This window comes from Arachis hypogaea, chromosome 20, assembly GCF_003086295.3.
Source record: "Arachis hypogaea cultivar Tifrunner chromosome 20, arahy.Tifrunner.gnm2.J5K5, whole genome shotgun sequence".
In the NCBI taxonomy this organism is placed as follows: Eukaryota; Viridiplantae; Streptophyta; class Magnoliopsida; order Fabales; family Fabaceae; genus Arachis; species Arachis hypogaea.
Genome location: NC_092055.1, coordinates 6364636 through 6436724, shown reverse-complemented (window position 1 = coordinate 6436724; position 72089 = coordinate 6364636). Strand labels below are relative to the sequence as shown.

At 32.7% G+C, this 72089-nt stretch overlaps 3 protein-coding genes and 1 non-coding gene across 4 annotated transcripts; 3 read left to right on the top strand and 1 right to left on the bottom strand.

Annotated features, from left to right (window-relative positions):
- The first annotated feature begins 8973 nt into the window (after window positions 1-8973).
- LOC112784115 (pathogenesis-related protein 1-like) lies at window positions 8974-9501 on the top strand. Its single transcript, XM_025827234.3, has one exon. The coding sequence runs from the start codon at window positions 8986-8988 to the stop codon at window positions 9484-9486; it is 501 nt and encodes a 166-aa protein (XP_025683019.1). The 5' UTR covers window positions 8974-8985; the 3' UTR covers window positions 9487-9501.
- Window positions 9502-20621: 11120 nt separating this feature from the next.
- LOC112783338 (neryl diphosphate diphosphatase, chloroplastic) lies at window positions 20622-23967 on the top strand. Its single transcript, XM_025826262.2, has 7 exons — window positions 20622-20947; window positions 21037-21313; window positions 21566-21944; window positions 22135-22353; window positions 22823-22961; window positions 23109-23357; window positions 23465-23967. Exons 1-7 carry the CDS (start codon window positions 20945-20947, stop codon window positions 23750-23752), a joined length of 1554 nt encoding a protein of 517 aa, XP_025682047.1. The 5' UTR covers window positions 20622-20944; the 3' UTR covers window positions 23753-23967.
- A 13914-nt stretch (window positions 23968-37881) lies between these two features.
- On the top strand, window positions 37882-40950 carry LOC112783337 (neryl diphosphate diphosphatase, chloroplastic). The gene is made up of 7 exons (XM_025826261.3): window positions 37882-38019; window positions 38113-38389; window positions 38642-39023; window positions 39214-39432; window positions 39786-39924; window positions 40111-40359; window positions 40467-40950. The coding sequence occupies exons 1-7, from the start codon at window positions 38017-38019 to the stop codon at window positions 40752-40754; spliced, it is 1557 nt and encodes a 518-aa protein (XP_025682046.1). The 5' UTR covers window positions 37882-38016; the 3' UTR covers window positions 40755-40950.
- Window positions 40951-71730: 30780 nt separating this feature from the next.
- On the bottom strand, window positions 71731-71838 carry LOC112788002 (small nucleolar RNA R71). Its single transcript, XR_003195383.1, has one exon. It is a non-coding gene; the product is annotated as a small nucleolar RNA R71 (small nucleolar RNA).
- Window positions 71839-72089: the final 251 nt, after the last annotated feature.

Below are 72089 nucleotides of genomic sequence, written 5' to 3'. Positions count from 1 at the left end.
CACTATCATCCCCATCATCTTCTTTGGATGGCGATGACTGAAGCTCCCTCATGATGCTATCAACATCAATGTGATCATCAAATTCTTTTGCCCCTATTTCTGCATCAGCATCTTCTTCTACTATTTGTGGCTCATCCACGGGGTGGTCGAAATAAATGTAAAATTCACCGGTGCTTGAATTCCTCAGCTTGTTCTCTCGCATGTCATTTATTTCTGCATCCCCTCTCAGAATGTACAGTCCAGACTCAATGTCACTGCTTGTTGGATCATACCAATAAACTGCCCTGTATGATGCATAGCCCAAACCCTTGAACAATGTCACTAAGTTCCCAAAATTCACGAAGTCCAAGTACATCTTCGGAAAATTTTCAACTTTCCCACAATATACTCAAGATTTCCACCAGGTCCTCTACCAAAATGGCCTCCGTGATGAAAAACAGGTATCACATATATATCATCCATCTGTATTATCCACAACAACATAAATCAGACATTAAACCCTAGATCAAGTGCCTCAAATTTAGAAACCAGTAAACTTCACATAGCTTTTTTCTCATTCTTCTACCAGAAATAAAACATGCAATCACCCCTAAACCCAACCCCATGCATTATATTGTCACAAACATTTGAACAACAACACAGGTATACATGCGACTATTACTCTTACCTCTGTAGAAGATGGCTGCTTCTTGCCAGGCGAAGCTTGCTATTCCCTTTGCCAGCCACGACGTCTACTAAGCACACCACCACCTTCAACTGAAGGAAGAAATTTTTTTAGGGAAAAAGAAACTATTGGGCTTCTGGTAGGGTTTTCTGTAATATCTGGAGAGATTTTTGGGTGTTATGGGGATTACAAAAGGTAAAATAAGGTGGGGGATGCTTACGGCGTCGTTTTGGACTTAAAGGACGAATTTGTCCACTAATAATTTGTCCCCGTCTACATCATCAGATAAAACGGACACGTCATTCTCTACCCCTCCAAGTCAGCATCCTCCGTTGCCGTTTTCAGCGCAACTGGACGGAGGGGTATAATTGTCAACCGTTTTAAAAGGTGAGGGATTTAATTGTATTTTTCAATCCTGAGGAACAAAAATGTCCGCGTTTAAAAAGGTCAGGGACCTATTTGTCTTTTACTCTTTTATTTTTAATTATTTTTTTAGCAATATCGACAGTAAACCGTCGATAAATATCGACAGCAGAAATAACCGTCAATTTTTAGTGTAGAAAAAAACACTTTTTCTTGTAGTGAAAATTATAGTTTGTTAACATTAATTTAATTTTTATTATTGTCTTCAATATTTTTACTTTTATTGAGTACTATTTTTGCATTGGCTAAAATTATTACAACAATAACAATAAAAATGAATCCTACAAGAAGATTAATTTTAAATTAACTTCAATATTTGTATGGGATAAATTTTGAAAAAGAATCAAACCCTGAAAAAGAAAAAATAAATATTAGAATTAAAGTGAAAAGAAATATACATATAATTGTATTTAAAAAAAAAAGCTGTTGTCATTGGGTTACAAAAATATTAATAACAAAGTTATAACTGATACGTAGTTTAGGTTGGTAGCCCAATAAAAAAAATTAATTCTATAATTAAAATTTAATTACAAAACAAATTATTAATATTTTTTAATTCATGTTAGTCATCTTATTCTTAAGATGGCATCGAGGATTAGAAAAGGTTAGACACAAGCAAAGGTAACAGAGAGGGAAGCAGGGAAAGATTTTCAATGTATTTTCTTCTTTATTCTTTGTTTACAATCACTCTCTTAATATAGAATTCTAGGAAACTAAATACAGAAAGTATTCTAAATAAATATAATTGATTTTCCTTGATTATCTTTGATATCCTGTGATTTGTTACTCTAATTATAATATTCTAACAAATATTCTAACACTCCCCCTCAAGGTGAGCAGTGGGATCACCAATGCTTAGCTTGCTAAGGACACGGGTAAATGCTCTGCCTACAATGGCTTTGGTGAGGATGTCTGCCAACTGGTCTTCTGACCTTACAAACGGAAGCTCAACACTGCCATCCTCAATCTTCTCCTTAATGAAGTGTCTATCAACTTCAACGTGCTTAGTTCTGTCATGTTGCACAGGATTCTCTGAGATACTGATTGCTGCCTTATTATCACACTTTAATTGACTTAGTAGTTGTGGTGGAAAATCAATCTCGATCATCAGTTTTTTGATCCATAAAACTTCAGTTATACCTTTGGCAATTTCCCAAAATTCAGCTTCAGCACTGGAAAGAGCAACCACTTTCTGCTTCTTACTCCTCCATGTCACCAGGTTACCTCCTACAAGAGAAAAATAGCCCGATGTAGATCTTCTGTCATTTGGATTACCAGCCCAATCAACATCAGTGTAAGCCTCAATGTTTAAGTGCCCATTCTTTTAGAACATGATCCCATTTCCTGGTGTCCCCTTCAAGTACCGAACAATTCTCATGGCAGCTTCCATATGATCCTCTTGAGGTTGGTGCATAAACTGACTTATCACCCCCACTGCATATGCTATGTCTGGTCAAGTGTGTGACAGATAAATCAATTTCCCAACTAACCATTGGTACCTCTCTTTATCTGCTAGATTAGCTCCTTCCTCAAACTTTAAACCGTGGTTAACTTGCATAGGAGTATCTGCTGGCTTACAATCGACCATCCCTATTTTTGCAAGTAAATTCATGATGTACTTTCTCTGAGAAATAAAGATCCCTTTGTTGGAGCGAAGAACCTCTATTCCCAAGAAGTACTTTAGTCCTCCTAAATCCTTCATCTCAAATTCTCTGAACAAGTTATTCCTCAGTTTTGCAATTACTTTCAAATCACTTCCGGTTATGATCATGTTATCCACATATATTATTAGGCACGTGATCATATCTCCTTTTCTTTTCAAGAATAAACTATGGTCAGAGTTGCTTTGTTTGTACCCGTACCTTTTCATGGCCACTGTAAACCTTCCGAACCAAGCACGTGGAGACTGCTTAAGCCCATAAAGTGCTTTCTTCAATCTGCAAACTTCATTTCTTTGGAAATCTTAAGAGAACCCTGAAGGAGCTTCCATGTATACTTCTTCTTTCAGATCCCCATGTAAAAAAGTATTTTTGACATCAAACTGATGGAGTAGCCAGTTTTCATTTGCTGCTATTGAAAATAGTACTTTGATGGTGTCAATCTTTGCAACTGGTGAGAAAGTTTCTGAGTAGTCAATGCCATATGTCTGTGTATAGCCTTTTGCCACCAACCTTGCCTTATATCGCTCAATGGTGCCATCTGCTTTGTGTTTGATGGTGAAGACCCATCGACACCCGACTGGTTTCTTCCCTGCTGGTAAAATGCACCTCTCCCAAGTTTCATTTTTTACAAGAGCCTCCATCTCTGTTTTCATAGCTTTTCACCATTCACCCTTCTTATTGGCTTCCTGAGCTGTTCTGAGAATGTCTTCAGCTAGAAGGGAGGTAAGGAAAGCTCTTGCAATGTCTACCACTCCTTCTCTGGTTGTCTTTATAGGATATTTTAAATTTCGAGGAACATGTTCTGGAGAATATCGGACAGGTGGTACCCCTCTGTTTCTTCGCGGCGGAAGTGTGAAAGGTTCTGGTTCCGATTCTAACCTGTCATTGTTAGTGACTTCATTCATAACAGGAGAAGACTCAGCAAAGTGAAGGTCACTTACCTCTTGTTGGACATTCTCAGAAGGATGCTCATTGGTTGTGTTGGTCTCTTCTTCGTTAACAGAGGCATGCTCGTTGGCTCCATCTACTTGCTCTTTTGGAGCAGTTTCTTGGCAACTCAGGTTAACCAACCAACTTGGTGGTTCACTACTAGTTTTCTCCCCCTGAACATCAAGTTGGCTGCTAAAGAAATATTCAGATTCCAAAAAATCACAATCCATAGTTACATGTACATGATGAGTGATTGGGTTATAACATCGATACCCCTTTTGATGCGTAGCATACCCAACAAAGACACATTTCTCAGCACATGGGTCAAATTTGGTTCGGTTAGCTCTGGGTATATGGACGAACACAAAGCACCCAAAAACTCGTGGTGGTAACATTTGGACAGGAGGGATGTCAGATTGAGTAGCTATGATCTGTAGGGGTGTTTTGTGATTGAGGGTCTGAGAGGGTAGCTTGTTCAGAAGATAGGCTGAGGTAGCAACAGCTTCAGGCCACAAACGTGTCGGAACCTTTGCATCAAAAATCATGGCCAGAGTCATCTCTAGTAACTTACGATTTTTCTGTTCTGCCACACCATTCTGTTGGGGTGTGTTTGGACAGGAAGTTTGATGAATTAAGCCTTTTTCTCTAAAAAACTCTTGCATCAATTTGTTCACAAATTCACCACCATTATCTGATCTAAGTACTTGAATTTTTTTTATCAAACTGAGTGAGAATCATTTGATAGAATGCATAGAACTTGTCGGGTACTTCAGATTTATGTTTTAGAAAATATACCCACGTCATGCGAGAAAAATCATCCACAAATAACACAAAATACTGAAATTGATTATTATGAGAATTAGGAGCTGGACCCCACACATCAGAGTGCACTAATGAAAAAACAGAATTGACTCTAGTGTTGCTAGAAAAAAAAAGTAACTCTATGATTCTTTGCCTGAATGCAAGTTTAACATTTGATGGGCTCAGTGTTACCAGTAAATAAACTAGGGAATAAAATCTTAAGGTACCCAAAGGAAGGATGTCCCAAGCGTCTGTGCCATAACCAGAGTTGCCTTGTAACCGTTCCGTGAGCAAGCATGGCATGTCCCTTGTGAACAACCTCATTAACGTAATAAAGACCTCCATGTTCAGTACCACGCCCAATGATCTCCTTCGTAAGAATGTCCTGTAAAAGGCAAAAAGTAGAGAACATGAGAACCACACAATTTAGTTCCTTTGTAACGTGGCTTACAGAAAGTAACTTTGATGACAGTGCAGGGACATAGAGACAATTTTTTAATTTTAATTTTTTTGAAAAACTAATGGAGCCTTTTCCTTGAACCGCAATTAATTCTCCACTAGCTGTTTCAATATGAGTTTTAACAGGTGTGGAGAGGCTGTCAAAATCATGAGGATCATGGGTCATGGTGTCAGTGGCCCCACAATAAAAAATCCACTGATAAGATTTTTTTGGGCTGGTATATTTTTCTCATTGGGATATTTTAAAATATTTTGGGCTTTCGGCTGGGTCATAGGGAGAAGGAATTTGGGCTTCCTTTTTTTAGTGGGCCATTTTGCTCAGGAGACCCATTAGGGTTCCCATTCTCTTCTGAACTTCCATTTCCTTCTCCCTTATGCGCCACCTCCTCTCTTCTTTTACCTCCATGAGCGGCCGCGGCTTTTCCATGAACAACTGCTGATTTTGTTTCTTCCTCTCTTCCTGCGTCACCACCGCTGCTGCTGGCGGTCTTCGGAGTGCCCACTATGGTGGCGGCTTTGCAATTTTTTTGTTTGGGATCTTCCCACCATTCGGGATAACCCATGATTTTGAAGCAAGTCTTCTTGGTGTGTTTTTTCATTCCGCAATGAGTACAATGGAGGTGGCTTTTGTCTTCTTTGTCTCGCTGTGATGAACGCCGTCCGGCAGTTTCTGAGCGATTCCATCCCTGTCCCTGTGGTCTGTTTCTTGCGATTAGGCCGATTCCGACCTTCCCTAATAATGTGTCCCCTCTGCTGCTGGTGGTAGGCTTCAAAATATGGAGTCGGGCCGCCTCTCTTCTGACGGCAGCATAGGCAGACTCCACTGAAGGGGTCTTCTCCTGCATCAAAAGATCTCTTCTAATGGCTTCAAATTTTTCATCTATTCCTGTTAGGAATTGATATAGTCTCTGTTCTTGTTTAATTTTGTTGAAAATTGCAATATCATCCGAGCACTTCATAGGATTCGGTTGTTTTCTGTCAATAGCCATCCATATAGCCTGTAATTTATTCCAGAATTCCTCTAGGGTATCCTGTCCCTGTTTTTGTGTGTTTACTTTTCGGTGTAAATCGTAGATTTGTACTGAGTCTGTGCTGCTCCCATAGGTTGTAGCCAATCCCTCCCATAAAGCCTTTGCGGTTGGGAATTGGGAGACATTGTTCATCAAACTCGTCTCAATATTTTGAATTATCCAGGTAAAGACAGCTTGATCTGCCTGTTCCCATTTTTCATATTCTGGTTCTCTCTCTTCTGGTGCAGGGGGAATACCTGTCAGATGGCTTTTCTTTCCTCTGCTACCGACAACTTTCTTCATAAGTGTTGCCCACAATGGATAATTGTCTCCATTTAATTTAAAACTAATTGACAAATTGTCAGGATTGGCTTGTGTTTGCTGAATTTGTAGGCCATTACGAAGCATATTTACAATTTGCAAAGTTAGCTCATCAGTAATGATTGAGGAGTTACTCTGGTTTTGGTTTTGGTTCATGTTGTTGCTAATTTCATCCCCTGAATATGACATTTTTTTTTTTGGGTTTTTTTTTTTTGTGTTTAGGGTATTGGAACAATGATGTTGGTTTCTGGGTTCCCAGGATCTAACATCGCTCTGATACCATCTTAAGATAGTATCGAGGATTAGGAAAGGTTAGACACAAGCAAAGGTAACAGAGAGGGAAGCAGGGAAAGGTTTTTAATGTATTTTCTTCTTTATTCTTTGTTTACAATCACTCTCTTAATATAGAATTCTAGAAAACTAAATACAAAAAGTATCCTAAATAAATATAATTGATTTTTCTTGATTATCTCTGATATCCTATTATTTGTTACTCTAATTATAATATTCTAACAAATATTCTAACACTTATTTCATTTAAGAATTACACAAATTTCATAGTGCCAAATCTTAGTACAAAAATAATGCCACAAATCTATATTTATAGATAGAACATTCTACTATACAAATTAAAATTATATAGAGAGAATATAAATTTTTTTATAATTATTTTTTATTATTTTATTATTATTCAAAATATAAATTCTAACTTTTTTAATTTTTCTTTCATCCTATAAAAAAAATTATAAATTTATATTTTTATCATATAATTTAGTTTATAGATATTTTTTACAATCTATTCCCTAAAATCTCCCTGTAAATAAACCATTTACCATAGCAACTTGCATAAAAGTATGAGATTCTCTGAGCACATAGATTATATGATGCGAAGTAGAGTGGACCCATTGCATGTGGGTGTAAGTGTGTAACATGAGCTAAGGCCATCGTTTTTTTTTTTTTGTGTTTTTTATTTTTGAATTTCTTACTTTAAAATATAATTATTTTTATATTTTTTATTAATTTAATTTTTTTTTAAAATATAACATTATACCATAATAACATAAATTCTTACACAAAAAAATATAAAGATATAATTATTTATATTTTTTATTAATAAATAAAAAAATAATAGCATAATAGGAAATATAAAATAGAAGGACAAGCCCATAAATAAAGTATACTATATCCTTGAGAAGTTAATTAGTTAATACTTGGAAGAATCCAATGAAGGCGTGAATTGAATGGATCCACAATGCGTCAAGTTCATTTCTGGAATAATGCATGGGACCTCTGTATGATGTATCGTACCATTATCATAACAATCCAACCTATAGGGCTTGTTTGCTCCCCAATCACCAGACGCTACATGATGATGATCATCGATCGATCATAAAAGAGTGATTAACGGATGTTTAGGTGAAGAAGCGACAAAGCATTTAACACACACCATTTTCAAACTCATGGAGACATCTGAATGAAGAATGTCTCGCACAAAAGCATTTTTCAACATTATTTAAGGAGGTTTATCTATAATTTTAACTACATAAGTATGGTTAAAATTAAAATCATATTTTTTAATATTTTAATATTATTTTTTTAAATAATATTTTTTATAAAATGTTATTTAATAATAAAAAATATTATTTTTATTTTAATAACACATTTTAAAACATTATAATAATCACTGTAACATACTCATAATAAAAGGTATATATAGGTATGTATTTTAATTAACACCACACACACAAAAGTTATATATATGTTTTGAATTTGGAAAAGTATAGGTAGACAATGAAAATACTAAACAATATAAACAATAGATATATTAGATGTTCAATTTAATATATATGAAGATAATTATATTTATTATTTTTAATTGGATAGCTATTTCTTTTGATTCGATTTATTCATGCACAGTTAACAATGACTAAATGTTTATAATTCACTAAGTGTACAGATAGTTATTCTAATATTAAGGTTTAAGAGATAATTTAAAAATAGAGTATTTTTTTATTTTATTGGATCAATTTTAAAATATATTATTCACATTGTTTACAAAAATTATTATTTATCGTTTGAGTTTTGATGGGTCAAAGTCCCATCACATTAACTCCTCCACGAGTCATCAAATCTCTGTATTTTTAGCTACTCTAAACTTGCAAAAAATGCAGTATTACAAGATGCATGTTAGTTATGCTATTATATATTACAAAAATTTTTAAGTGTCCCGTCATACCGGTGTTTCAGTTATTTTTAATTGTTGATCTTAATTATAAAAAATATATATAATATATATAATTAAGATCAACGGTTAAAAATTACTGATACACCGGTATGACGGTATACTTAAAAATCTTCTTATATATTAATCTATTCTATGCTGGATAGATTTGGAATTTCATACAACTAAGGATATGTCTTGTCATCCAGATAGAATCTTTTTTAGTTTCAAAGATATGATTTGCTGAGTTGTAGTTTCAAATAACTCAACCTTATGCATATATATTTATGGAATGTACAGACTACAAAGTAACAAAATGCTGAAAGCAGTAACAAATTCTTCCATTTTTATTATTATAGATAATCTTTTAAAACGGTGTTTGTTAATTACTCTTCCACATATTAAAATTAATTCTTATTATAAATACCTTTCTATAACTCGAATAGTTTCCATCAAACACCTTCCTACATTACACTACAAAAAGAAAACAAGAATATGAAAACATGCAAGATTTCATTTTCTCTTATTTGTATCTTATTCGGCTTATTATGCATTACGAATGATTATGTCTATGGTCATGATTCACCAAACGACTATCTTGATGCACACAACATAGCAAGATCAGAGTTGGGTGAACCGAATTTGGTTTGGGACGAAACCCTTGAAAAATATGCACAAAATTATGCCAATCAACGTAAACAAGATTGCCAGCTAATCCATTCACATGGTCCCTATGGAGAGAACCTTGCATGGAGCAGCAGCAATGATCTTTCTGGCGTTGATGCTGTGAAAATGTGGGTAGATGAGAAACCATACTTTAATTACTTGTTAAACATATGTGCTGATAATCAAATGTGTGGCCACTACACTCAAGTGATTTGGGGCAACACATTGCGTGTTGGTTGTGCCAAAGTCATTTGTGACAATAATGGTGGCAGTTTCATTACTTGCAACTATGATCCTCCTGGCAATTACATTGGAGAGAGACCTTATTGATTACAAAAATTTTACTATTTGTTATCATTATGTTATTATGGCTACTTGATTATGTAATAAGAAATATAAGAATTACGTAAAAGGAATAATACATATATACTTTTTTTTTTCTTTATATACGGGGCCAGGAGTATTATATATGAAAGAAATTAGGCACATGAATATTTTGATACCAGATTAATTAGTTTCTGAAAGAAAAAAGTATTAATTTAGTTTTTTATAATAATAGACAATAGATATATTATGTTTTTCTATTAATTTATCACGTAAAATTTACTGATGATATTTATTATATGTACTGTTAACTACTATGATGTGTTATTTATGAAAGATTGTCATGTAGATAACAACTTTTAGAGCAAAACTTTACCTGTTTTAGTAGGATTCGTGATAAATAGAAACCAATTGATAAAGCTAAGGTTATATGGAAAGTTAAATAATAATAAATGCTTCATTGTCTAAAACTCAAGGTTCTGAAAACCGAATCGGTCATCAAACCGCTTTAATTATTGGTTTACTAGTCTAACCAGTCCAACCGGTGGTTCAACCGGAAAAATCGTTTCTTCATCCTGTGAATTCCACCTCCATTGAAAACTTGTAGACAAAATAAACATTGATATTGTGGTTTTCCATTCACTATTTGTAGAGCAACATATTTCCAAGCTAAATCTGTTTTCCCCGTAGGTTAGAAGAACCTTGTGACTGACTATCGTTAGCACTACGGGGATTAGGATTAGCAGCATCATTCGAAATAGGAAGATCGACAGACAAGTTATTATTCACAGAAGCATTGTTATCAGCCATTGCTTCTTGATTAATACTATTATCCATAACTGAAATTAATAAAACAAATATGAAATTAAAAACAGCCACAACACAATGAAAAATAACAAGTTAGGAGCCATCAACAATTAAAAATAGGAGCCACAACACAATGATTAACCATGTTCTTAACCTAAGCAGGAGCCACAACACAATTAAAAATAGATATGAAATTAACAAGACTATGTCTAAATTCTGCCTACAGCATTCAACAATATTGCAAAATAGAGTAAGTTTTCAGCATTAACAAAACAACAAAACACTAAAACAGAGTAACAGTTACATAACAGACTAAGTTTCCAGCATATTAGGTGTTCTAGACTAAAACAGAGTAACATTTACAAAACAGCAAAACACTAAAACAGCAATATTAGGTGTTCTGGACTCTGGTTGATACAAATGACATAACAGAGTAAGTTTCCAGCATTAGCAACCAATCCATACATACAAATTTTTACAGCAATCAGAACCATACATACAAAGAAGACCGAAGAACGAAGACCGAAGACCGAAGACCGAAGAAGAAGAATTGAAGAACCAAACTTCAAGCCAAGACCCAAGAAAAATTGAAGAAATATGGAACAGAAATTGAAGAAGAAGTTCATAGAAGATGAAGACGAAGAGCACTCACCTGGGTTCGAGAAGCCAGCGAAGACAAAGAGGACCTGCCGAGTTACTGGGTTCCGACACGGGGAAGAAGAAGAAGCAGCAGTGCTGAGGACCTGGGGACAACGGCGGCACTGACGACCTCAGAACGGCGGCGACGATGGAGGGCTAGGGTTCGAGGTTCCTTTGCTTCAGAGGGCTAGGGTTCGGCGACGATGGAGTGAGATGAATGAATGGGGGAAGGGGGGTTCACGAGTGGATCGGGTTTTCTTTTTTTGTTTTTTAAACAAATTAAAAAACGGCGTCGTTTTAGGGAACCGGCCGGTTACCAGTCTGACCCAACTGGCCGGTTCTTGGCCAGTTTGATGGTTTTCCACCGGTTTTCTTTCGAGCGATTATAGGAGGAGGACCGGACCTCTTGCATTGCCGATTCCTGGTTGAACCGGTTCGATCGGTCGGTCCGATCCGGTTTTTAGAACCATACTAAAATTACATCATTTTCATATTCATGTGTCAGCAACAGGACACACACTACTGAAAATAATAAAATATGTGGCCAATTCTGTTTTATTTGACACTATCCATTGACGGAAGGACGTACATGTCCATCATTCGCTATTATAAATGATTTAATTGATATTTTATCTTTAAGGGCTCATTAGTTTGAGATTGAAATTCTCGAGAATCTAATTATCACTTTACTCTATATGAAATAATCAAATTATCAAAAACGAAAATACTAGAAAAACAAAACAAAAAAAAATAGTCTAAAATTATCTTATTTAGTTTTTATTAATTCTAACAACAATTAATGAATATTAAAAAAGATAAATTTTAGCTATTTTTGATTAATTTTTTTTGTTATCAAATATTTTTATTATTAAAAATGCTATTTATACATTAAAATTAACTACTAAAATCAATTACTATATATTTATATATAATATATTTTATGTAACACCCTACCACACAGAGTCTTATGCTTAAGTCATAAAGTTGAGGTGGCAAGGCATTACAACCTCTAAAAGTATATATATATATATATATATATATATATATATATATATATATATATATATATATATATATATATATATATATATATATATATATAGTTGAAAAGAATTTTAACTATAAGCATGTGAAGAAAAGTTAAGCAAAGCGTTAAACAGAATATCGCATCACTCGCGTAAGATATAAATGTGAGAGAGGAATTCCAAAGATACATATAGCGAGGCTTCTGATTCGGCTCGCGAAGCTAGAATCGGCCAAAGTAAATATATACATATACATATATATAACCCAAAAGAGTAACCCCAAATATATGACAAAACACCTGTTTCTCCAAGTCAACCTCTAGGAGGGACAAAATACAAAATACAAGGGTGGAGAATCTATATACATATATAAATATAAACAAAATACATCCCTAAGTCCTAAGAGTTCTTCGCTTCATCCGAGTCTCCAGAATACAGAGTGGTGCTTCTCAACCTGCATCTGAAAAATAACAATATTGTTTGGGGTGAGAACTGGGGGTTCTCACTATGGTTAAGGTGCCCACATATATAATAAATAAGGTCCCGAAAAAGCTAAAGGCAATCCTAGAATGCCGACACTCAGATTTGGTAACCTAAAGGAATAAACTGAATGATAAATTTGGTAAAACTCTTTAAGGTACCCAAATAATGATAAATCTCTATCCCTGCAGTTTACTTCCTGTCTCATTTAACTTTAACCCTTACCACTGACCCAACCAGTCATGGCCTATGGCCCAAATCAAACTAGTTCAGCCTCTGGCCCAATTAAACTCAACCCGACCTCTGGCCCATTTCAAATCAAATCAACATTATCACCTGTCCACCACCAAGGTACTCAAAACAGAAAGACAATCACAAACACAAGCAAATACAAGGCAAACATATTTAAAGAACAGTTACAGCAAGTATCACAGTTATCAGTTAAACAGAATTTATCAGATAGGCAAACCAAAATAATTATGCACACCCAAACGAAACAAACAAATGCAACATGATGCATGCCTGTCCTATTAGCCGTAAGCTCACACATCGGTTATATCGCCAGAACCCGACACATCTGGTAGCTAACCCAGACATTGGTCTCTAGGTTATGCATCTCTAGGAGGATCATAAACGAAGGAGATCAGAGAGTGCCTTTTCACATCGAAGGAACATGCCTTTCCACCTTCTCCTGGAAGATAAACGAAGGAGAGTGCCTTTCTACATCGAAGAATAAGTGTGCCTTTCTACCTTGCAACCAGAGAAGAATGTAGGGGAAACAATACGAAGGAGAGTGCCTTTCCAACTTTCCCACATCCCATCACGACAAGAGAGGGAACTTCCGTCCTCAACTTGTCATCCGAACACATTTTCAAGTTAACACGCAAGCGGGTTCACACCCCAAATCTTGCCATCTCGACCATTCCGGCCATACCAGTCATTGCCAGTCTCAACATTTACCCCTAAATTCTAATTCAGTCACATCTTCGCACTTTCCATTCTTAACTCATTATTTTCTAAGCTTACTTCACCCCAAATCAATAATTTAATTTAACAACTAATAATCAATTCAACTTATCCTATGGGTCAACTAGTCTAAATTTTCGCGGCACATTATATATTATATACGAGAAACCAAAACCATACCTTGGCCGATTTCTCGATAACCCGGAACACCTCAAGCATTTTCGAACCACAAGCTCCACAACTCCAGCCCCCTCACCAACGATACCCAGCCTCTAAAGCTAATTCTCTAGCTTCCAATTTCTCAAATTAACTCCAACCGATAACCAATTTCAATCTAACATCACAATTATCACTATAATCAATATAGAGTTCACTAAATCAATATCTCACAAAAGGTTGGAGGGTTCTTACCTGACCCACAGCTCAAACAAGCTAAATCCGACAATGCTCGCAGGTTAACTCGAAACTAAACACCGAAATCATGCAAAATTCAATATAATTTCACATTGGCTTTCGATATTGGGAAAGAAAAAATTGAAAAAAAAACGTGAATTTCTTATCAAATTGACCATTGGGCTTTATAGAGCTCAACGCTCCGGTCGCGTGGCTGCAAATGGTACGACAATCGGAGCTCCAGATTGAAAGTTACTTTAGATTGAAATTCTGGAAGGGTTAGATTTTGGGGTTCTTCAAACTCTCTCCCCCTTCAGCGTGATCCTCTTCATTGTGGGGGAAAATGGCTGAAGTGTGGCTTTATATACATGGGCCTTGGGCCTAATACAGGCCCGGTTTGTTCGGTTTGATTCGTTCGGTTTAATTTTGGACCAAATTTTTTAAAATTAGTGTCAAAATTCTTATTTTAATTTTCTTTATTTCTTAAACTATAAAATTCTATTTTCTAATTTGCTATAAAATAATTAATTTATTTACTAATTATTTACTAATTTTTTGAGTTTTATATTTTATATTTTATATTATTTTAATATATATTTTATTTTTATACATGTAACATGGTTAATGAAATAATAGATAGTTTTGGTATAATTAATTAGAGGCATTTATTAAGAACGACGCAATAATTAACAGATAGTTGTAATAAAATACAACCTTTTTCTTTTTTAAAAATATTTTTTTTATGTGCTTGTTTGGACGCTATTAAATCGATAAAATAAGATTTTTTTAATAAAAAAATATTTTTTATTTTTTAATGTGTTTAACAAATTTTTAATAGTAAAAGTAAAAATACTAAAAAAATAAAAAAATATTATTTTTGAGAAATTATAATTTACATCTTTTTTAAAAAGATATATTTTAAAAAAAATTTATATAAATAAATAAAAAAATATTTTTATTTTATTTTATCCAAATATAATTGATAGATAAATTTTTTTTATATAAATTATCTAAATATAAAATTATTTTTATTTTTATAAAAAATCTTTTTAAAAAATTATTAAAAAAAATCTTTTTTGAAAATCACATCCAAACAAGCTCCATATATGATACAAGTAGGGTTATGTTATTCTAACAAAATCTATCCCTCTCCATTATTGTTGAAGTTTGAGGACATTAACTCGAGCCACATAATTGTATCAAACTTTTCCTCATATGTTCACATTCTTGTTTTGTGGGTGACATTGAGGACAATAATAATATCAAGAAGCGCAATTCAATTCGAGCCAAATATTAGTATCTATATCCGGTGATGGATCCAAAAAATAAAAAATAAAAATAAAAATATATAACTTAAAATAAATTTTATTAAATATTATTAATTATATTAAAAATATAATAAAAATATAAAAATTAAAAAAAATTAATAAATATTTTTTTAAAATATTATTTATTATATATAATTTATAAAAAATATTTTTTTTAAATTTAAATTTAAATATTTTAATTAAATTATAAATAATTTGTTATTCTAATTAATTTTTTATTTATTTTTATATACATTTAATACTAAAAAATTAAATCAATGGGCACTTATTAATACACTATTATTATTTATAATTTAAAACTACAATTGTATTTAAATACCAAAAAAAGTAAACCGATATATGAAAATCAAATAATAAAAATTTAATTTACAATTATTTTTTTTCTTTTTTTGTAAAATAATTAATTTTTTTATATATTTTTTAATTTAATTTTAATATACTTTTAGATTAAAGAATTTATGTATCTATTTAATTATGTATTGTAATTAAAAAATATCTTTTACATTCATCACATAAATAATTATCTAAAAGAATAAATATAATCAAATAACTATGTAAAAAATACGCAATTTACGTCAATGAAATAAATGAAAAAAAAGTTTACCTAAATACAACAATTAAGAATTGTTTACTTGCTTGTCCTATTAGTACTTTATATAATCTGTGGAACCCCTTTCACGTTTTAGAAGTAACAAATAAATCGTAGTACCCCTACCACGGTTTATGAAAAAAGCAGTTTACACATCTCAATCACGCAATCTATCCAAAGAAAGACATACTGACACCACTCTTTGTTCCTTGGCATTGGATGTCTGTAGATATGTTGTCCATCTACAATATTCGTTGTGAGCATTGCATAAAAAACGGCACAACATCAAAATACACATGTATACCACACAAAACATTAATTCATACTTAGAGGCCAGCGGAAATTTAAACATGTCAAAATCACTAGGTTTTAAAGTGGAAAACCTCCAGAAAATCTAAGACTACAGTAGCTGTAGTGGTTCGGCCAAGTTAACAACGTTTCTATTTGTACTCCGACACATACATCTATATAACCAGTAGGCCAGTGCAGCCGAGTCCCAACTATGTTTTTCCAAGTCGTCCATTGATACTAGAAATGGCAACTATCGAAGGTGAACCCAGTTCGCGTTCTTGTCCCAAACAGCTGAGACGACAACAACATCATAACGTAAGCATGCGCGTATATACGCACTGTCTCTTCACTTGCATTTGTTGGGAGAATCCGAAACCTTTCATGGAACCATGTGAAGTGAACCGTCATCTGCTTGACTTTATTCGATGGCGGTAGCTCGTCGAACAATTCCTAAAACCATTCCCATGCTGGTCTTCCGTTGTCCATCAGATGCTCAAAGTCAGTGAGGCACCCACTAACGGCCTCTCCATCAATTGGCAAACTCAGCTGATTGATATGCCACATCCTGCAAAGTGATAGTGCATTAATTCTCCAAATGGCATGTGGAAGGTGTGCGTTTCAGGACGCCACCTCTCAATGAATGCACTAAGTAGAGCCTCATCAACCTAGAACCAGTGACTGTTCAACCTAACCAAGTGATACAAACCCGTAGTTTTTAAATACGGTATAATCTTATCATGCAGAGGCATATTCTGTTGTCTCCTAACACAGAAAATACACCTAGTCGACTGCAACATGTGGAAGACAACATTATTTCGACACTCGTAAAATTTTAAAAATATAGGGTTCATTAGCAAAAAAATTAATTAGACACATGAAACTTTAAAAAATTGCGGTTCATTAATGAAAAAATTAATTCGACACTTATCAAATTATAAAAAAAATGGTTACTAACGAAAAAATTAATTTGCAAAAAAATCAAATTAAAAAAAATGACTCTTTAACAAAAAAATTAATTTCACACATATTAAATTACAAAAAAAATATAGTTCACTAGCGAAAATATTAATTTGCAAACAATCAAATTTCAAAAAAAGTTGGTTCTTTATCGACAAAAATAATTCGATACATACCAAATTTTAAAAAACATGGCTCTCTAACAAAAAATTAATTCGCGAAAAATCAATTTTCAACAAAATTTGGTTCTATAGGAGAAAAATCAATTCCATACATATCAAATTTTATATAAATACAGTTGATTAGCGAAAAGAAATAATTCGATACTAATCACAATTTAACGTATAAAATATTACATAAATTACTTACGAATTACACAAGACACACATAACATTCTAACACATAAATTAACAAAAAAATTAAATCCTTACTAATGAGAAATTTTAACATATTTAAAATTAACCTCTTGGTCGATGTTTCCAGTCACGTGCGCAACATCGTTCAATCTATACATGCAATCTTGGTCTTCTATGGCTCCACCATGCCAGACTGAGATGCCCCCGGATTCTCTCTCAGCTGCTCACTACCAAAAACTCTAAACACCCCAACAATGTAATCCGTCACTTGGTTTTGCGAATTATGTATATATATAGCTACTCATAAACCGTAGAAGGGGTACTACAGTTTATGCCTACAATGTTCTCTTCATAAACTATTGAAGGAGTACCACGGTTTATGTTTATAATGTTTTATTTGTAAACCGTTGAAGTGTATCATGGTTTATGTGTTATTTCTAAAACATGAAAAAGGTTCCACGGATTACATAAAATATAAAATAATAACAGGACAAACAAGTAACCAATTTTCAATTATTGTATTTAAATAAACTTTTTTTCTATTTATTTTATATAGGTAAATTGTCCTAAAAAATATACATATTTTAATATATCAAAATTAACTTTTATACTTATAAATAATTGTTCTACTACTCATTATAATTTTCAAATATTAATTACCTCACATTTAATTAAAAAATTTTATTTGCTATAATATTTATGACGTAAAATACTTTTTAATCCAAAATAGTTATTACAAGCAAGATTATTAATTAAGATATAAAATTAAAAAATATTATATAATTTAAAAAATATTAATTAATAAATAAATACTATTTTTTTAATCTTAATAATTTTTGAAGACAACAAAAATACTGGTAATTTTATTTATATTTAAAGAATTGAGATTTAGTTTGATAATTAATTAGTTTATTAGATTTAAAAGAATTATATTATCATTATTTATTAATTTTTTTATTGAATTAATTTATTTAATTATTTTTTATTTTAATATTAAATTAAATTTAACAAAATAAATATTGTTACACGTTAAATTTAATAAAAAAAATTATTTTTAACATAAATTTTAAAATAAAATTTTATAAATTTTTGTAGAATAAAAATATAATTAATAAATATATTGATTTATATAGAATTATTACTTTTTTTTTTTTTCTTAAATTTAGTGGGGTCGTAAGTGTCCCCTCTTTCTAAACCTAGGTCCGTCGATTGTATCAATATCAACCCTTCCCTGCATACACGCATCAGACATCACGTTCCAGCCACACAAATTGGACCTCACCTAACAAAAATATGTCTCTATATGCTCAGGTGTGCGTCAACTCACTGACCTTAAAACTCCCTAGCTAACAACAATTTGTTTCGATATGCTTGAACAGAATTGTTGGAGGCCAAAATTTTTAAGGAAAAATTTGTGGTGGACTTTATTAGATGCGCTATATAGGAAATCTTTCATTTGATATTTTGAAAGAAAAAATTGTTGAATGAGATTTGGATGGGTATTAATCTTTAAAATTCGCTGGTTAGGCAAAATTCTAAAACAAAGACATGTCTAATTTGTTTGTGTTTTTAGAATTAAAAAAATTAAGAAGTCACTCAAATAAAGACGTTTAAAATGCTTTTTTTTAAGGATGTTTTTAGTAATTAAAATTTAATATATATAATTGATTAAATTATGTTATTTTTATCAAAATTAGATTAGACAAATTAATTTGGTTAAAAATCAGTGAACTACATCTTAAACAAGTTTAAATTAATATTTTTTTATAAAAAATGACTATAATATCCTTATTATAAAAAATAACTAAAATATTATTATTATTATTATTATTATTATTAATATTATTATTTTAAAAATCGTAAATCTTAACCCTTTTTTTATTCCTGTGTCATCATAGAATTAGGATTTAGAATTTTTAAAATATATATATATATATAATAGAAATATTTTAGTCATTTTTTAAAAGAGGATTATTGTAGTCATTTTCTATTAAAAAAAATATTAATTTAGTCGATTCAAAGTTTAGTTTACCGATTTTTCGGTTAAATCAATTTATCTGATTTAATTTTGACAAAAATAATACAGTTTAATTGATTATATGTACTGAATTTTAATTATTAAAAATCATCTTAAAAAAAAGACGTCTTAATGATAGTTTTAATGGTGTGAGATTAGTGTGAGATTTTATCCAATGACTCACTTTTCTTTGCTGGCTATATGCTGACCATAGAATTTAACAAAGTTGCTGCCCTCCCTAGACTTTTCAAAAAATTAATATGGTAACTATAGTATGCATTTTAAATTTTTAATGGTCAATTAGTAAAACCCAATATATTATATAGTGCAGAAATTCTCATGTTAGTGGTAATTCGTCATTATTCAGATTATTAAGAACAGTCATAAACCCTTAATCAATTAAATAAAACGACCTATAACTAATATTACTCCAAAGACTGTATGTACCAATTAACAATTAAGAAGAAAAACCACAACCAATAATAGAGAGAAAGAAGAAGATCAATTGTACTCCGTTAAATGTACGAAAGCTCTTGTATCTCCCTGACAATTACTTCCAATATGTTAGAACTCGTCCGGACAGGTATTTAAATTTTGCATAAGTAATTTTTTTTGTCTTATACTATTTTTTTTAGAATTTACCAAAAATCAAATTTTAAACATTTTAAACATAAAACCCTGATAGTGCTTTTTTTAAAAACTTAAACTAATAAGAAGAATTATCATAAATGATTATATCTCTACAAAAACGAGATAATATTCAATTTAGTACCTGAACTTGCATACAAGCCTCAATTTAGTCCTTAAAATTTTAATTGCCTTTATTTAGTCTCCAAATTTTATGAACATAACTCATGTTAGTCCTTTAAACAATTTTCAACGTACAAACTAACGTTAACGGAACACTATTGTGAACAACCGGATGCCACACTAAACTTTGTAAAATGATGTCGTTTTAGTTTTGGCACTCAAATAACTCAAAAACAACATTGTAAATAGTGTTTATTAACATTTTACCTAACAAAATAAGTGATACGATGCCATTTTTGAGCTATTTAAATGCCAAAACTAAAACTGCATTATTTTACAAGTTTTAACTAGTCTATAACAATGTTCCATTAACGTTTTTATACTAAAAATCGTTTCAGGGACTAATATGAGGCACGTTTATAAACTTTGGGGACTAAATCTCAGGGACTAAATTGAGACTCGCATATAAATTTAGGGACCAAATTGAGTATTAAGTCCTGCAAAAACTATTCATAAATTATATATTCATACTATGACATATCCATGATAAAAGCATGCATGTTTAAAATACACTCATTGATCAGTTCACACACACCTCTCAAGATTGTTGGAAAAATCAGCAGACTTTGCTTCCCATAAATATAGGGACCCTCATATGAATACACATTCCCAAATTCACCCAGCAAATTGCAATGCAAGTAGCTCTAGCTACAATAATATCTTGAATCATTGTCTTTATTATTCTCATTGTAAGCCATCATTATTCAACTTAATAAATAATAACTGCCAAGCTTCAATTCTAATTTGTAACATACACCAAGCTAACATACATACACTTGTATTTTACTCAAAGCACAAACTGCATCATGGTAAGAGCTCTCAACAACTTAATCCAACTCAACATGTTTTTCCATCAATATTATTCTTCAAAATTCCTTAAACTGTTTTCCATTTTCAGGATATTTTGTACGCAAAACAAACTGTGATCCTGAAGGAGGCTAAGCATGTAATGAAGAAACTTATTAACGAGGATCCAATGGAGAGTTTGTACATGGTTGACTTAATCCAAAGGCTTGGCATTGAACACCACTTTCAAGAGGACATTGAAGCTGCACTTGAGAAGCAACATTTCATAGTGAGCACAGATCCCATTGATTTTTTCCAAAGCCATCAACTTGACAATGTTGCACTCTCCTTCCGTTTACTCAGACAAGGAGGTTATTCCCTTAATGCAGGTTGTTATATAATATAAAATACACATTAAAAATAAAAATAATATTATATATTCAAATTTTTTTAAAATAAATTTAATTAAATTAGTTTAACATAATAAAAATTAATTATGATTAATATATTATTTTAAATTTTATTATTTAACTTAATTAAATTTAATTTATAAAAAAATTTAGATATATAATTTTATTTTAAAAATAAGCCAAACAACATATGTATTCATAGAGAGAGCTTATAATATCAACGTTGTGCAGATATATTTGAGAGGTTGAAGAAGAACAAAGTGCAGTTGAGAGAAGCATATGGTGAAGATGTGAAGAGTCTCATAGCGTTACATGAAGCAGCGCAGCTAAGCATTGGAGAAGAAGATACTTCTCTTGAGGATTCGGGGCGCCTCTGCCGCGAGCTTCTTCATTCATGGCTGTCAAGGCATCATCATCATCATGAAGCTCAATATGTTGCAATCTCTCTCCAGCAACCACTTCATCACAACTTGCCTAGATTCATGGACAAAACCATCTTGCTTAGGAATTTCAAGCCCGACAAGGAATCTGTGTGTTTTATGGAACTTGCAGAAATCAATTCCTCCATAGTTAGGCTCATGAACCAGCATGAAGCCCTTCAAGTTTCAAAGTGAGTTCTACGAGTAAATCATTTATCCATCAACTCAATCTTTTTAGTCTAGTATATTTAATTTAGTAATCCAACAACAGACTTTATATTACACTTTTAAACAATAAGTTTTGATGACTCTCTAACATTTTTCGTAATAATAACCGCTGTAAGATCTAAGTGGCCACTTACAAATATGTTCCCTTGATAGATGGTGGAAAGGGGAAGCTATGTCGAAGGAGCCGACATTTGGAGGGTATGAAGCTCTAAAATGGTACATGTGGCCCATGGCGTGCTTCACAGATCCGAGCTTTTCAGAGCAAAGGATTGAGCTCACGAAATGCATCTCGCTAGTATACCTAATTGATGACATTTTCGATGTTTATGGCACGTTGGATCAGCTTATTCTATTTACTGATGCGGTCAAGAGGTACACATCATCATCATCATCATATTCATTTTCTACAATTAATTTAGATTCTGTGGAGGATGGTTGCAGTGTTATTGTAGAGTAGTAAGGAAGTAATTATTATTCTAACAACTGGTTCCCATATTTGGGGAAAACAAGTTATTGCTTATTGATATGGTTGTTTGCGTTTTTTTATAAAAAAGAAAAAATTAAGTGAAAGTAACTAGAATTGTCTCCACGTGAAAATATAAACTACATGTTATTTGGCATTTCAACTAAAAAATCAGTTTATTTTTAAGAAACGATCATTTAAATCGTGCGAGATTAACTTATTTTTTCTTTCATATTACAACGAAATCGTTCTTTAAAGAAAATTTGGTTTTTAATTTGTTGAACTACCATATCACACGTGAACACACAAATTAAAAAATTGAAAGCCCATGTTAATGCTTAATTACAAACGATAACAAATTGATCTCTTATAATTCAGATGGGAATTGGTGGGAACAGAGCAGCTTCCAGAATTCATGAAAATTTGTCTGCGTGCTCTTTATGAAATTACCAACGATTTCGCTGAAAAAGTCTACAAAAAGCAAGGAGTGAATCCCATAGATACTGTTAAAAATTCGGTAATAAAGAGTTATTTATTTCATGATGTGTTTTTTGAGACCAATTATCATTAATTACTAATAAAAAGAGATAAAATTTATATAATTGATTAAACTAAGAATAAAATAAAATATTTCCAACTTTTTGATATTATGTATTAATAATAGTGGATACGACTATCGAATGCGTTCTTGGAAGAGAGACATTGGTTGAATTCTGGTGAACTGCCAAAGACAGAGGAATACCTGAAGCATGCAGTTGTAAGCACAGGAGTGCACGTGGTGCTTGTCCATGCATTTTTCCTTTTCCATCAAAATATAACACACAAATCTCTAGCAATTTTTGACGACTTTCCAAACATTATATACTCCGTGGCCAAAATCCTTCGACTTAGTGATGATTTAGAAGGATACAAGGTAAAATCAAATTAACTCTATCTATAATAATATCTAGTCCTCATCATATTGTATTTTATATTCTCTTTGCATTGTAACACATGCATACATTTCAATGATGAATGTAGAACAAAAATGAAACGGGGTTTGATGGGTCATACATTGAGTGCTACATGAGAGAACATCAAGAGGTTTCAGCTGAAGACGCACAAAAGCATGTTGAGGAGCTGATTTCAATGGAATGGAAACGTCTCAATAGACAAGTAGTGTTGAGCACAGATCACCAATTTTCATCTTCATATACCAAATTCTGCTTGAATGCTGCTAGAATGGTCCCTCTAATGTACCATTACCGCACCAATCCAAGCCTTTCCAACCTGCATCAATATGTCAAGTCTATTGCCAAATGCCAATAATGTTGCTGTCGTCAAACAAATCTAGTATGTTAGGTGGTTGTTTTTGTAATCAAATAATTTAAGTGTTTTCTTGTTTGTGTAGCTAGGACCTTTAGTTTCTTATCCAAAAACGACTCAATAATAGCGCTATAGCACTGTAGTGCACCACCAGTGTCAAATAAAAGAAGTAATAATATTCAGGGTACGTATCGGATATGACCGAAAATTTGATCCAATTCGCACAATTTTCATCAGATCAAATTAGATATGATATCCGCGTTTTTTAGTGTCGAATCCGATCCGATACGATCCGCAAATGTGCGGATCGAATATCGGATATCGGATATATCCGCATAATTGAATCTTCTCTTTTTAATCATATTTCTATGTAAAAAATTCAATAAAAATATTTCTTTCACATTTCTAAACTTATTTATTCCTAAAATATTTTTAATCAAACTTTTCCTAAATAACAAAAATAAAATAATACAATATATGAATAATAATTACTAACTAAAACATACAAACAAGTAAATATAATACCAGATATATATATATTTATTTATTTTTAATTATTATTGTGCGGATCTGCGGATCCGCGGATCGAATATGCGGATGTAGAACAGATATCCGCGATCCGATCAATGTGCGGATCGGATCGTATCCACAATTTTTAAATCGAATGCGAATATTTACTGCGGATCTGCGAATACGTTCCGATCTATGAACACCTCTAATAATATAGAGTGCGCGTCTATCTATTCACTTGTACCATATATGAAAAGTATGTCTATGTTATTTTTTTTTTTTGAACAAAAGAGCTCAACACGATAAGTGGAGCAACAAGGTCTCTAACAGTCTCAAACCAAGGTACAAAAGTAAAAAAATTAGCGCCTACAAACAATCCCTTGTGTCATCTCCGGCATTGCCATCAACAACAAAAGGGGTCAAAGTTACACCAATCCCTGTAACTGATCAAAGATCTGTGGAACACCTCTTCTATTCTAGAATCCTTGTTATTAAAAATCCGCCCATTCCTCTCTAGCCAGACATTCCAAATAACTGCAAAAAAACATATGAACCACTTGTTCCACTCCTCTTTCCTGTTGACAACTCCTGTCCAACTCTCAAAGTGTTCTTTCAACGAACCCGGGATAGCCTATTGCCGCCCAAGGTCAGATAGCCAAGCACCCCACACCTGCCAGGTAAATTCGCAACCAAAAAACAAGTGATAGATGTGTTCAACATCTTTCTTGCACAATACACACATGTGATCATCCTCGCTAAGAATTCCTAGCCTAAACAACCTTTCTTTGGTATTCACTCTGCCTATCAGAACAAACCAGACAAACAACTCCACTCGTGGCGGAACCAAGCCTTTCCATACTGTTTTGGTGAAACTGTAGCTGGATATGTCCTCCGGGATTGTTTCTGCTTGCATCACCTGCACAAAAGAGTTAGTTGAAAAGATCCCTTGCTTGTCAAACTTCCAAAAAACTCTATCCTGGTTATCACATGCTAACTTTACAGGCCGTAAGGTCTCATGCAAATGATCCACTAGTTCCAGTTTCTAATGGAATAATTCTCTCCTCCACTGGAAATTCCAAATTCACTCTAACCCGTCCCAAAACCCACATTCCCCTATGACCGATCCTCTTTGGTTTGAAACAGAGAAGAGTCTCGGAAAACTCGACTTTAACGTCCCACTTTGTAGCCAAGTGTCTTCCCAGAACCGGGTTTGCATTCCATCACCCACCTCCATAGACATTCCAGCAATCATCTTATCTCTCACATTGCAGTCTTTGATCTGCAGCTGATAGATATCATTCCAGGGACCTCCTTTACTAGGCAGTGTCTGCGATTGCAACGTTGGGGTTCAGGTTGTGGCAGGAGCACACAATCTTCTTCCTAACGGACACTCCTCTTTTGAGAACCGCCACCACCACTTGAAAAGAAGGGTTGTGTTCCTGACCATGGCATCACCTACTCCCAGTCCACCCAATTTTTTAGGAGCCTGAACTACTTCCCACTTAACCAACGCCATACCATGCCTACCTTCCTCCTTACTCCATAGAAATTTTCTCTGTAGTGAAATTAGCTTCTCTACCACTGCCTTCGGCATTTTATACAGGCTCAAGTAGTAGACCGGCAGGCTATTCAGAACAGCTTTAATAAGAACTAGCTTACCTGCTTTATTGAGTACTTTCGCCTTCCACAAGCTAAGCTTCTCCTCCACTTTATCAATTATCGGTTTCCACGTACTTACCTGCCTTGGGTTCGAACCTAAAGGAATACCAAGATATCTGACCGGAAGGTTAGCCTCCTTACATCCCAACAAATCACACATGTCTTGAGTCCATGGGGATTCGCAGTTGATTGGAATTAAGCTTGACTTATCAAAGTTGATGCTTAACCCTGACATCAGCTCAAAACTCCTTAGTAACCTGACATAGTTTCTAATGGTCTCCTCCTCCGGTGGACAGAATAGTATAGTATCATCATCAAAATGGAGATGTGATAGCACTATATTATCCTTACCAATCAGCAAGGGTGAAATCTATTTGTTCCTGACTGCCTCCCCTACCATCTTATGTAGGACATCAACCACAAGTACAAAAAAAATAGGGATAGTGGATCACCTTGTCTCAGACCTCTTTCCATCTTAAATGGCTTTGTCGGTGAGCCATTTATCAAGATCGACATTGAAGCTGTACCAACACACTCCTTCACCCATTCCCTCTACCTCCAACCAAATCCCATCTTCTGAAGTACAATATCCACGAAGCTCCACTCAACCCTGTCATACGCCTTCTAAAAGTCCAATTTTATAATCACTGCTTTCTTTTACCTCATCTTTAGCCATTGTACTATTTCGCACGCGATAAGTGCCCCATCATGTATCTTCCGACCCTTAACAAAAGCACTCTGCGTCTCACCAACTAAACCTGGTATCACTGCTCTCATCCTTCGAACCATGACTTTAGAGATTACTTTATAAACACAACCAACCATGCTAATCGGTCTGAGGTCCTTAATCTCCTTAGTTCCAGTGAACTTTGGTGCTAGGGCCACCCAGGTGATATTCGAGTCAGAAGGCAACCTTGATGTATGAAAAAAGTCTAGTACAGCTATCGTGAATTCTGTGCCGATCTCGTCCCAGCATTTTTTAATGAAGTTCATGTTGTAACCATCGCTTCCTGGAGCTTTAGATGACTCACAGTCCCAAACTGCCTCTTTAACCTCCTCCATCGTTGGGACCCTCTCCAAAGCTACTGCCTCTTCTTCATCAATCTGATTTACTAAACCATCCCTAAACCCCACAACCAGCGATCTCTCCTGACGATACAAATCCTTGTAGAACTCTCTGATGGAAATTTTGATCCGGGCTTGATTTCTTATCAGTCTTCCGTTTATTACCAAAGCATCAATTCTGTTATTCCTCCTTCTTGCCGACGCCAAGTGATGGAAGCACCTTGTGTTTTTATCCATGTCCTTCGCATGCCTGGACCGCGACATTTGCTGCCAGTGTATTTCTTTTCTCACATACCACTGCTTGAAATAGCTTACCAGAGCCTTTCTTCTAGCCTCGACTGTACCATCATAAACTCCATTTCCAGCCATCTCATCTAACTTCTTTATCTCTTCCTCAAAGCGTTGAATCCTCTTGTCTATATCACCAAATTTGTCCTTATGCCATCTCCCCAAAGGCAGAGTTAGAGCCTTCAACTTTTCTGTAAACTCAAGCTCTCCAAGATTCCTCCACTCCTCCCTAACCGTTCTTAAGAATCCCTCATGTGTAAACCAAGAATCTAGACTCCGAAAAGGACGTGGACCATCTCTGAATTTGGAATTCTCCACTACAATTGGGCAGTGGTCAGACAACCCTCTCGGTCCACCTTTTAATCGAATTTCCGGAAATTCCTCAAGCCATTCTACCCTCAAAAGGACCCTATCAATCTGGTTGCAGGAGCGGCCTCTGAACCAGGTAAATTTCCGATCATTCAACGGTAAGTCCACTAGTTGCATATCTTGGACCTAATCTTTGAACTCTGTTGCCGATGCTGGCAACCTATCCTGCCCTTTCCTCTCTCCAACCTGTATGATCTCATTAAAGCCCCCTATATAGCATATCGGATCTTGGCATAACCCAGCTACAAAGCTCAGTTACTCCCACATAGCTAGTTTTTCCGTTCTAGTATGAGCACCATATACCAAACAAATTGCACAGTTAAACTCGTTCTTTAAAAGCACTCCCTTCACACATATCCATCTTTCCCCTTTGTAACAGTTATTCATTTTAAATTGCATGTCATCCCACATTAACACCAGACCCCAGATGAGCCTTCCGATCCTACAAACTCCCACCCAACATTATCGCTCCCCCAAATACGAACTACGTCAAACTTGGTTACGACTTGCATCTTAGTTTCAATCAATCCTAACATATTCAACTTTTGCTTCTTTTTTAGATTTTTCACCATACTCACTTTTCCAACACCCCTTAACCCCCTAATATTCCAAGCGCTAAAAATCATTTTAAAACTGCTTTACACACCTTTTTGAGATTTTTGGTCTGCATCGTCGTGCTTTCTCTTTCTGCTTTGCTAACTTCTTCTTCTGAGCTAAGACCTCGTTCTGTTCCTGAAGGATTGCCATGATATCATCTTCTTCGTCATATTGCACGGCCCCTGATTCAACAGCCAGCTCCCACGTCATCCTATTCTCCAGCATCTGCTCCTCCCGTTCCTTGCCCTTCCCGTCGCTATTCGCCGGATCATCAGCACTAGCATCCACAGCAAGTTCAGCCCCACCACTACTTCTGTCAACCCCCTCAGCAACCATGTTCAACCGGTTCCCAGGTACATCATATGAAAGCTTCAACAAGCCAACCTTTGAACCGACGTCAGAACCCTGAGGTGCTGAGCAGCGCAGCTCTACTTCTGGTCCAGGCTCGTCGTTCCTGGGAGAGCGTGGCGACGCCATCGCCGGTGTTGGACAGAACCCCGGTGTAGATTGAGCTTCCATGGGAGGTCGTTGGTCGCAGTTTGACGCCAGTGTCACGGATCCAGCAACGCCCCTGCCTGGGTTACCATGATCACCACTCAGACCTTTCTCCTCGCCGGCTTCGGTGTCGCCTTTCATCCGTGAGTTTGTCACGCCATCAATCCGCGAGAGCTGCCCCTTCCTTTGCTCTTACAGCGCGGCGCACGGATCAGGATCCGGTAGGGCTTCAATCCGGATCACTCCTACCCGACCCAGAGGTTGCAGCCCTTCTCCTGTTGCATCTTCAGCGTGGGCAGTACGTGTTGGGCTAGTTGCTGAAGGATTGAGGCCCAAGCATACTGTCTTGGCACAGCTTGCACAATAATTCATATTGGGCCTCATAATAAGCCCTGCTTGGTTTCCTTTTTTCCTTAGCCAGCCTTTTTTCTTCAGCTTCTTATTATTATTGTAATCCCAGCTCATTGTTTTTTCAAACTCTGCATCATTAACACTCAAATCATTATTTCCCATACATTCCTCATTTTCCTTTGATTCGGGATCATTCGTTTCCCTTACTACACGCATTTGAACGGAATTGTAATTAATCCATTCATTCAAAATGTCCTCTGAATTTACGACTCTACCCTTATCCCTTTCCTCCTCCCTTGGCATCACCATCACTAACTCAGCCGTCGGAACTATGCTTTCTTCCTCATCCATGGCCTTAGAGCTGCTAGCAACCATTTCACATGCTTTAGGGAGGCACAGGCTACCGACTGCTTCAAATTTGCACTCCCCACTATAACTCTCACGACCAACTTCTTTAACCATAACATCAAACCCGCTCGTGCCAACTGTGACATGGATCCATTCGTGAATGACGTCCATGATACATGTATCAATTTGCACCCGTCCGACGCTAAAAGAGAGGCAGGACTCTGTGGCTTCGTCACATCCAATCACTTCTCCCCATTGGCTTCCTATAACCTTGAACGTCTCTGCTGACCACGTATGCAATGGAACACCAAAGCATTCTAGCCAGACCCTTTGAGTTTCACTACGCTCCTCCTCATCCCATCTCCATACGTTATGAAAGAAATGCAGCATGTTGTTCATTTTGAATGTGTAGGCTTCTTCTGCACTCAAGACACTATCAAATGTCATGAGAGCTTTGTACGGTCCTAGTTCTCGCACTTGCACCACTTGAGGCAGATTCTTCCTAATCATAGACTTTAGAGATGAGAAGTTAATAGCCTTTGTCGTCCCGCCTATAAGGCTCCTCTGTAGCCAGTCTAGGTTTACTTTTGCCACCGGAACTTCTATCTTCTTCGTCCACCCGTTGCCATGTGGATCTTCCTTTTTCCTTTCCTTACTCATCTCTTTAACATTTTTCTCCAGAAACCTCGTGCTATCCTCAGGTTGAGTTTGAATTTTCACAACATTCTGAGCATCACCCGCCACTTGAAGCCTCTTACTATTCTCATTTTCATTCTTGCGGCGATACCTAGCTTCTCTGACCGAGACAATCTTCCCTCTTAGCCTCATTCTGTTCATCTCTGCAATGGCCTTCAAAGCTCCACCCTTTGTTGTATACCTGATGAATGCAAACACGTACGTATTACCATGTTTTTGTTTTTGTGAGATATAGATATCATTTATACGTCCAGTCCAGTTGAACAAGTGGAACAATTCCCTTTTTGAGATATCATCCGGGAGATGATCTACAAAAATTGCGAACGATTCGTTTTTCAATCGATAGTACTCTTCTCGGTTCCAAACCCCTCTCTCTCTCTGTGTGATATATTTTTCCTTGTTAGCTTCAATTCCTTGTGATACTGTAAGTATGTCTATGTTATGATTATTATTATTATTATTATAATATTTTAAAAAATATAATTAAAATTAAAATAATATTTTTTATTATTAAACAATGTTTTTTAAAAGTTATTATATAAAAAAATATAATTTTAATTTTAATAATACTTATAATCATCTTAATTATTATAATATAATCGTACTAAAATTCACAATACGATAATATAGATATGGTTATGATTTAGTTAGTTTCTTGAAGCTAAGGTATAGTCAAATAGATACGACACCTTTTAAAGAAACCGTCGTATTGGTTTGATATTTTTAAAGAAACCTTTACATTATTTGCCTCACGAAACACGTTTTTGTCATACTGTTTTTGGTCAATAATTTTGTGATTTCACACCTATGTATATAATAAGAGGTCAATAACGTTTACTAATCGTACGGATAAGTATAGGGTGAACATTCATTTGCATAGTAATCTAATTATTTTTTACTATTTTTACATAAAAATCTTTACTTAAATATAAAATGGTCTAAAGAGGGACAACTAATTATAAACAGCGCTTATGATCAATAATATACATTTGACTTCTTTTATTGTTTTATTTTTTTACAAAAGTGTGTAATTTTTGTTTTGGACCGAAAGTGTAATTTTTGTTTTGCGATATTTTTACTTCTTTTTGTTCAGCTGATCCGAATTTATACTTAGAGGATTTGGAGCCTATGGTTACAGTTTTCATGAACCGTAGGTTCCAAAGGCCAGTAACTATGGACGATGTCAAAAGGGCTACATTTAGTGTTCATACTCAGAGTGTTCCTAGTGATGACGGATTTACAGTTAAGTTTTTTCACTTTTTTTGGAATATAATTGGAGGTGACGTTTTTAAGGTAGTGAGAAGTTTCTTTCACAGTGGCAGAATTCTAAAAAGCTTCAATCATACTCAAATTTGTTTGATTCCAAAGGTGCCAGATGCTAGTGACATGACTTAGGTACAACCGATCAGTTTGTCTTCAGTTATGTATAAAATTATTTTTAAAGTTATGATGCATCAATTATAAGGTATTATGAATAAAATTATAAGCCCAAATCAGAGTGCATTTCTCAAAGGTAGACTCATTTCAGATAATATTCTAATTGCCCACGAATGTATGCACTATTTGAAAAATAAGAGAAGTGAGGCAGAGCATGAGATGACTATTAAACTAGACATGAGCAAGGCTTATGATAGGGTTGAATGGTATTTCTTATGGTATATTATGGATAAGCTGGGCTTTGATGCTAAATAGATTAACTGGACTAAGGAATTGGTAACGACTGTTTCTTACTCTGTCGTTGTGGAAGGTAAACCTTTTGGCTATTTTAGGTCAAATAGGGGCATCCGACAGGGTGACCCCCTATCTCCATATCTCTTTCTTTTTTGTGCAGAAGGGCTTTCCTTCTTGCTACACAAGGCAGAGCAAAACAAATTAATTCAAGGAGTTCAAGTTAATCGGAGATGCCAAACAGTTAATCACCTTTTGTTTGCTAATGATTCAATCCTTTTTTACAAGAGCGCACCTAATACAAGCCAAAGTATTCTAGAATTGTTAGAGATATATGAGGGTTTCAGTGGGCAAAAAGTCAATTTGAATAAGTCAACTATCTTTTTCAGTCACAACACACCTCAGAATACAAGACTAGCAGTTGCTCAGACACTAAATATTGAACATATCGGAGTACAAGACAAATACCTGGGACTGCCCTCTATAGTTCAAAAATCAAAGAAAGCAACTTTTGGAGCTATCAAGGATAAAGTTCACAAGAGGATTATGGGTTGAAAAAGAAGTCTATTGTCATCAGGTGGCAGGCACACGCTATTGAGAGCGGTGGGGAGGCGATTCCTATTTATACACTCTCTTGTTTCAAGCTCCCGAACACGCTGTTGACTGAGATTCATAGCATGCTCTCGCAATTTTGGTGGGGTTAAAAAGGCGCAGAACGAAGAATGGTTTGGGTTAAATGGGACACAATGACGAGACCGAAGAAAGATGGAGGGCTGGGGATCAAGGACCTAAGGGCGCAAAATTTGACTTTATTGGGCAAGCAATGTTGGCGTTTAATGAAATACCCTAATTCTACTCTATCAAGAATGCTCAAAGTTAAATATTTCAGATATACAGATTTCCTACATGCAGAGATAGAAAGCGTACCGTCGTGGGTTGGAGAAATGTTCTTGAAGGGCGCAAAGTGATCGAGAAAGACTTGTTATGGAAAATAGGCTCTGGTACTAATGTTCGCATCTTCCATGACCCTTGGCTCCCACCACCAGTGCCCCTTAATGTCCCTCAAAATGCACTCACAATCCCGCCAAATCTGCAAGTGTATTACGTTAGTGCGTTACTAAATCCTGATAGAAGATGGAATAGAAATATGATTGAGTCAATTTTGTTAGTTGATATATGCAATAAAAATTTTTCAATCAAACCAACAGAGGAGGAGGATGAAGTTAATTGGTGCTGGACAAAATCTGGTATATATGAAGTTAGATAGAGATACAAAATTGCTTATTATGGATTCTTTCATTCTCCTATTTCATTGAGGCCCTAGAACATACAGAACAACAGAGTCTGAAATAGCATTTGGGAATTGAAATTACCTTATAAAATTAAGGTTTTTCTATGCAAAAGTCTTCATGAAAAGCTTCCAGTGTTGCAACAAGTTCATAGCCGGTTCGCATCCACTCCTGCCACTTGTCCAAGATGCATGTTGAAGGCTGAATCAATTTCTCATGCTTTGTTCCAATGCCCCCTGTCTTTAATAATATGGAGCCTAAGTTTAATAACCCCTGACCTATGGATGAGAGAAGAAGAGACCTTTTTCAATTGGTGGCAACGAGTCTTATCTTGGGCAGCGGTTCAATTCGACGGTAGACAAAAGACCCTCCTCATAGTGGCGCTGTGTTGGAGCACTTGAAAAGCAAGGAATCAGTGTGTTTTTGAGAAGGTAATAAGCCTGAGACCAGAGATAGTGAAAGAAGCCAGCAATTTAGTGCGTGAACTCGTGAGCCATACCTGATAGATGCTGCTAATTTTCTTTACTCTTACTTTACTCTTTTCTAAGCTCTTAGTTTTTCAGTCACAGTTGGTGATAAATAGAAATACCCAATTCTTTTGTACTTCCTTATGAAAATACTTTTATTTTATATTAATAAAATAACATTTATCTTTAAAAAAAAGCATAACTTATCAGTACAACATATAATTAACCAGAAACGATGAGTATATAAAATAAAATAAAAAATTATAAAATTCTTTTGTCTCATATTTTTGTAATAAGATTAAAATAGACATTTTTAAAAGATAAATATTCACATAAAGACATATTTATAAAAAAAATAATATTATGAATGGTTAAATATATGTAAAACGATCTAATAATTTATAATAGGTTTAATTATTCTGCAGGTCCTTATAGTTTTACCGAATTTTCAATTAGGTCCCTATACTTTTTTTCTTTTCAATTGGATCCCTATATATATATTTTTTTTCAATTTAGTCCTTGTTAACGTTAAACGACAAAAAACTGTTAGTAAATTGTAAAATTACTTATATACCCTTAGGGACTTAATTGAAAAGAAAAAAAAAAGCACAGAGACCTAATTAAAAATTCGATAAAACTATAAATATTCTATGAAAGATATTCCTATAATCCCTATTTAATGATTCTACAACATACAACATAAAAGATATTCCTATAATCGTTTTTATTTTGTCACTATCATATTTGCTTGTGTACCCTTAATCAATCTAGGTACAAATATGAGTTTCTTAAAACATTTTTCTCTAGTAATATATTTTGGTTCAAATGATACATGAGCTGATGAGCATTCTTAAAATAATTGGCCCAAATTCTTATGGTTCAATTGCTCGGTTTAGTTGCTGCATCTTGAATTCGACACAAGTTTCCGATCAATGCTCATGGATTATCTTCAAGATAATTGTTTGAATTGTCAACTAAAGAGTAATCATGAATTAAACCATACACACATTTTGTTAAAAAAAAAAACACTACATTATACATGTTGGGCAAAGAGCAATAATGAAATACTTCTCATAATGAATGAAATTGTTTCTATACCAATCATTTCCATTATTTTGTTGAATGGAACAAGAAGAAATACAAATTTGGACAAAGTTATGTTCCCACATAGGAACATAATGTAAAAGTAAAGGGACTAAATGAAAGTAAATTTAGAAGTAAGAAAAAGCTTTATCAGAGGGGGATGATCCTAGAAATAAAATCTATGATTCCCCAAATATGCAACCCAAGTAAAAGTCAAGTTTGTAGTTGTGGCTGTTTTGTTAATAGCTAGCTATACATGTGGCTGCTACAACAATGAGTTATCAAGAAGAAAATTTGTTGCTTCACATTTTGCAGTGTAGTTGTGCTTTGAAGAACAGTACTTCCGATGCACCCCTATAAGTTTCCCTGACCCAGCCTTCTGGTGGAAACCAACCATTAAACTCGTAAGTAAGTATCAATTAACAAGTTCGTAATTTTAACCATATCAATGATCATCATCATAATAAGAGAAATAAGAGTTTTTAACTATGAATTTTATCAAGCATGTTGCTACCTTTCTGTCTGCTTGTGCTGCCTTTAGGAACCTTCTAATGAAAACATATGCTATTGGAACAGACATGTTAAAGTGCAATGTGTTCAACATCAACTTCTCCTGAAAGGGTTTATCAGACAAAAATAAACAAATAAATATCAGTTTATTTTCTCTATAAATGCATGCATATATGTTAAGATAGTAGTACTAAACAAGGAAAACATATATTACCATATCCAGAACTTCATTCCTTGTATATGCCTTGTCTGATATAAGGATCAAGAACTCCAATTCCCTTGGCTCAAATACTCTTTGAAAGATACGAGTGCAATACAATACATCCTTAATTTTGAAGAATCCATGGATCATAGCCATCAACAAAATTTAGAATATAAATTTAGAATATAATTTGAGAAACAAACAGAAGTTGCAAATAATTAAGCAAAACTGAAATTGAACTACAAATTCACAAAACTTAAGAATTCACAGCTTAAGAGACAGGAACTAAAAATAACTAAAAAAACTGAAAAAAAAATAACACAATACGAATAGAACACCCCTAAAACATTCAGCTTCTCCTTATTTCCAATCTCAGTCAATCAATTCTTCCTCAAAAGCCAAGAGATTAAAATGGGACACCAAGATGAAGAAGAAAGGTTGGAATATCATCATATCTAAAATATCATTAACTATGTTGATCAATTAACTGACTACACAAAAGATAAGAAAATATAACAAACACCACAAGTAAAGAGCAATCACATTGCTCATTGCTACAAAGGTTTTGCCTCTTTCCTACTCCACAAAACCAGCAAACATGGTTAAGAAAAACTAATTGAAGCTTGCATAGCAGACCCAATAAAGGGATCAATGAGTAATCCACTAATCCTAGCTCAAATTGGGGGCGCAAAGCATCACATAACATGATATGAAATCAGATATTAAGGCATGAAGTAACAAAAAAGATTTATCATGATGAGAAGCTTCACGTCTTCAATGGTTAGTGTTACTTCAAGATTTGTCATAAACTTGCCACCATGATGTATGTCTATGGTAAAATCTGAGTCCCCCATCACTACAGGTATTAAAAACAGAAACATAATCCATTTAAAAAACATCATCACAGCCACAACAATCAACATTCAAGAATAAACACAATTTATCATTAGCAAAATTAATTTATATTTCAATTCCCCCTTTAACAAAATCCATGCATAGAGATATCCATATTGTAAATCCTAAATCAACCATTATCAAAACAATCCAAAAATCAATCCCAGAAATAGATATTCAACCAATGTCATTTTTATAAAAAAAATAAAATAAAATTAGCATACACATCAACTTTTAAAACTAACAAAAGAAGCTTTTTTTCCTGACCTGTTTTCAGAGAGAACTTTCGAGTGCAGGGAGATGGAGCAGACGCACAATGCGGGGACGGGAGGCCAGGTGCTACGAGACTCCGATCGATACGGCGCAGCGACGGTGATGGGCTTCACCGCGACAGACGGCGACGGGAAACGCGCTGACCACCTCCGAACGGAACAGAGTATAACAGACCGGTTCACAGGGAAGGTGGCGACGGACGGCGAACCACCAAGCGTTCCTTGCAGAAGCCCCCAGCGACGGATGTTGACGACGGCCCGAAAGAGGGGAAGCAGAGGACGACTTAATCGCATTCTCCACAGAGAACGTTAGGGTTTCTTTTTTTACTTGTGATAAATTGCAAGGGGTGATTTGTGTATTTTGAAATAATGCATGTTTCTCTAGCTAGCCACTCCAACCAAATTTAAAGAATATTCGTTTTTTATTAAGAATATTCTGTTAACTTTAATGTTATACACACGGCAGGGACTTAATTGAAAAAAAAATTCACGTATAGGGACTCAATTAAAAAGAAAAAAAGTATAGGGACTTAATTGAAAATTCGGTGAAACTATATGGACCTGCAAAATAATTAAACATTTATAATATTATCTTCGTATGAATGATACTATGACATAGAATTCTGATACTATATTATGATATTGTTTTTTCTAAAAATTTAAACTAATAAAAAGAACTACCATAAATGATTATATCTCTACAAAAATTATTCATAAATTATATATTCATACTATGACATATCAACTTAAAAATTATTTTTTTAATTGACGTAACAAAAAGCTTATAATTCTTTTGAATAAATTTTTTATTAAATATTAATTTTTTTTTAAATACAAAAATCTACTATCCTTCAATTTTTTTTCAAATGATATATGTGCAATAACGTTGACTAATATTTTTAAATTATTAATTATTTTATTAATATACTTTATATAAATTAGACTATTTATTTGGATGAATTTTTTATAAATCGAAATTATGGACCTAATAAATATTTTAATGTATACATTATACTAATTATTAATTATACGAAATAATATTTAGGTAGAGTCAATTTTGAGTTATTATTTTTGAAATTTATTATTATTAAATCATATCACTCCATTTTACAATTTATTTATATATTTATATATATATAATAATTCAATATATATAATATGATAAATAGTTAAATACACAATCAGCGCGGGCACCAAACTAGTATCCATGATAAAAACATGCATGTTTAAAATACACGCATTGATCAGTTTCACACACCCGGTGTCTCAAGATTGTTGGAAAATCAGCAGACTTTGCTTCCCATAAATATGGGGACCCTCATATGAATACACATTCCCAAATTCACCAAGCAAATTGCAATGCAAGTAGCTCTAGCTACATTAATGTCTTGAATCATTGTCTTTACTACTCTCATTGTAAGCCATCACTATTCAACTTAATAACTGCCAAGCTTCAATTCTAATTTGTAACATACACCAAGCTACTCAAAGCACAAACTGCATCATGGTAAGAGCTCTCAACAAATTAATCCAACTCAACATGTTTCTCCATCAAAATTATTCTACAAAATAAAACCCTTAAACTGTTTTGCATTTTCAGGATATTTTATATGCAAATCAAACTGTAATGCTGAAGGAGGCTAAGCAAGTAATGAAGAAAGTTATTAGCGAGGATCCGATGGAGAGTTTGTACATGGTTGACTTAATCCAAAGGCTTGGCATTGAACACCACTTTCAAGAGGACATTGAAGCTGCACTTGAGAAGCAACATTTCATAGTGAGCACAGATCCCATTGATTTTTTCCAAAGCCATCAACTTGACAATGTTGCACTCTCCTTCCGTTTACTCAGACAAGGAGGTTATTCCCTTAATGCAGGTTGTTATATAATATAAAATACACATTAAAAATAAAAATAATATTATATATTCAAATTTTTTTAAAATAAATTTAATTAAATTAGTTTAACATAATAAAAATTAATTATGATTAATATATTATTTTAAATTTTATTATTTAACTTAATTAAACTTAATTTATAAAAAAATTTAGATATATAATTTTATTTTAAAAATAAGCCAAACAACATATGTATTCATAGAGAGAGCTTATAATATCAACGTTGTGCAGATATATTTGAGAGGTTGAAGAAGAACAAAGTGCAGTTGAGAGAAGCATATGGTGAAGATGTGAAGAGTCTCATAGCGGTACATGAAGCAGCGCAGCTAAGCATTGGAGAAGAAGATATTTCTCTTGAGGATTCGGGGCGCCTCTGCCGCGAGCTTCTTCATTCATGGCTGCAGTCAAGGCATCATCATCATCATGAAGCTCAATATGTTGCAATCTCTCTCCAGCAACCACTTCATCACAACCTGCCTAGATTCATGGACAAAACCATTTTGCTTAGGAATTTCAAGCCCGACAAGGAATCTGTGTGTTTTATGGAACTTGCAGAAATCAATTCCTCCATAGTTAGGCTCATGAACCAGCATGAAGCCCTTCAAGTTTCAAAGTAAGTTCTACGAGTAAATCATCTATCCGTCAACTCAATTTTTTTAGTTTAATTTATTTAATTTAGTAATCCAACAACAGACTTTATCTTACACTTTTAAATAATAAGTTTTGATGACTCTCTAACATTTTTCGTAATAATAACCGCTATAAGATCTAAGTGGCCACTTACAAATATGTTCCCTTGATAGATGGTGGAAAGGGGAAGCTATGTCGAAGGAGCCGACATTTGGAGGGTATGAAGCTCTAAAATGGTACATGTGGCCCATGGCGTGCTTCACAGATCCGAGCTTTTCAGAGCAAAGGATTGAGCTCACGAAATGCATCTCGCTAGTATACCTAATTGATGACATTTTCGATGTTTATGGCACGTTGGATCAGCTAATTCTATTTACTGATGCGGTCAAGAGGTACACATCATCATCATCATATTCATTTTCTACAATTAATTTAGATTCTGTGGAGGATGGTTGCAGTGTTATTGTAGAGTAGTGAGGAAGTAATTAATGATTGTTTGCGTTTTTTAAGAAAAGAAAGTCTTACGTGAAAGTGACTAGAATTGTCTCCACCTGAAAAAATAAACTACATGTTATTTGGCATTTCAACTAACAAAATCAGTTTATTTTTAAGAAATGATTATTTAAATCGTGCGAGATTAACTTATTTTTTAATTTGTTGAACTATGAACACACAAATTAAAAAATTGAAAGTCCATGTCAATGCTTAATTACAAACGATAACAAATTGATCTCTTATAATTCAGGTGGGAATTGGTGGGAACAGAGCAGCTTCCAGAATTCATGAAAATTTGTCTGCGTGCTCTTTATAAAATTACCAACGATTTCGCTGAAAAAGTCTACAAAAAGCAAGGATTGAATCCCATAGATACTGTTAAAAATTCGGTAATAAAGAGTTATTTATTTCATGATGTGTTTCTTGCGACCACTTATCATTAAACATATATGAATAATTACTAATAAAAAGAGATAAATTTTATTTAATTGATTAAACTAAGAATAAAATAAAATATAGATAACTTGATAAAGAAATAATATTTCTAACTTTTTGATATTATGTATTAATAACAGTGGATACGACTATCGAATGCGTTCTTGGAAGAGAGACATTGGTTGAATTCTGGTGAACTGCCAAAGACAGAGGAGTACCTGAAGCATGCAGTTGTAAGCACAGGAGTGCACGTGGTGCTTGTCCATGCATTTTTCCTTTTGCATCAAAATATAACACACAAATCTCTAGCAATTTTTGACGACTTTCCAAACATTATATACTCCGTGGCCAAAATCCTTCGACTTAGTGATGATTTAGAAGGATACAAGGTAAAATCAAATTAACTCTATCTATAATAATATCTAGTCCTCATCATATTGTATTTTATATTCTCTTTGCATTGTAACACATGCATACATTTCAATGATGAATGTAGAACAAAAATGAAACGGGGTTTGATGGGTCATACATTGAGTGCTACATGAGAGAACATCAAGAGGTTTCAGCTGAAGACGCACAAAAGCATGTTGAGGAGCTGATTTCAATGGAATGGAAACGTCTCAATAGACAAGTAGTGTTGAGCACAGATCACCAATTTTCATCTTCATATACCAAATTCTGCTTGAATGCTGCTAGAATGGTCCCTCTAATGTACCATTACCGCACCAATCCAAGCCTTTCCAACCTGCATCAATATGTCAAGTCTATTGCCAAATGCCAATAATGTTGCTGTCGTCAAACAAATCTAGTGTGTCAGGTGGTTGTTATTGTTAATCAAATAATTTAAGTGTTTTCTTGTTTGTGTAGCTAGGACCTTTATTTTCTTATCCAAAAAGGACTCCATAATAGCGCTATAGCACTATAGTGCAACACCACCACCAGTGTCAAATAAAAGAAGTAGAGAAATAATATAGAGTGCACGATCTATCTATTCACTTGTACTATATATGAAAAGGTTTTTAGTATGATTATGTTACCATAATTACTATTATTATAACTAGCGGCTCAACAATGTTTAGTCATTTTTCTATTGTTTTTAAGAAATTAATTTTATTTTTTTAATATATTATTCGCTCTTCAAATTTATTAGATCATTATTTTTTTATTTTAATATTAACGTGATCTTATTTATATCATATTTTAGTATTGATATTAATGTATTATTTATCCTTTAAATTTGTCAAATAAGTTTTTTTTTCATCATTTCAAAATTAACATAGCCTTAATTATATGATATTTTGTTAAAATTAAAATTATTATAAAAAAAACTTTTAAAATGCTAAATTATAAAAGCACACATTAAATATATGTATATGTTATCGGAAAAAGATATAGTTAAAAAAAATGACAAAAATGTTATCCTAATTTAATATCAATAACTAGTGTATATTCCCGTGTCCTGCACGGGATAATACATAAAATTATATAAAAAATTTTTATTAAAATTTAGATGAAAAATATATATAATAATTATTATTATAAATATTTTACAATTTAAATATATTAAAAATAATTAATATTTATTTTAATCAATTTAGATTAGTTGAATGGTCATTTTATTTGTCTATTTAGACAAGTATTTGGAGTTCGAATCTCGTCTTGTGTGTATAACAATCCATTAGTTAGCGACAGACCTTTAATAAATAGAACATCAATATGTGGTAGATTAGTCATCGACTTGTCGAATTAAGAAATCCATAAAAAAATTGTGTTTGTCTTTAAAATAGATTAATTTTTCATTAATAGCAATACTTATGGACTTTTACCTTTGTTAAAATTTACTTTGGACAATTTTATTTGTTAGTATCGTATTCATTCTTGAAGTCAAAACCATGGTTCTGAAAATCGGTTCGGGCAATAAGCAAAACCGTAGATTTCAGAAACTGCCATCGAACCGATGAACCGGTCGGTCGAACCGAACCGTGACTCGACCGGTTTTTAGAGAAGGCAACTAAACGTTGCCGTTTCAATCCCCAAAAATCCCTAACTATTACTCCATCGCACAGCCAAGCCCTAATCGAGCTCGTCAGTCCTCTCAGTCTCGCACACACACTCAGTCAGGGGGAGGGTTCCTCAATCTCATCGAGCTCACCTTCGTCCAGCCACCGTCTCGTGCTCGCTCACTTTGCCTCCATCGCGCAGCAGCCAGCGCAACCTTCAAAGCCTCCGTCGCGCAACCTTCGAAGCCTCCGTCGCGCAACCTTCGAAGCCTCCATTGCGCAGCACCATCGCGACCTTCGAAGCCACCGTTTGCTGCTCTGTCTCCCTCGGTATCTCTCGGTGGCTCTGTCTCCCTTGGTCGCTCGGTGTCTTTGTCTCTGTCTTTCGGTATCTCTGTCCCCTTCTGTAACCACTGTCTCTTGTGTATTCTCCAGGTAATTTTTTTTTTATTAACTATGAATTTATGATTGAATAATTGCTTGATTCTGTGTGGTTTACTGATATAGTGAAGTTTTGTGAACTCTGATTCAAGTCATTCAACTGTGAACTGATATGGTGATATAGTGATTGAATAATTATTTTTCTGTGAACTGTAAAGTGTAAACTAATATAGTGATTGAATAATTGTTTGCCTGTTTCAACTGATTTTTCAACTGAATAATTAAAATTGAAATTGAAATTCTGCAACTAATTGATAGGTAGGTTTTGTTTGTTTATTTCTCTTGAATTGAAATTGAAATTATGCAACTAATTTTCTGGTTTGAGAGAGTAAGAGTCAGCTTTTTCTGCTATTTAACTTCATGTTATTTTATGGGAGTACAGTTTGATGGAGCTATTAAGGAAGCTTTTGATGTGGCCTACAACAATATATATGCATTCCATGCTGCTCAAAAGACACCTGAGAGAATTGTTGAGAACATGAAAGTATGTATGCCATTCCAGTTCTTATTCTTACTTTGGATCATCCATATTTTATTAAGTCAATTTTTTTAAACAGTTGAAAATAAATTATTTAAAGATATGTTAAGTGGTGTCCTTTTATGACAATTGTTGCTTGCCAATTTTATTTGGAAAAGGCTAGATATTCCTAGAAAGATTAAATACAAAATACGTGGAAGATTTATTTTGGTTCTAGTCAGATGTGCATTACTGCCCCTGATTTATGGATTTTCACCATTATATTTGTGCCAAGTCCTTTGATTTTGTAATTATGCTTATGTGTTTGTTCATTCTTGGGGTGTTACACCAATATTTTTGTTTTGAGTCTTCTGAAAATACTAGGGAGTTCAATGCAAGCGAGTTGCAAGAAGTATTAATTCTGTGGGTCTTTATGTTCTAGGAGGAACTGCTGTATTACCATCAACAGCTTTGATACTTTCTATTGTAAGTGAAAATTTTTATCAAACTTGAATCAGTTGGATGTTGGCATGTTTATGTTTGATTGGTTGTTTTTGTTATTTGACTTTTGAGTTTGTATTTAAATGAGATCTTAACATTATGATTTATGTAACACTTTTAATTGGGATTATATTTTAAGATTTATATTAGACTATAATTATGTTTTAATGTGTTTATTTATATTTTATTTATTATTTTATTATAAAATGATTTTTCCGGTTTAACCACAGTTGAACCTATGAACCAGTGAACCAGTAGCTAGAGCGGTTCGATGACCAATTCGGTTTTCAAAACCTTGGTCAAAACAATATGATCAACATTGTTATTTGTTAAAACTTCACATTTTGTGAAATGATTTTTAAATTTTCAAATTTATAAGCTTATGTCATTACAAAACTCATTAGATCGATTAATACTTCTTTGTAACATGGTGTACCGAAACACTATCGTTGAGTATTAGTTAGTGTGAAAAGAAATCAATAACAACTTTTGTTATTCAATATATAATTTATTCTATTGAAAAATAAATTAATATTTCCTAAACTTGTAAATACATTTTCTTCTAATTTCTTACACCATTTTATTTAACAATATTTATCATTAAAAATAACAAATGACCATACTATCCTATAATATATGATATACAAAGTAATTTCTTATCTTAAAATCAATTCTGGTTAGTGAGATAAAATTTAAAATATTTTTTTATTTTCTTACTCAAATTTAAATTTAAATTTAAAATTGATTAACAACTCATCCTTTTTTAATTTTAATAAAAAAATAAATTGGTTAGATACAAAATATTCAGCATTTAATAATTTCAATCATTTAAATTTTAATTACCGAAAATTAGATTAAAAATTAATTATAAATTTAATAAACGATAATATATATTATATTAGTACATAAATAATGATATCCAATGTATTGATTATTTATTTTTTTAACAGAATTAATGTATAATTTAGTGAGGATTGATTTATTAACCAAAATTTTTTTTCATAAACTTTGTAATATATGAAAATAGTGATCTTATTTTTTATTATTATTTAAAAAATTCTTCATAATTTTTTAATTATGTAATTAATTTAATTAATAACCTTTATTATTACTTTTATATTTAAAAAATATCAATTTATACTATTTACATATTTTTTCACTACTAATAAATAAATAAGTATTTGCACTATTATATTTATTATCCTAAATGATGACTTACATTACTTATTTTACATATTAAATAATATTTTTTATGTTAACTTTATTAAATATTAAGATAAAAAATCGTTCAATAAATTATATAAATCGTCACTACAGAAAAGAAAAAAAATTACATATCATATATAATAATCTTTGATATATATAGTGTCATGTATATTAAGATTATCTATTTTAATTATGTGAGTGATTATTGTTATTTTTACTTTTTCGTTACATTAAAAAATAATATTTAAAACTAAAAAAGAGATAATTAATTGTCTTGTAAATATATCCAACTTTACATATATTAAGTGTTATAATATTAAATAGTATAGTGTATTTGTTATAACAACTCAAAATATTAATCCAAGATATATTTGGACCTAGTAAAACTTCAACGCAAGCAAGATCAACTAAAATCCATTATTAGGGTCCCAAATCCGATTCAGGTTCATTACCTTAAAGGCCCAATGCAGATGAAGTCCACGCGTTCCTTCTTAAATGGGTTCAAATTGGATCTCTGTTGTTAGTTAGATATGGTAATGAGTACTTGGGGGAGCGTGAGAAGCCCCCTTCCCATCCTTCACTCCTATTTAAAAAAAATGTTCTCGATCCTTCTCCGTCATTGCAAGTTCCTATTTAATTACCCCTTAGGGAACGCAGATCTTCTCGAATATCTATGAATATTCTTTGAAAACTTTTGAAAAAAATTAACACAAAAAGACATAATATAATAATAATAAAATAATCAATTTAATATAATTCAACACAATTTATAACATATTCATTATGAAAAATAAAATTTTAAAAGGAGAAAATATAAAAATATATTCCAACATAATAACATAACATAACATTTTTGAGATGATACTGAGCGACGTAGTGACGAACTTGAGAGGTAGAGAAAGTGAGTTAGAGAGAGAGGATCGAGGCTGAGAATGAGTCTGGAAGAAAAAGGAAGAATTCGAATTGGAGACAGAAATTAGGGTTACTAAATTTAAGAAATGGATTTATGTATATATAAATTAAGATAAATTAATAATTTTATATTTGTATATATTTAATAGGTTTCATGGGGCAGATACTTATGTCCGTGTCCCATTAGGGGTGGCAAACGGAAAAGCCCGCCCTGTCTCGCCAAAAGCCCCCATCTGGTGGGCTGGCCCACCCCGGCATCCCGCTCTGCCCCGTCTAGTAAGGCGATCCTGAATTTTTCTCCCGCCCCGCCTAATAGTAGGCTGGCGGATTGGCGGGCTCTCCTTTTTTTTATAAGCCATTAAATATTAAATAATATATAATTTCACAACAATTTCAATAAATTTATAATTTTTAAAAACATAAAAAATTATAATTTTTAAATTCACACGTATTAAAGTCTTTATAAATATAAATATGTAATAAACATAATTATAAACCAAATTTTTTAAAATAAAATAATAAAATCAACATTGTCCAAAATAAAATAAATATTGTCCAAAATATATAATTAAACATCTTTAAGTTTATAATTAATCAAACATAAAACATAATCCAAAATATAACTTAGAACATCTTCAATTATCATCTTCATCCTCTTATAGATCAATAACATCATAAAAAATTATAAAAAAAATTACCATGACAAAATAAAAGCTTGGTCCAGCGGGAAAGCCTGCCCGGCCCCGCTCCCCTCCCGCCAAAGCCAATGAATTAGGCGGTGCGGGTAGGCGGGCTTTTTAAGTTTGGCGTTCTCAAATTTCTAGCCAAATCCGTCTTTTTTGGCAGGTTATGTGGGCCAGTCCGACGGGTTTCGACCCGTTTGCCATCCTTAGTCCCCATCCATTTTCGTCTGGCAGGTCGTGAGGATTTCACGAGTCCCTGTCTATCCCAAAATGCGAGTAATCCCTACAAATACCCGTTTTGGCTGTTTTTGTGATCATCCCTATTGCTAATATTCATTAGTTCGTGACGTGGAGCTATTCTAGCCACTCAACAAATTCTCAGATAATCAAAGTTTAGGTTATATCATTTTTATAAAGTCACATGTATCCTTGATATAATAATATTAATAGAAGATAAATAGATAAATACTAAACTATTGTTTGGAGATAAGATGAAAAATAAGAGAAAAGAAAATGGAAAGAAGAAAAATGAAAGGAAAGAAAATGGAAAGAAAAATATATTTTTTTGTGTTGTTTAGATGAAGAAAAAATGTTATTTTTCTTTTGCTTGGATGGAAAGAAAAGTGAGAAGAGAAAAAATTATAATAGTATAAAAATATATTAATATTTTTATATATTATATATAAATTATAATTCAAATGTTAACTCTGTATTTTTATCCATATTTATTTTTTTGCATCAGTTTTCTTTGCAACTTTGAAGAAAAAAAATTTACATGAATCCCACATATACTTTTATTTTTTCCATTCAATTTCTTTGTTGATCCAAATAATGAAAAATTAATTTTTCTATCTATTTTATTTTTCAGCATTTTATTTTTCCACATACACATTTTTCATATATATAACAATAAATAATATCACATATCAGGTCAAATAATAGCGCTATAGCACTATAGTGCACCACCGCCAGTGTCAAATAAAAGAAGTAATCATATAGAGTGCGCGTCTATCTATTCACTTGTACTATATATGAAAAGGCTTTTAGTATGATTATGTTACCATAATTACTATTATTATAACTAGCGGCTCAACAGTGTTTAGCCGTTTTTCTATTGTTTTTAAGAAATTAATTTTATTTTTTTAATATATTAATTTATTAGATCACTATTTTTTTATTTTAATATTAATGTGATCTTATTTATATCATATTTTAGTATTGGTATTAATTTATTATTTACCCTTTAAATTTGTCAAATAAGTATTTTTTTTATCATTTCAAAATTAACATAGCCTTAGTTATATGATATTTTGTTAAAATTAAAATTATTATAAAAAAAACTTTTAAAATACTAAATTATAAAAGCACACATTAAAGATATGTATATCTTATCGAAAAAAGATATAGTTAAAAAAAAGACAAAAATGTTATCCTAATTTAATATCAATAATTATAAAAAATTATAAAAAAATAAAATATTTTAAGTTATTTAATATTTGTAAGAAATATAAAATAAATAAATCTAAATTAAAAAATAAGGAAAAAGGATTATGTTGTTATTATGTGTAATAAAATTAAGATAAAAATTTACTAACATTATTTACAAATTAGTTATTTATATATTAAATTTATTTATTTTCTCAATCCTATTTAATTTGAAGCAAATTAAAAAATTTAAATTCAAAAGCCACTCTATTTTTATGCATAATTCTAATAGATAAAAATATTTATTTCTTTAATCTTATATTGAACATATTTAATTATCTTTAATTTTATTATTATTTCTAAGTTATTAATTTTTATTTTGATTATATCATCTCATCATATCATACACTATTATTTTTTTATTATTCTTTTTACATGTATAACTATTATTGTTTTGTGGTGATTATTATGTTGCCTTGTTTTATTTCCCTTCCTTTTTTTCTTCTTCTATTAACCCCAACCGCAATCAATTACCACCATACCATTATCACAACTCTTATTTTTATTTATCACTTTGATCCATAACTATTCATTGTGCTAACTTTTGAGTTGTTAAAGAATTATTTTCTTGTTTGATTTAAATATCTAGATGTATAACTATTATATAGATACTTATTTTTCATAGTTGCTTTTTAAGTCATATTTTATCATTTTAAGAAAAAATTAAGATATCAAGCATTTAAAAATTTTGTATTGAATAATTAAATAAAAAAATTATAAGTTATTAAATTTTTTAATATATAGAATAATTAAATTTAAATTAATTTAAGTATAATACTAAAATCATTACGTTGTTATTACATGTGACAATGAAAATAAAAATTTATAAAAATTTATAAATTTATTTATTTCTCAATTTTATTTAATTTAAAGCTGATATAAAAATTTATATTGAAATCACTTTTTCTCTTGCATAATTTTAATAATTAAAAAATTTTTGTTTTTTATAACTTTATATTTAACATTTTAAATTATCTTTAGTTTTATTATTCTTTTAAAATTTTTAATTTTTATTTTCATTATTTTTTTCTTACCATTATCTATATCCACATGTCCATCGTTGGCTCACCACCACTTTTATATTATCTTGTTCTCTCCTCCTTCCTCCATTTTTATTCTCCTTCTACGTTCTCTTCAATCGTTATTAGTTACCATTGTATATTAGTTTGTAATTATTACACTGAAAAGTAAATACTACTTTAAAAATAAAGTTAGAAAAAATCTCGTAACTCTTATGTGAATTATCTACACTCCTATAAATATAACGAAGAAGTAAATTTAATTTTTTTATTATGAGTATTTTTTTTATTATCTAATGATACAAAGTCACATATTTTTATTTATGATTAAAAGTTAAAAATTAAAATTAAATTATATTAGTAATTTTATTTTAATAAAATTAAAATAAAGTATAAAAATAAGGATAAAAACTAAAAAAAAAAGATGAATCTAAAAAAGGATAATGTTATGTCATTATGTATGAAAACATTGATTTATTTTATTATATTTAATTTTACACCAAATAACAAAAAAAATAATTTTTATGTCCGTTTTTTATTATTTATTTTACTTATCTATAGTTGTTTAAATTAGACTTTACAGTTATTGAGTCATGTTTTCTTTCAACAACAAAAAATAGTTTCTGAAGTTATTTTCATTTTTTATATAGTAGTACATCCATTATATCATGATTTTAATAATTAATGTAAATTTTAAAAAATTTAATAAATTTATATTTATTTTAATTATATTTAAGAGTTAATTATATCTATTCCTATAATCAAAAAATAGACTTAACTTTTTTTATAACAAATAATTTTTCAATTATCTAATTTATAAAAAAGGTCCCATCTTTTTATTTATCCTAAAAAGTAAAAATTAAAACTAATATAAATACTTTTTGATTAACAAAACTAAAATAAAACATAAAAATAAACCTTGAATAAAAATAAAAATACAAAATTTTGAATTCCAAAATATAAAATAGTTATAAAATAAAAAATTACTTAAATATAATTTTTGTAAGGTACTCCATGAATGAACTTAAAAGAATGAATATTATATGCAAAGAAAATCATGATATGTTGGTATAAAATTACTATGTGTAAATTTTTTTTTAAAAATATTCTCCTTGTTAAACTATTCTACTTTTATTCTTTTCAAAGCATATCGATGATACATGACTAATTTACATCCAAAAGAAAACTCTTAATGAAGTTACTGTAAAAAAATGTGTGGAAATTTTTTAACTGACTGATTTATAGGATAAATTTTTTTAATAATAAATCTCTCTTGTTAAGGACAATATTAAAATTTAAATTTGAACGCCTATTGACATTATATGTTATATAGGTATTTAGAGTATTTTAAAAGAGTATGATAATAATTTGAAAAGAAAAAATATCCTGGTAAATTTATTTTTTTAAAAATTACCCTTTTGAACTATTTTAATCTGCACCAATAATTTATCTCCAATAGAAAAATCTTAATAAGGTTACTGTGAAAAATAGGTAAAAAATTTTTTATTTAACGTGGCTTACGAAAAAAATTTTAATAATAAATTTCTCTTTAGAAATAATATTGAAACTTAATTATATATTTTATAGATACCAAGAGTATATTAAAATAATATAATATAATAATTTTAAAAAAAATTATTTTTTATACATTTATTTAAAAAAATTATCATGTTTCAACTATTTTATTTTTATTCATTAAAAATACGCAACAATGATTTACATGAACTTTTAATGAAGTTGCTGTTTAAAATGGGTGGAAGTTTTTTTTATGCAAAGTTACCGACGGTTGTACAGGAGAATTTCTTTTAATAATAAACCTTTCTTCTCAATAAAGACAATATTGAAATTTAAATTTGGACACCAAAATTTCTGATATTTTAATAGATATGGTTATAGATTAAAGGTTTAATTACTCTATTGGTCCCTATAGTTTCGTGAAATTTTCAATTAGGTTCTTATACTTTTTTTCCTTTCAATTGGGTCCATATGCGTTATTTTTTTTTAATTTAGTCCCTACAGTCATAAAACTGTTTGAAATAACAGAATATTCCATCAAAAAATCGAATATTCTCATAATTTGGTTAAAAAACCTAATTAAAAACATCTTTATTTTTTTGAAATACCAAAAATACCCTTTATATTTTGTCCCCCAAAATCAGAGAACTCTAACTACCCCTAAGTTATTCTCCTAAGTTCCCAATTAGATTTCTCTTCCGTTGCACTCTACTGCCGTCTTCCATGGCGTCGTCGTCGTCCGTCGCTGGGTGGTCGTCGTCCCTCTGCATCGTCCACGGGTGCTCTGTTCTGCTCTGCTCGTCCGCCTTGCCTATTGCATCCCCTCGTCCCGCCTTGCCTCACCGCGCCTCAGGTGCGTTGTCTCGAATTGCCGTTCTTCGACTTTGTTTTGCTGTCTGGACTGGTTCTGCAACAACAGGTGATGATTGAATTTTGTTTTAGTTTTTCAACTGTTGGATCGGAGGAGATGAAGAGACCAGGTGGCATGTGGGAAAGAAACCAGTCAGATGGCTTTCATTTGTTTGAATTGTAAAGATCGGGAGTAGAATGAATATGTGGGTTTCTGTTAGCGTTGGGTAATAATTCTTCTCAATAATGTCTTCCTCCCACTACACTAAGAACGGGAGAAATGTTATGCTTAAAACAACTAGTAGTCAAACGGCATCCTCTCTCAATTCTAATGCTTCAGGTACAATGTTGAGAAATCTTGATTGTTAAATACCTCTAATTTTGCTTATGCTTATTTTTGGTTGCTGCTTGAATGTAATTTAACTTTATTTGATTAGGTAACCAGCATCCTGAATGACAAGGAGAACCAATTGATCTAGTTGTGAAGCTTAGTTTGCTAAAATTAGTTTTGATTGTGTTAAAAAATTTTGATTATGAGTTCTGATTATGTATTTTATCTGTAATTAATTGATTATGTTAGAAATAAGAAAAGAGGTGAGATTGGAGATAAGGTGTTTGATTAAATACCTTTGAGAGAGTTGAATTGATTATGAGTTATGATTATGTATTTTATCTATTATTAATTGATTATGAGTTTAATTGATCATTGTCATAGAGGCATACAGGACTCTCAGAGATCGTGGTCCCTATCCTGCTGCCTAGGTCGTGAGAGATTTCTAAGGCAAATTTGCGGTTTATTCCGTTTAACAGTGGTTCTAAAACCGCATTTATTGCTGCAGTGAGTAATCCTTGGTCTATCTATTTCCAAGGCAAACTTGCGGCTGCAGTGGCTTGTTCTAATTGACTTGTTGCAGTTAAAGGGAATTTTGGATTCGGATTTAGTGCCATTGAAGTTGAGGTATATACTGCTGAACCCATGCTTATGTTTATCTATTTAATTGCCCTTCCATTGTGTTATGTGGATTGATGTCCTTATCTTTAGTTATATTTTCATCATCATATAATAGAATGGTTTTTATTTTAGTCTATACATTATTGTTAACTAACAACTAGAATTAAGATCTTATACGAGTGTCTTGTCATGCCGAAGTGTTCTTTCACTATGAGTGTCTTGCCAGGATCCATCCAAAGGAGGTGGAACTTGTGGATTTAATACATAGACAGAGAGTTTCATGTGCCTTTGTGAGAATAAAAATTCCACTACTCATTGCAAAGGTATCTTACAACCTCAATAATATAATTCTGCCCTTTTAGTAAAGTAATGATCATGACTTGGATTTTGTATATTATTGTATAGATTATAATGTTGCATAGCACAATACGAGGACACATGTAATTGCAGGTTGTTACTGCCAATTGAAGTGGGTATTGATTATTGTTCATAGCAAACTTTTTCAAGTTGAAAATGAGGATAATGTGTTGTGTATGCAGGAACAATAACTGGCATTTCAGTTGCTGGGGCATTTGAAATTGGAGCAGGTATCTGATACTTGAAGAAAGTGAGAGCTAAAGAATCAGTAACATGTGAAGTCCAAAGCAATGAGAACATACTCTTCTGTCTGATATATAATTCTTTCTTTAGAAAAAGTTACGTTAATAAATTCTTTATCTTGTTGTATTGTATAAAATTTGATTTGTTATATTTGTGGGGATAATTTTGACAATTTATTTTATATATATTTATTACTATTATTTCTATTTCATTTTATCCAATCCTTTATTTTTTAGTATGTTCTTAAGATAAGATATTTTGAAAGTTAAAAAAAAAAGAGAAGGTATTTTTGTATAATTTATATATAAATAAGCAAAAGAATGATAGTGACAAAATAAAAAGGATTATAGGAATATCTTTTTTGTTGTAGAATCATTGAATAGGGATATAGGAATATCTTTCATTGAATATTTATAGTTTTATCGAATTTTTAATTAGATCCCTATACTTTTTTTCTTTTCAATTGGGTCCCTAAGGGTATACAAGTAATTTCACAATTCACTAACATTTTTTTGACGTTTAACGTTAATAAGGACTAAATTGAAAAAAAAAATTAACGTATAAGGACCCAATTGAAAGGAAAAAAAGTATAGGGACCTAATTGAAAATTTTGCGAAACTATAGGACCAACAGAATAATTAAACCTAGATTAAAATAAAGCACAGAAATAAAGATAAAAACTAAAAAAATAGATACATATAGAAAAGGATAATGTTAAATTCTATATCATTATGTATGAGAACAATGATTTATTTTTATACCAAATAATTAAAAAGTTAAATTTTATGTCTGTTTTTTATTACTTATTTTATTTAACTATAGTTATTTAAATTAGACTTTACATTTATTGAGTTATGTTTTCTTCCAACAAAAAATATAGTTATGAAGTTATTTTCATTTTTTCTGTAGGAGTACATTCATTATATCATTATTTTAATAATTAATATAAATTTTAAAAATTGAATAAATATATTTATGTTAATTCTATTTAAGAGTGAATTATATGTATAGTAAAGAAATAGACTTAACTTTTTCTATAATAAGTAGTTTTTCAAACATCTAATTTATAGAAAAGTCCCATCTTTTTATTTATCCTAAAAATTAAAAATTAAAACTAATATTAATACTTTTTTATTAACAAAACTAAAATAAAATATAAAAATTAATCTTGAATAAAAATAAAAATACAAAATTTTGAATTCCAAAATATAAAATGGTTATAAGATAAAAAAAAATTACCGAAATATAATTTTTGTAAGGTACTCTACGACTGAACTTAGATGGATGAATATTATATGTAAAATAAATTATGATATATATTAGTACAAAATTACTGTATAATTTTTAAAAAAAAATATTGTCCTGTTAAATTATCTTACTTTTATTCTTTCAAAAGCATATCTATCGCAAAAATTCCGCATGAATAATTTACATTCAATAAAAAATTTTAATGAAGTAACGGTGAAAGATGTGAAGTTTTTTTTATTCAACATAATAACTGATGGATGTACGAAATTTTTTTTAATAATAAACATATTTAAACTATTTTACTTTTATTCTTTGAAAATCCGTAACAATGATTTACTACCAATAAAAAAACTTTTAATGAAGTTGCTGTTTGAAATTGGTGAAAATTTTTTTTATATTAAGTAACTGACCATTGTATAGAAAGAATTTCTTTTAATAACAAACCTCTCTCATATGTGTGGAAGGATGCTTTGGAAGTCCTTTGAAAGTCCTTTTAATAACAAACCTCTCTCATAAAAAAAAGTCCTTTAGAAGGATGCTTAATTTATTAGTTCAAACATTCAACTGATTTACATCTTTACAAAATCTTAGGATTGAGTATTTCCCATGCGTACCAGTTTGAGGGTTAGAAATAGTAGTCATAAGATTAGATGAATAATGTATCCCTAGTTAATAAATAACATCCACAGTGGCAGTAACATTCAAATTTTTTTATATAGTTTCTTTATTTATGTTTGACTGTATATAAATTTATGTGTGGGTTTGTCTTTAAAACATCTCTAAATTCAAATGACCAGAATCAACAGGAAACATTTCTCCTCCATATTCTTTAAAACCTCTCCTTTCTCTTTTGTGTGGGTTTGCAAATTTTGTTTTCTTATTTCTCATTTTATATTGATTATTTCTGTGTTTATGATGCTTGTCTTGATTATTATGTCCATAATTTTGTAGACTGTGAAGAAAGGTGATACTATTTTTATTGGTCAATATCTGTTTACAAGAAATGAAACAACTTCTGTGCGGCGAGGTAATGTTGCCTTTCATGGATAAAGTTTATTGCAGAATTTGTTCTTTATTCAATTAGCTCCTTTTACTAAGTTGAGAGAAAATAAATTGATTAACGGGTTGTAGTGATTAGTATTGATATCCAAGACAAACTGAATAACATATATTTCCCAGAAAAGAAACTCGGGTGTGGAATTAATTGTGGGTGGGAGGTTCTTTGTTCTACCATGGCTATATATAATTATATATGATGCTTTAAATGCTTCATGTTATTGTTTTTCATTTTTTTTAAATGAATAAGCGTTACTTTGGTTCTTATACCGAAATATGATTATAAATAAGAAAGATTTCAATACCTATAATAAAAAAAAAAACTTATAGAAAGAGCTAATCAACTAAAAAGTTTAAAATTTTCTTGAAATTAGTAAAAATGCATGCATTTGAACGTTAGATAAAAGATGAACTTCTAGGAAGTAATTATACTCTAGAAAAATAGCTTGAAATGTTGGATATTATGATTGGATTGGCCAAATTGTATTACCAAATTCCTGGGTTTTATTTGGAGCGGTGAATTTGGCTACGGTGGGTTAGCGTTTTTACCTTTTGTTTTTATCTAGGTCAAAATTATTGGAATATTTTATCTATTTTAGGTAGGTGTCTAATTAATAGATTTTCTTTTTATAAAAATTTAAATTTTGATAGGCTTATCTATATTGGGGGTGGGGTTATGTGCATAATCATATTGCTCCTGCAGATCAAATCCTTTGATTTCTTTCACTGGCCACTATGTCATATACATGGATATATAAATAAAATTACTGTTTGGTTGTTCTTAATTTTCATTTTTTGTTTAAATTTATTTTGTGATGTTCAAGTTAATGGTTTATTTATTTATTCTTTTTTATTTTGTTTTCAAATTATATTTTTGTTGTAGGAATTAGATCAAGAGAGTAAGATTCCATCGCCAAAAGAGTTAAAAAGTAGATCTTTTGAAGCGAATAATAGAGCAGTGTGATTTTTTTTATAATAGAGACTTGATGTATTAAGAGTTATATATTAAGACTTTCAATACTATATTTGTATAGAAGTTATTATTTTTTATTTTCAATACTAAAAAATTATATATTATGTTTAATATTTTATTTATGAGTTATGTAATATTTTGTTGATGAGTTGTGATTTTTTGTTATTGTAAAATTTTATATAAAAAATTATTTGTTTAATAAGGTAAAAATGACATTTTTAAATGACAAAAAATGTCATTTTTAACCAATAAAAATGGCACTGTCATAGTAAAAACGGCATTTCAAAAATGTAATTTTAACTAACCAAAAGTCACTATGTCAGGGTAAAAACGGCGGTTCAAAAATGCCGTTTTAACCAACCAAAATGCTACTTTGTCAAGGTAATAATGGCGGCTCAAACTGCCGTTTTAACCAATAAAAATGCCACTCTATCAGGGTAATAATGGCGGTTCAAACCGCCGTTTTAACCTATCTAAAAACGCCGTTTTAACCAATCAGAACGCCGCTCTGTCAGGGTAATAATGGCGGTTCAAACCGCCGTTTTAACCTATCCAAAAACCGCCGTTTTAACCCAGGAAATAACGGCGGTTTAACCGCCATTTTAACCTATTCAAAAACCGCCGTTTTATCCCAGGAAATTGTGGCGGTTTTCAGAAAACCGCCGTAATAACCAGAATGGCGCCCAGAATTACGTCACTTCCTAAAACCGCCGTTCTTGGTAATAACGGCGGTTCAAACCGTCGTAAAAACCTAAAAAAACCGCCGTTTTAACCAGAATTTTTTGTAGTGCATCAAGGGCAATATTAAAACTTATCGTTATACATGTCATGTTATATGTTACCTGTAACAAATTGAAGATGATTAATTAGTGGCTCTGACCATTTATCTAATTGTAGTTAATTCGACTACTCCTATATTTATAGTTAATCGGTAACTCTATCTGTGCTTGACAATGGAGTTGGGATATGAGTTGTATCAGTTGATATGGCAACTTATTTTCTTTGTTAAATCATCCTCCGATAAGTTGCATGTCTTCTAGCTAGGTGTTGTTGTCGCTCAAATTCTGTCTTCTTCGCCTAGCATATTCTGTCCAAGTGGGTCGACGTTGCCATGATTGTTGATTTATTGAATTTTTTATTTTTATTTGTCTATATCAGAACATAAGAAAATGAAAAGAAAAACAAACAATTACAAGTGGAGCAGTTTTTATAATCTTACTTTAAGATTAAAAGTGAGCAGTTTTTTAAATTTCTCTCACGATTGAAAATGAAGCAGTTACATAATTCTCTCGTGAGTTAATGCATAATTTACAGAACGTGAGTATGTGACTGAGTACGTAATTTTAAATGATAAAAATAAGGGTAAAATAGAAAAAAAATTGGATACCAAACTCTTCTATTCGCTTTATATATTGTTATAGATATTTTAAAAAATGTAATTAAAATTAAAATAATATTTTTTATTATTAAACAATATTTTTTTAAAGGTTGTACTGAGAAAGTCGAAGTGTGCAGTATTCTTTTTGCTTAATTGTATGCAATTTGGAGATGTTTACTTGCTTGGGAGAGTGGATTTCGTGAGGTTATTTGTGAAACAGACTGTCTAGAAGCTCTTTTCTTGGTAAACCAAAGAATGCTTGGTAAGGATATTTCGGAATGAGATTTGGCAAAGCATATATAGGAGGTTATGAATTGGAATTGGAGAGTCTCTATTATTTTAATTCAGAAGAATGCAAATAGTGTTGCAGATTGTATGGCTAAAGTATGGCGCAGACATTCACTCGAATTGGAGCCAATCATGGAGTGAATTTCAACATCTAATAGATTTAGATATAAATCTAGCCAATTAATTTGATTTTGTCTCTATTTTTTTCCTTTTTTTCTATTTAGTCACAAAAAAAAAATATTTTTTAAAAATTATTATATAAGAAAATATAACTTTAATTATAATAATACTTATAATCATCTTAATTATTATACTATAGTCATACTAAAATTCACAGTACATAATATAGAGATGGTTATGATTTAGTTACTTTCTTGAAGGTGTTACTCTAGTAGCAGATGTTTAGGAATCCTGATCAGCTTGTCTGAATTTTCGTGAAGCATTGTTGAAGAGTGCAAGTCAAGCCGCTTTACATATCCTCCTATTTTTTTAATTGACCGGCAACTACAGTAACATGTGATTTTTTAGCATGAATTGTTGTTCATATCATGTGGATTACTTTTTTTTTATTATTCTTTTCATCTAAAATATTATTTTAATATATAAATCCAGTAAAAGAATGATGCGAGATCTGATTCCCACAATCATGCCCATAAATTATTATTATTATTATTATTATTATTATTATTATTATTATTATAAAATACAAAGAGTTAGTTACAATATACAATGAGATGTTGGATTTATTTAAAAATTAAACATAAGAGTTTCATTAAATAGATGGTACATAAACTTCTAATTCTATAAAATCTAAGACATTTAACATTATATAATATAACTATAAAATAAAAGTTTCTGTTTTAGTATAATAAAGTGAAATTCAAACGAAAAATTTTAAAAATATTCAATAGATGTCTATAGGCTACACTAAGAGTAATATTTAAAAATTAAAAGGTTATCTAATTTTTTTATGCAATAATAATTAAAAAATCTATTAAAATATTTCTTCTATTTTAATTTAACTATTTCTTTTTTGTTATAAAAATTCTTTAAGACATAGAAAATAAGGAGTTGAATCTATAGTATTCTTTTAAATTTGATCAATTAATTCTCAAATAAAAAAATAAAACTTAGCTTTTCTATCTTCACTCTATAAAATTAATTATGCATGAGATAATTTTATTTTATCTTTTAAAAAATAAAAATAAAAACAAAATAAGAAGGACACAACTATTATCCTTATTCAACTATCTTGTGCCATGTAGCTTATATGTAGTCTCCACCACAACAGTGGTAAAATTTTCAATATCTTTTTAAATATTATAAACACCAATTCTCAAGGATCCAATATAATCCTATCAGGGACAAACTAAACTTCTAATCAATCTTAATTTGGTTAGGTACACTCACTAGATTTATAATACACTAAGTGCTCACCCAACTTAACAAGAGATACATCATAGATACAAGATTTAAAACAGAAATACAACAAAAAAAATTAGACATAAACTTTGGGTTTTCTCTCTAAGTATCTCTCTTTACTCTTTTTTTTCTATGATTTTTTCTTAATGTCTCACTTAAATATCTTTTTTTATTGAAGTGAAATAAATAAAAAAAAAATAAATCTTACAAACAAAATATTCAATGATAAACTATGAAGGAGATGATGTTGAACAACTCTAAAGTTATGAAATGAACCAAATTCAACACTCTCATATGTAACTGTCAATCTTAGTAAAATATTCTTTTGATATAAAAATACTGTCCAAAATATTAAGTAAAAATAATAGAAAAACTCTCAATAAAACTCAAATTTTTATAAGAATAATATACAGCACTTTTAGATTATCAACCTATTAAAATTATGTTTGTCATCATCAAAATTATTATTATTATTTACTAAACTCAACAAGTTATACATTAAATAAGTATTAAGATAATTATTAAATTTTATTAAAAATATAAATAATAAAAACATATTAAAATATTTTTAATAATAATTTTTTCTATATTAATTCTTTAATTTTTTAAATTTCTCTTTCTATTTAATAATAATAATAATTATATATAAAAGTTAATTAATGACTTTTTAAAATAAAAAAATGACACTTAATTTGCAAAAAAAAAAATAATAATAATAACTAATATGAAATGAAGAGAATACTGAGTACAAGCGGTGAAGTTTTACACTGATTCACCATAAAGAATATATGAGTGTATAATTTTAAATTCTATTAATATAAAGAATATATGAATGTATAATTTTAAATTCTATTAACTCATTAATTTGAAATTTATCATGAAGGTGCACTGATCAACCTACTATTATAACTTCTCTTTTACTATTTTAGATGAAATTATTGACATTTTAGGTTTAGGTGAATAACTGATTTAATATCTTATTTAATTTTTTCTGTATATTAATATGTACAATATAAATGAAATAATTTTGGACTTAATACGTTAAATGTTAGTATACTAATACAAACAAATATTAATACACTTAAAAAAAAAAAAGAGTGCAGCACTCTGTGAAATTAACTTCTTGTTAAAAATGAAAACAAAAAAAATAAAAAATTAAATAAATGATAATACACTTTAAATCTAAAAGTTTAAAACTTAAACCTTACAAAATCATAATAATTATAGGATTAATCTTAGCATACAAGCGATTAACACTTACAATTGTTACAAGTCCTGAAGCTTACTAAAACCCTAAATGCGCTCCAATTGTTACGTACAAGTCACGCGCTATATAACAGAACATTATATCAATCAAAATCAATTAACGCGCGAATAATATAATTTTCCAATTTTCAAAAGATTTCGTTATCTTCTTCGAATCTCTTGTCAAGTTTCTTCGTTCTCCTTCTTACGTTCTTCCCTTGTATTTTCGATCGTTCTTTCTTCTGCGTTTATCACTGCTTTGTTCTTCGTCATTCACCTCAGTTTCTCTCACTGTAACTCTAGCTTCGTTTTATTTCAATTTTCTGATTTCTGAAATCAAATTTTGAACGAACCTTGAAGATAATGGATGATTCAACCTCAGATTGTCAGCTCAATCAGGGTGAAGTGGATTTTGAATTTGAATCGAATGAAGTTCCTGAGATTTGATTTAGATTCAGCTAATTAAGATTAATCTGAATTTGATGTAGTTATTCGTCTATGATTGTCTAGCTGAATAATTCGTGAACATAGACTGTGAAATTAATGCGTGAACATAGCTGAATTTGATTAATTATCTGTAATTTATAGCAGACGCTCGGGTGTAGATCAGAACTTTTTGGGTGTATTTTTAGAAAAGTTTGGGTGTATTTTAGGGGAAGTTTAGGTGTATTTATAGTTTATGGTTTTTTCTTGTTATTTTAGTTGACTTGTTGTCGTAACAGGTGTAGATCAGGAGTCCTTGGGTGTATTTTACTTTGATTGTTATTTTTTTATGAGGTGCAGAAATTCTATAGTATTTTCTTGTTTTAAACATGTTGTATTTTTGCAGCCCCTCTCTGTTGTTGATGAGCAGCTTGTTCCAAGGCTGCACGTTTTTTTACAAGAGTTCAGAGCACAAATAAAAAAGAAAACGAAATTAAGAATCAATTGATCACATGTAGCAGAGAAGAAAAATAGAAATCTAAAATATCTCCGACCGAGAAGACAAATCCCATAGCTGGTTTAAATTGTCCTGCAAGAATTTATATACACACATTATAAGGATGTTAGTGCTTGGATCATTTCAAAGGTCGTACTGCATCATTCACATCCTTGCTATCCAACTCAAGCAGAGATGCTCAAACAGCACAGGGAACTAAGTATGTCCGTTCATCGTACAATAGAGAATAACGAGGAAGCCGATATCAGACCAAGCAAAATATTCCAATCATTCGTTGCGGTAGCTGGGGGTCACCGCAAGTTAAATTTTGTTGAAAAGGATGTGAGGAATTACATCACGAGAGAAGTGCGTAATATTTCGGAACAAGAAGATGCAAGGAGCAAAGCTGCCTTTGAGTATTTTGGAGATGTTATTTCATTTGACACCACCTACAATACAAACAGGTAATATGCTGTTCTTGTTTATGCTGCTAAATTAATTTTGTTCTATGAATCTGCTGCAGAGGTATATATTGGATGTTCCTTGGATGTATAAATTCATTATATGGTGTACGTAATGATTTTCATTCTGCAATGTCGTAATTTATTTCAGGTATAATTTGGTTTGTGGTTCTTTTGTCAGGGTGAATCACCACGGTCACTCAATACTTCTTGGATGCGCTTTGATGAAAAACGAAGAAATTGAGTCGTTCAAATGGTTATTTCAATGTTGGCTTCGTTGCATGGGGGGAAATGCTCCGAAAGGGTTTCTCATCGATCAATGCGCGTCAATGAAAAGGGCTATAGAGGCTTGTATGCCAACAATAATTTACCGTTGGTGTATTTGGCACATCACGAAGAAGATCCCAAGCAAATCAAATGGGTACAAGGGACATGCTGAAATTGAACAAGAATTAAGCCAAGTTGTTTGGAACTCTCATAGTAAAGATTCATTTGATTGGAATTGGAATGATTTTCTGCTGAATTTTGGTCTTGTGGACAACAAGTGGCTTTCAGGTAATGTTGTTTAAAATCTGCAGCAGAGGTGTAAATTGCATGTTTTTTCGGGTGTATTTATAGTCTGTTTTTGGGTGTATTCTGCAGATTTCTATGAAGACCGTCATATATGGGTTCCAATCTATCTGGATCACCACTTCTGGGCAGGGATGAAAAGCACACAAAGGAGCAAGAGCATGCATTCATTTTTTAACAAGTTTATTACCTGGAACAACTCGCTTATTCAATTTGTCAAACAATACGATAATTGCCTCGGAAGCAGGGAGCAAGCAGAGAGAGAATCAGATGCTGTAGATTTTCATACGGTCATACCGTGTGCAATCAAATCCTCCATTGAAGCTTAGTTTCAAGATGTGTACACTCATCAAAAGTTTAGGGAAGTCCAAGCACAATTTAGAGGAAAGGCGAATTGCATCACAAGATTAACGAATTTCGCTCTAGGCTATTCAGTATACGAAGTTGGAGAATAAGTTTCCAGCTCAATATTCAACAAGTTTGTGGTTACTTACGACTCAGTAGCAACCGAGGTAAAATGTCAATGCTTATTATTCGAGTCAAGAGGGATATTGTGCCGTCACACACTAAGTGTGTTAAGCTTTGAACGAGTAAGCCAAGTGTCATCGAGATATATACTGGAATGATGGAGCAAGAAGGTAAAGAGGCGACACACACACATCAAGAGCAGCCACGACGAGCCATTGTTGGAGCCAAGAAGCAAGAGGTTTGACGAATTGGTTTTTCGTTCGCAAAATATTTGCAAATTTGCATCAGAATCGGAGGAGCTGATTGCAATTCTGCATCGTGCGTACGATAACATCATGGTTGAGATGGAATCATTGAAAGCCAAAAGGAAGGGGACATCTTCTTTATCTCACGAAGATGCCAACTTGGAATCCGTTAATGAGCTTCAAAGCCCTCTAAGGATTCGAACAAGAGGACGTCCAAAAAATAGGCTAGGTTCAAAGTTGGACAAACAGATTACAAATGCCTCAAAGAAGAAGAAAAGAAAACGAAAGCTTTAAATGAGGTAAAAGTGATATTCTTTAAATATGTGGTGATTGAGTTTAATTTTCTCGTTAATAGTTTTGCTAATATGTGAGTTTATTATATCCAGTTAAACCTCTTTGATGCTGCATCAGTGGTGCGTCCAAATTCCAGCCAATATCAAGGATGTGTTATGAATTATCAGTTCAGGAAACCAGTAGCAGCGGATAACTTTTTGGGTGTATAGCTACAGAATATGGGTGTAAAGCACTGTTTTTTGGGTGTATTTCTGAATTTTCTTGTGTTTCACATTTTACATATATATATATATATATTTCACAATCTGCTGTTTATGTTATAAAATATTGTTTTTTTTACTACAGTTTAGGGTTTTAGGGTTTATGGTTTAGGGTTTAGGGTTTTAGGGTTTAGGATTTTAGGGATAAAGCATTAGTGGATATAAGTCTGGTGTATATTTAACTTTTCTTGGGTGTAAAATGAGATCTTAAGGGTGTAAAAATCAATGATTTTGGTGTATAGTAGGTTGGTTGGTTTAGGGTTTAGGGTTTAGGGTTTAGAATTTAGGGTTTAGGTTTTAGGGTTTAGGGTTTAGAGGTTAGGGTTTAGGGTTTAGGGTTTTAGGGGTTAGGATTTAGGGTTTTAAAGGGGATAGATGTTTGGGTGTTTATTCAACTTTCTTTGGGTGTAAAATGTCAAGTTATGGGTGTATATTTGGTTTGATATTTTCCTTCATATTATAGTACCTGTAGTTGAGACATTTTGAATACAGTAGAGAGAGTTGAATTATGAAAAATAGTTTTACTCATAATTGGCAAATTTTTATAGCATCTATTCAACTTCTTACAAGACTATATAACAGTTACATTAATCAGTGTCAATATCATTAGAATCTATCTGACAATATGGACTCAATAACAATGAGGATGGCTTGGACAGTCTTATTGCATTACTTCCCCTAATGGCTTCTGTTCACACCCTGGGTCGAGATGTCCGACCCGGGATAATCGACGACAAAGCGACCGACTTGTTCAAAACTGGAATCCTCGATCTCTTCTCAAAGAGGTCGGCCAAATCGACAATAAAGGCCCAAAACAGGCCCAAATAAAGGAACGCGACCCAAATCCAAAGGCAACCCAGGCCTAGAAGGATAAGGGTGGTTCCCTTAAAGATAAAGATGACTTCACTCAAAGATAAGATAAGATAACTATCTTATCTCCAGAAAGATCACTCTACAAACATTATAAATACACTGGAGCACCCAGGTATAACTCATACTCTGATTCTACTAAAAACCTGCTTAATACCCTTGCTAACTTAAGCATCGGAGTCCCTTGCAGGTACCACCACCCTCCGGTGACCAAGGATCAGCAGCATTGCCAGTCCAACAAGTCGGACGCGATAGCTCCGGCGACCGCCCGCACGTCAGACACATCATCTCCGACCAGCACAGAAGATCTCATCTGAGATCAACCTACAGTTTCAAGTAACCCTTGGAATATTGGCGCCGTTGCCGGGGACCTAGAAGTCATCCCATCATCATGGCGGACAACCTTGACAATGATCACAACTCTAATTTGGAAAACAGAACGCCACATAAGAACGCGGAGGTTACATTAGGCGATACTTCTCAACCTAACAAAGACAAGAGCTCTCCAAACACGGGAGCCATGGAGGCACTTCAGGATCGCCTGAAACAACTCGAAAAAGAGGTTGAGTATCAGCGGGAAGCCGAGAGAGACCTACGAAGGGAAGCTAGGCGATGCCGCGAATTAGAGGACAAGCTCCTAAAACTTGAGGCCGATCTCAAAGCTAAAACTACTCGATCCAGCCACGAAAACAGCTCTCGCAAAGACCAAGACCCATTCACCAAAGAGATCATGAAGGCCAAAATTCCAAAAGACTTCAAACCTCCCGACATGACTCTATACGATGGCACATCAGATCCCAGCCATCATCTCAGCAATTTCAGAAGTAGAATGTATCTCACCAACGCCTCGGATGCAACTTGGTGCAAAGCCTTCCCGACTACCTTGACGAAGACAACAATTAAATAGTTTGACAATCTGCACCCCAGGTCTATCTCAAGCTTTGACGACTTAGCCAAAAAGTTTCTAGCCAGATTCTCCATCCAGAAGGACAAAGCTAAACACGCCCCAAGTCTACTAGGGATCAAGCAAGGAGATCGGGAAAGTCTTCGTAGTTACATGGAAAGATTCAACAAGGCATGTTTGGACATACAAAATCTTCCAATAGAAGCAGCTATTATGGGTCTCATCAATGGCCTGCAAGAGGGACCTTTCAGTCACTCCATATCAAAAAAACATCACACATCTCTAAATAAAGTGCAAGAACGAGCAGAGAAATGCATCAACATGGAGGAAAACTCTCGAATAGGAGAGACCTCAAACCCGGATTTTCTTACTCCTCCCGAGATAAGGATAAAAAATCCAAGAAAAAAGAAGATCAACATAGAGAAAAGATCAAGAAATATCACAATTACACCCCTCTTCGGGTGTCTCTTGTAGATATTTATCGAGAAGTATGCCACACTGAAAAAATACCTCCACCTCGCCCACTCAAAAGCGAGAAAGGAGGAGGAAATCGGACAGAATACTACGAATACCATCGAATCTATGGACATCCCACTAACGAGTGCTTCGATTTAAAGAATATCATAGAAATATTGGTAAGAGAGGGACAACTAGATCAGTACTTAGCCAACAAATCATATGAGCCAAGAAAAAGAAGGAGGGACGAAGAGGTCGGACGAACTGAACAACCACCTCATACCCCGGAGAGACATGTCCACATGATACATGGAGGATTTGCGGGAGGAGGAATCTCCAAATCATCTCGCAAAAGACATCTGAAGGAAGTATATCATGTCAAAGGAGGAGAAGGAGCACCCGAACTCCCCACTATCACCTTCACCAAAGAGGATGCAGCTGGCGTCATCTCAGGACATGACGATCCCGTGGTCATCACTATCATATTAGCCAACGCTAATCTCCACCGCACGTTGGTAGACCAGGAAAGATCGGCTGACATACTGTTCAAAACCGCCTTCGACAAACTCGGCCTAGAGGAAAAAGAGTTCAGAGCATATCCAAACAGCCTATTCGGGCTGGGAGCCACTCCAATCCAACCACTTGGATACATCTCCTTGCACACCACCTTTGGAAAAGGAAATCGTTCAAGGACACTCAAAATAGACTATATCGTGGTCGACGTGAGTACAACCTACAATGCCCTGATAGGTTGGACAATGCTGAATCAACTCGGCGCAGTAGTCTTGACTCCATATCTATGCATGATGTTCCCAACCACAGAAGGGATCGCTATAATAAGAGCAGACCAGAAGACAGTGCGCCGCTGTTACAACGAAAGTCTGAACCTAAGGGGCAAAGGAGAAGAAATCCACACCATTGAACTCGGGAGAGTTCGAGGGCGGGAAGAACTTCGTCCACAACCTGAAGGCGAGACAGAAAAAGTCCAAATCAGAGATACTTCAGAAAAATAACTAATATTGGCACAATCTTAAAAGGAGACATAAAGAAGTCCCTCATACAGTTCTTAAGAGACAATGTCGACCTCTTTGCCTGGAAGGCCGCAAACATGCCGGGCATAGACCCTAAGTTAATGTGCCACAAGTTGGCAGTTTACCCAGGATCTCGGCCGGTACAACAGAGACGTAGAAAGCTCGGACCAGAATGATTCCAAGCTGTGGAAGAACAGGTACAAGCTCTACTGGAGGCAGGATTCAAAAGAGAAGTCAAGTACCCACTATGGCTAGCTAACGTCGTCTTGGTGAAAAAATCAAACGGGAAGTGGCGCATGTGCACCGACTACACTGTTCTCAACAAAGCCTGCCTAAAAGATCCTTATCCACTCCGAAGTATCGACGCTCTGGTGGATGCCTCCTCCAGATACAAATACCTCTCGTTTATGGATGCCTATTCAGGATACAATCAAATCCTGATGTACCCACCTGATCAAGAAAAAACTTCATTCTTAACCCCGAAAGCAAACTACTGCTACATCGTCATGCTGTTTGGACTCAAAAACGCGGGAGCCACTTATCAAAGATTAATGAATAAGGTCTTCACAGACCACATCGGGAAAGTCATGGAAGTCTACGTGGACGACATGTTAAAAAAGACACAAAGTGAAGAGTCGTTACTGTCCGACCTCACCCAAGTATTCGACACTATAAGAAGGCATGGCATGCGACTTAACCCTGCAAAATGCACCTTCGCAGTAGAAGATGACAAATTCTTAGGTTTTATGCTCACACAAAGAGGAATCGAGGCAAATCCGGATAAATGCCGGGCCATACTTGACATGAAGAGTCCGACTTGTGTCAAAGAGGTACAACAAATCAATGGAAGATTCGTAGCCTTGTCCAGATTTCTAGCTGGATCGGCAATAAGATCTCTCCCCTTCTACGCCACTCTAAGGAAGGGAAAGAGGTTTGAATGGACAACGGAGTGCGAACAAGCCTTCCAAGAATTCAAAAGGTTCCTGGGGCAACCACCTATTCTAATTCGGCCACGGGAAGGATAACCACTTGTATTGTACCTCGCAGTAGGAAATCGGGCAGTAGCCTCAGCACTAGTCTGAGAAGATGATAGTGGACAACAATCTATATACTTCATCAGCAAAGCACTACAAGGGTGATGAGCGGATAATTTATACGCTTTTTGGCATTGTTTTTAGTATGTTTCTAGTAGGATCTAGTTACTTTTAGGGATGTTTTCATTAGTTTTTATGTTAAATTCACATTTCTGGACTTTACTATGAGTTTGTGTGTTTTTCTATGATTCCAGGTATTTTCTGGCTGAAATTGAGGGACTTGAGCAAAAATCAGATTCAGAGGTTGAAGAAGGACCGCTGATGCTGTTGGATTCTGACCTCCCTGCACTCAACATAGATTTTCTGGAGCTACAGAACTCAAAATGGCGCGCTTCCAATTGCGTTGGAAAGTAGACATACAGGGATTTCCAGAAATATATAATAGTCCATACTTTGCCCGAGTTTAGATGACACAAACTGGCGTTCAACGCCAGTTTTCTGCCCAATTCTGGCGTCCAGCGCCAGAAACAAGCTGCAAAGTGGAGTTCAACGCCCAAACTGGCACAAAAGCTGGCGTTCAACTCCAAGAAGGACCTCTACACGTGCAACACTCAAGCTCAGCCCAATCACACACTAAGTGGGCCCCGGAAGTGGATTTATGCATCAATTACTTACTTCTGTAAACCCTAGTGACTAGTTTATTATAAATAGGACTTTTTACTATTGTATTAGCAATCTTTGGATTATCTTTTGATCTATTGATCACGTTTGGGGGCTGGCCATTCGGCCATGCCTGGACCTTCATTACTTATGTATTTTCAACGGTAGAGTTTCTACACTCCATAGATTAAGGTGTGGGGCTCTGCTGTTCCTTAAAGATTAATGCAAAGTACTAATGTTTTCTATTCAATTCAACTTGTTCCGCTTCTAAGATATTCATTCAAACTTCAACCTGAATGTGATGAACGTGACAATCATCATCATTCCCTATGAACGCGTGCCTGACAACCACCTCCATTCTACCTTAGATTGAATGAGTGTCTCTTAGATCTCTTAATCGGAATCTTCGTGGTGTAATCTAGAATGATGGCGGCATTCAAGAGAATCCGGAAAGTCTAAACCTTGTCTGTGGTATTCCAAGTAGGATTCAATGATTGAATAACTGTGACGAGCTTCAAACTCGCGAGTGCTGGGCGTAGTGACAGACGCAAAAGGAGGGTGAATCCTATTCCAGCATGATCGGGAACCTCAGATGATTAGCCGTGCCGTGACAGGGCATCTTGGACCATTTTCACAAGAGGAGGGGATGTAGCCACTGACAACGGTGATGCCCTTGCATAAAGCCAGCCATGGAAAAGAGTAAGACTGATTGGATGAAGACAGCAGGAAAGCAGAGGTTCAGAGGAACGAGTGCATCTCCATACGCTTATCTGAAATTCTCACCAATGATTTACATAAGTATTTCTATCCTTCTTTTATTACTACATTTCGAAAACTCCATAACTGTTTTATATCCGCCTGACTGAGATTTACAAGGTGACCATAGCTTACTTCATACCAACAATCTCCGTGGGATCGACCCTTACTCACGTAAGGTATTACTTGGACGACCCAGTGCACTTGCTGGTCAGTTATGCGAAGTTGTGAAGATATGTTTAGACCATGGTTCTGTGCATCCGTTTTTGGTGCCATTGCCAGGGAATCAATTTCAAACAACAATTCACAACCTGAGTAACAATTTCGCATACCAAGTTTTTGGTGCCGTTGCCGGAGATTGTTCGAGTTTGGACAACTGACGGTTCATCTTGTTGCTCAGATTAGGTAACTTTCTTTTCGTTTTCTTTTCAAAAAGTTTTCAAAAATTTCTCCTTTGTTTTCGAAAAAAAAAATTTAAAATAAAAATGTTTCCAAAAATATATCTTTCTTCAAAATTTTTAAGAATGAATTCTAGTGTTTCATATAACATGTTTTAGCTTGGCTGGCTATTAAGCCATGTCTAATTCCCAGGATTTTGATTGAGGACTATGAATTCATTGCTTCCTTTTTCCCAAATATTTTCGAAAAAAATTAAAAGAAAATACAAAAAAATCATAAAATCATAAAAATCAAAAATATTTTGTTTCTTGTTTGAGTCTTGAGTCATGTTATAAGTTTGGTGTCAATTGCATACTCATCTTGCATTTTTCGAAAATTTTCATGCATTCATGGTGTCCTTCATGATCTTCAAGTTGTTCTTAGTAAGTCTTCTTGTTTGATCTTTGCATTTGCATGTTTTGTGTCTTTTCTTGTTTTTCATATGCATTCTTGAATTCTTAGTGTCTAAGCATTAAAGAATTCTAAGTTTGGTGTCTTGCATGTTTTCTTTGCATTAAAAATTTTTTCAAAAATATGTTCTTGATGTTCATCATGATCTTCAAAGTGTTCTTGGTGTTCATCTTGACATTCATAGCATTCTTGCATGCATTCATTGTTTTGATCCAAAATTTCCATGCATTGAGCATTTTTAGTGTTTTTCTCTCTCATCATAAAAATTCAAAAAAATCAAAAAAATATCTCTCCCTTTTTCTCTCTTAAAATTTCGAAAATTAGATTTGACTTTTTCAAAAATTTTTAAAATCTAGTTGTTTTTATGAGTCAAATCAAATTTTCAATTTAAAAATGTTATCTTTTTCAAAATCTTTCTCAAAAATCAAATCTTTCTCATTTTTCTTAGTTATTTTCGAAAATTCTAAAAACATTTTTCAAAAATCTTTTTCTATTTTTATCACATAATTTTCGAAAATAACATCATCAATTAATGTTTTGATTCAAAAATTTCAAGTTTGTTACTTGCTTGTTAAGAAAGATTCAAACTTTAAGTTCTAGAATCATATCTTGTGATTTCTTGTGAATCAAGTCATTAATTGTGATTTTAAAAATCAAATCTTTTTCAAAAACTAATTTCAATCATATCTTTTCAAAAATATCTTCTTATCTTATCTTTTTCAAAAATTTGATTTCAAAATATCTTTTCTAACTTCTTATCTTCTTATCTTTTCAAAATTGATTTTCAAAATTTGTTTCAACTAACTAACTAATTTTTTGTTTGTTTCTTACTTTTTTTAAAACCACCTAACTAACTCTCTCTCTCTCTCTAATTTTCGAAAATATCTTCCCTCTTTTTCAAAATTTCTTTTTAATTAACTAATTATTTTAATTTTTGATTTTGATTTTCGAAAAATCACTAACCTTTTTCAAAAACTATTTTCAAAAATCACTAACTCTTTTTCCAAAAATATTTTTCGAAAATTCTTCTCCCTCATCCTATTCTATTTATTTATTCATCTACTAACATCTCTTCCTCACATCACTCACCAAATTCGAACCCCCTCTCATATCTGTGTTCGAATTTTTTCTTCTTTTCTTCTTCTACTAACAATAAGGAACCTCTTTACTATGACATAGAGGATCCCTCTTCTTTTCTTTCTCTCTTCTCTTTCTTATGAGCAGGGACAAAGAAAAAGGCATTCTTGTTGAAGCTGATCCAGAACCTGAAAGGACTCTGAAGAGAAAACTAAGAGAAGCGAAATTACAACAATCCAGAGACAACCTTATTGAAAATTTCGAACAAGTAAAGGAGATGGCAGCCGAACCCAACAACAATAATGCAAGGAGAATGCTTGGTGACTTTACTGCACCTAATTCCAATTTACATGGAAGAAGCATCTCCATCCCTACCATTGGAGCAAACAATTTTGAGCTAAAACCTCAGCTAGTTTCTCTGATGCAGCAGAACTGCAAGTTTCATGGACTTCCCTCTGAAGATCTTTTTCAGTTCTTAACTGAATTCTTGCAGATCTGTGATACTGTTAAGACTAATGGAGTAAATCCTGAAGTCTACAGGCTCATGCTTTTCCCATTTGCTGTAAGAGACAGAGCTAGAATATGGTTGGACTCTCAACCTAAAGATAGCCTGAACTCTTGGGATAAGCTGGTCACGGCTTTCTTAGCCAAGTTCTTTCCTCCTCAAAAGCTGAGCAAGCTTAGAGCGGATGTTCAAACCTTCAGACAGAAAGAAGGTGAATCCCTCTATGAAGCTTGGGAAAGATACAAACAGTTGACCAAAAAGTGTCCTTCTGACATGCTTTCAGAATGGACCATCCTGGATATATTCTATGATGGTTTATCTGAGCTATCAAAGATGTCATTGGACACTTCTACAGGTGGATCCATTCACCTAAAGAAAACGCCTGCAGAAGCTCAAGAACTCATTGACATGGTTGCTAATAACCAGTTCATGTACACTTCTGAGAGGAATCCTGTGAGTAATGGGACGCCTCAGAAGAAGGGAGTTCTTGAAATTGATACTCTGAATGCCATACTGGCTCAGAACAAAAT

What these genes read in the sequence shown, in the direction of transcription:
- LOC112784115 (XM_025827234.3), top strand. Translation starts at nt 8,986, where the DNA reads ATGAAAACATGCAAGATTTCATTTTCTCTTATTTGTATCTTATTCGGC.
- LOC112783338 (XM_025826262.2), top strand. An exon ending in TAGATACTGTTAAAAATTCG is followed by an intron (nt 22,962 to 23,108) that starts GTAATAAAGAGT and finishes TATTAATAATAG; the next exon opens with TGGATACGACTATCGAATGC. An exon ending in ATGATTTAGAAGGATACAAG is followed by an intron (nt 23,358 to 23,464) that starts GTAAAATCAAAT and finishes TGATGAATGTAG; the next exon opens with AACAAAAATGAAACGGGGTT.
- LOC112783337 (XM_025826261.3), top strand. An exon ending in AGGTTATTCCCTTAATGCAG is followed by an intron (nt 38,390 to 38,641) that starts GTTGTTATATAA and finishes AACGTTGTGCAG; the next exon opens with ATATATTTGAGAGGTTGAAG. An exon ending in ATGATTTAGAAGGATACAAG is followed by an intron (nt 40,360 to 40,466) that starts GTAAAATCAAAT and finishes TGATGAATGTAG; the next exon opens with AACAAAAATGAAACGGGGTT.